Below are 61,563 nucleotides of genomic sequence, written 5' to 3'. Positions count from 1 at the left end.
GTCGAAGAAAGCACTATGAGAAACAGATGAGCTGGATTTTAAAAAATGATCAGGATGTGTCAATCTGAGTAAAGTAAGGGGCATGCCAGACAGAGAAGCAGCTCACTTATTTAATAATTCAAAAAATGTTTAGTGAGCTTCTACATTGCTCCAAGTACTGTTGTAGGTGCTAAGGGTACAACAGATACAAAGGGAATCCGCCCTGGTGGAGCCCCTCCTCACCTCCTGCAGGGGTTCTCTTTCTGTAGTGACCCCTGTCATCCTGGGCCTCTACAGCTCTTCTGAGAATGTTGGTATTTAATGCATATGAAGTCCTATGGAGTATCTGGCATGCCTCTCTTTGATCCAGAAAAACAGGGTCCTGGCTGTTTTTGTGCTAAGGGAGACGTGAAAGGTTTTTTCTCAATGTTTTGATCAAAGGCACACAGCTGTTACACGAGAACGCCTTGGAAATGTAATCTGACTGCCCCAAAGCACCAGCTGGCTTCACCATCTGTCTCAGGCCACAATTTGACTGAGGACTGTCTTTGGCTGAACACCCCTTGTATGGGTCAAATACTAACACTGGCATTTGCCAGGGGAAATAACAAAGTAAGGAAAAATAAAAGTGGAATAAAGGCTGGAGAAAGTCTCATAAATCAACCCACACCATTATGCAGAGCTTTTATGGAGAAATCAGTAGAAAGAAATACAGAGTTACATAGAGGTGAAAGTTAAATCATTAAAGGGGCCCTTTTATGGCAAAACTGAATTTCCACTTCCAGCAAGTTTTTGACTGATTCATATGGAATGATAGAAAGGAAATGAACTTCTTTCCTGTTTGTGTTCTGCTTACTTATCTAAGTCAACTTGGAATTTTGTTTCTGAGACAGGGTTTACTTTGTCACAGAGGCTGTAGTGTGGTGGCATGACCTTGGCTCACCGTAACCTCTGCCTCCCAGGTTCAAGCAATTCTCATGCCTCAGCCTTTCTAATAGCTGGGATTACAGGCACCTGCCACCACGCCTGGCTAATTTTTGTATTTTTAGTAGAGATGGGGTTTCACCATGTTGGCCAGGCTGGTCTCGAACTCCTGGCTTCAAGTGATCCACCCGCCTCGGCCACCCAAAGTGCTGGAATTACAGGTGTGAGCCACTGCTACTGGTTAATTTGGCATTTTAAACAAACCTTCTCCAGGTGAGTGGCTGTAGGGACTAAAGTAAGATTTACAACTTTAAAGAGAGAAAGAGAGAAGAAAGAAGGGGAGTTGAGAATATATTTTATCATTTAAAAATATTGGATGGGCCGGGCACAATGGCTCATGCCTGTAATCCCAGCACTTTGGGAGGCCAAGGCAGGTGGATCACCTGAGGTCAGGAGTTTGAGACCAGCCTGGCCAACATGGTGAAAACCCATCTCTACTAAAAATACAGCAATTAACTGGACATGGTGGCAGCGCATGTAATCCCAGCTACTTGGGAGGCTGAGGCTGAGGAGTCGCTTGAACCCAGCAGGTGGAGGTTGCAGTGACTGGAGATCGTGCCACTGCACTCCAGCCTGGGTGACAAGAGTGAAACTCCATCTTAAAAAAAAAAAGTTGGATGGAGGTGACAAGATGGCCAACAGACGCAGCCAGGGAGCATCTCCCAGTGAGAGAGACCAAAATATTGAGTAAACCAACATCCTTAGGATGGATCTTTAGAGAGAAAACACAGAGTAATAGAGAGGTGAGGCAGATACTGAGGCTGAAGAGGGAGGAAGCTGGGAACCCTGCACAGGATTGCAGAGCACCAGGACTGGTTCCCGGGCCTGAATAGCTCCTAAGGAAGGGTGAGTGAAGTGATGGCGGGGTAACCCACTCTCACCATGGACCTCTCAGATATTAGCTACAAGAAGTCCCATGACTCCCACAGATGTTTGAATTGCCAAGGGAACCTGCCTGGAGAGTAGGCAGAAACAGCGCTCCAGGCTGTGCAGAGCCAAGGAGGTTTTGCACATGGGGCAACTGCAGCAAAATGTGGCCACAGGCACCCATCCCACAAGATTCTCTGTCTTCCTCTGAGTAGCTCTAACCTTGGCTGGCTGCTGGGCCAGGAGAGAGTGGGGCCATCTTTTCTGTGGGACCGGGGCACATCTGTTCTGCATCTCCTCTGTCCCCTGGCCCCTCCCAAGGCCCTGCCTTGCCACTCCTGCAAGAGCAGGTACACAGCACGGCCTCCACTGCCCAGGCAGAGTATTTTCTTCGCTGGCCTAGAGCACTCCAGCTTCCCCAGCACAACCAGGGCCCAACGCAGAGGACAAAGCCGCAGGCCAGATCCCAATGCCCCTGGGTTGCAGCACATAGCTCAGAAGTGGCAGGCTGAGATCTGTGGCCAGTGATTAAGTGGGAGAGGAGCCTGCACACTCAGAACACTGAGAGGAGTAAAAGAGGGTTCCTGGACAGTGCAGGAATGACGTATGCCTCCCTCCAAAGTGCCAGTCTAGGAAGGGTGAGGCCTGTCTGGCAGCCAAAGCCTCTGCCTGAAGGAGCCCTGTGGCCTGGAACACCTAATGAAGGCAACGTTGGCATGGTGCCAGTGTTAGGAGGGAGCTCCCCTAAGGCAGGGGAATGAACCTGGTGGGGAAGTCATCTCTCTTCCCTCCCCACCACAGAGCACTGCAGTAAACCCACTGAAATACGGAAGAGCTACTCAGCTAAATAAGAGCTTATCTGTTGGCCATTACTCTTAAGCACCTTCTACTGGATGACAGCCCAAGTTACAACATCAAAAATATTCTTCCAATATACATCATCTGTGAAACACAGGGCAAGAATCTAGCCACAAATAAAGATCTTGCACAGAGTCTTGGCTCTCTGAAAACACCCAGAAACAAAGCCGATTGACTATACTCAACTTACACCACAGAACCCTCAAGGGAAATGAAGTATATAAAAACAACATCCAAATGACAGCAAATCCAAAAAGACAAAGGAACACCAGTCCTCTTAGATGAGAAAGACTCAGCAATAAGAACTCTGGCATTCCAAAAAGTTATAATGTCCCCTTACCTCCAAATGAGTGCATTAGCTCTCCAGCAATAGTTCCTAATCAGAGTGAAATGACTGAAATGACAGACATAGAATTCAGAATCTGGATGGCAAGGAAGCTCATTAAGGTTCAGGAGAAAGCTGAAATCCAATCCAAGGAATTCAAGGAATCTAGTAAAATAACACAATAGATGAAAGACGAAATGGCCATTTTAAGAAAGAACTAAACTGAACTTCTGGAATTAAAAAATTCACCACAAGAATTCCATAATACCATTAGCATTAACAGAATAGACTAAGCTGAAGAATCTCAGAGCATGAAGATCAGTTCTTCAAATCAACTCAGCCAGACAAAAAATAAAAAGAACAATTTAAGAAAATGAACAAAATATCCAAGAAATATGGGATTTTGTAGAGACCAAATCTATGACTCATTGACATTCCTGAGAAGGAAGAAGAGAGAGTAAGCAACTTAGAAAACACATTAGAGGATGTAATCCACAAAAATGTCTCCAATCCCACTAGAGAGATTGCAAATACAACAAATACAGAGAACCACTGTGAGATACTATACAAGGTGACAAGCCCCAAGACACAAGGTCAACATGAAAGAAAAAAATCTTAAAGGCAGCTAGAGAAAAGGGTCAGGTCACTTACAAAGGGAACTCCATCAGGCTAGCAGTGGACCTCTCAGCAGAAATCTTACAACCAGAAAGGATTGGGGACCTAATTGCAGTATCCTTAAAAAAAAAAAGCATCTCCAACCAAGAATTTTGTATCCTGCCAAACTAAGCTTCATAAACAAAGGAGAAATAAAGTCCTTTTCAGACAAGCAAACACAAAGGGAATTCATTACTGCTAGACCAGGCCTATAAGAAGTCTTTAAGGGAGTGCTAATCATGGAAACAAAAGAACAATACCTGCTACCACAGAAACACTTAAGCTCGTAGTCCGTCAACACTATGAATCAACTACACAATCAAGTATACAAAACAACCAGCTAACAACATGATGACAGTATCAAAATCTCACATATCAGTATTAACCTTGAATGTAAATGATCTGAACACCCCACTTAAAAGGCATAGAGTAGCAAGTTAGATAAGAAGACAGCATCCAATTATCTTTCATCTTCAAGAGACTCATCTCACACATAATGATACCCACAAGCTCAAAGTAAAGGGCAGGAGAAAGATCTATCATGCAAATGGAAAACAAAAGAAGGTAAGAGTCACTATTCTTACATGAGATGAAACAGACTCTAAACCAACAATAGTCAAGAGGACAAAGAAGGGCATTACATAATAATAAAGGGTTCATTTGAACAAGAAGGCTTAATTATTCTAAATATATATGCACCCACTATTGGAACACCCAGATTCATAAAACAAGTTCTTGACCTATGAAAAGGATTAGAGAGCCATACAATAATAGTGGGAGACTTCAACACCTTACTGACAGTGTTAGATCATGTGGCAGAAAACTAACAAATTCTGGACTTACACTTGACACTCAACCAATTGGACCTAAATAGACATCTACAGAATACTCCACCCAACAGCTACAGAACTTACATTCTTCTCATCTGCACACAAAACATATTCTAAGTTTGACCACATGCTCAACCATAAAGCAAGTCTCAATAAATTAAAAAATATCAAAATCATACTAAGCACATTTTAGGACCACAGGGCAATAAAAATAGAAATCAATACCAGGAAGATATCTCAAAACCACACAATTGCCTGGAAATGAAGCAACTTGCTCCTGAATGACTTTTGGGTGTACAATGAAATCAAGACACAAATCAAAAAATTCTTTTAAATCAATAAAAGTAGAGACCCAACATACCAAAATCTTTTGGATGCAGCTAAAGCAGTGTTGAGAGTGAAGTATATAGGGCCAAGCACCTACATCAAGAAGTTAGAAAATCTCAAATTAACAATCTAACATTTCACCTAAAGGAACTAGAAAAAAGAGGATAAATCAACCCAAAATCTAGCCGAAGAAAAGAAGTAAAATCGGAGAACTCAATGAAATTGAAATGTGAAAATCCATACAAAAGGTCAGTTTAGGAGAGCAAGCGCCGGGCATCTCAGGTGCGCTCCTTGGGCCTCCAGTGCCCGCTTCTTGGGCAGCAGAGGCTCTTCCACCCTGCTGCAGGCAGAGGTGCTAGATCTGGACGAGGATGACCTGGAGGTGTTCAGCAATGATGCCTCATTGATGGACATGAATTCCTTCAGCACTATGATGCCAACATCCCCTTTATCAATGATAAACCAAATCAAGTTTGAAGATGAACAAGATTTAAAGGAATTCTTCATCATAGTTGATGAACCTGAAAGTCATGTTACTACAATAGAAACTCTCATCACGTATACGATTATTACTAAGACATCTTGTGCAGAATTTGACTCCAGTGAATTTAAAGTTAGGAGATGGTATCAAGATTTCCTTTGGTCAAAGGGAAAACTTTAAGAAGCACACCCCACTCTGATTATTCCACCATTGCCAGAAAAATTTATAGTAAAAGGAATGGTGGAACGCTTTAATGATGAGTTCATTGAGACATGCAGGAAGGCTTTGCATAAATTTTTGAGCTAATTGCTGATCATCCAACTTTAACATTTAATGAAGACTTCAAAATTTTTCTCACTGCACAAGCTTGGGAACTCTCTTCTCACAAGCATCAGGGTCCTGGATTGCTAAGCAGGATGGAGCCAACAGTCAGAGCTGTTGCATCCTCAATGAGAGGAATTAAAAACCACCCAGAAATCTAATTAAACTAAAGAGCTTCTGCACAGCAAAAGAAACTACCATCAGAGTCAACAGGCAACCTACAGAATGGGAGAAAATTTTTGCAATCTACCCATGTGACAAAGGGCTAATATCCAGAATCTACAAATAACTTAAAATTACAAGAAAAAATCAAACAACCCCATCAAAAAGTAGGTGAAGGATATGAACAGACACCTCTCAAAAGACGATATTTATGCAGCCAACAGACACATGAAAACATGCTCATCATCACTGATCATCAGAGAAATGCAAATCAAAACCACAATGAGATACCATCTCACACCAGTTAGAATGGCGATCATTAAAAAGTCAGGAAACACCAGGTGCTGGAGAGAATGTGGAAAAATAGGAACACTTTTACTCTGTTGGTGGGAGTGTAAACTAGTCCAACCATTGTGGAAGACAGTGTGGCGATTCCTCAACTATGTAGAACTAGAAATACCATTTGACCCAGTGATCCCATTACTGGGTATATACACAAAGGATTATAAATCATGTTACTTTAAAGACACATGCACATGTATGTTTATTGCAGCACTATTCACAATAGCAAAGACTTGCAACCAACCCAAATGCCTATCAGTGATAGACTGGATTAAGAAAATGTGGCATATATACACCATGGAATACTATGCAGCCATAAAAAAGGATGAGTTCATGTCCTCTGTAGGGACATGGATGAAGCTGGAAACCATCATTCTGAGCAAACTATCACAAGGACAGAAAACCAAACACTGCATATTCTCACTCATAGGTGGGAATTGAACAATGAGAACACTTGGACACAGGGCGGGGAACATCACAGGGTGGGGAGTATCACACACAGGGGCCTGTTGTGGGGTAGGAGGAGCGGGGAGGGATAGCGTTAAGAGAAATACCTAACGTAAATGATGAGTTAATGGGTGCAGCACACCAACATGGCACATGTATACATATGTGACAAACGTGCACGTTGTGCACATGTACTCTAGAACTTAAAGTATAAAAAACAAACAAACAAAAATTAACCTTAAATGTAAATGGGCTAAAAGCCCCAATTATTTTTTATTTTTAAATTTTATTTTACTTATTTATTTTTTGAGACAGAGTCTCACTCTGTTGCCCATGCTGGAGTGCAGTGGTGCGATCTCAGCTCACTGCAAGCTCTGCCTCCCAGGTTCATGCCATTCTCCTGCCTCAGCCTCCCAAGTAGCTGGGACTACAGGTGCCTGCCACCATGCCTGGCTAATTTTTTTTTTTTTGTATTTTTAGTAGAGACGGGGTTTCACCAAGTTAGCCAGGATGGTCTCGATCTCCTGACCTCGTGATCCGCCCTCCTCAGCCTCCCAAAATGCTGGGATTACAGGTGTGAGCCACTGTACCCAGCTAAAAGCCCCAATTAAAAGACCAAAAACAAACAAACAAAAAACCACCCGGGAGAGTTCATGGAAATGTATAACTATTAAAATTTTTAGCCAGAAAACAAATTTGATAGATAAAATTTCTCAGAATTTTCAAGGAAGGGAATATTTTGATGAAATGAAAGAATATGGTCCAATTCATATTCTTTGGTCAGTGTCAGAGGAGGATCTGGTTGATAATCTAAAAGATGTTGTCAGCTGCATTGACAGATGCTGTAAGGCCACTGAAAAACGGATGTTTGGACTCTCAGAGGCCCTGCTTCTTCTTGTACATGGGTACGTGCTTTGTAGTGAAATATTAGTGGGTGTTATGAAAAGAAGAGACCAAACACAGCAGAACTGGGTCCCAAAGTTGAAGCTTTGACCTATAAAAAGGCAGATAGTGATCTGCTTACCGAGGAGATTGGAAAACTTGAAGATGAAGTGGAATATGCTAATAATGCCCTGAAAGCATAATGGGAAAGATGGCAACAAAATATTCAAAATGATATCCAGTTAGCATTTACAGATATGGCTGAGGAGAGTATCCACTATTATGAACAGTACCTTGCTGCATGGGAACCATTCCTTACATCACCAACCTCCACTTGGAAGACGCCCCTGAAGATAAACCTTAATTCCACTGAGGACTTCTGTTTAATCTTTGGGAGACAGCATTTATCAACCAAAGTTATTCTTTCTGGATCTGCCATGTCCTTTATCAAGTGCATGAAAAATGTTTTATACTATCTGGAAAAACCAACAACTTGAAACCTCAGGTACTCCAGTTCATTGATATGAATTTGAAGATATATCTATATATCTATTTGTATGGATATACATCTATACATATATATGTAGATACAGAGAGAGAGAGATTTAGCTTGGTTTTAATTATGTTCTTAAATTTGTATGCCAATAACTGTATATAGATTTTTTTTGTTAAATATTTGACTGTGGAACATGATATTTTAAATATGTTGTAAGGACTCAGTTTAATAAAATGTTTAATATGAAAAAAAGATCAAGGTAACCACAAGTTGGTGCCTTGAAATAATAAACAAGATCAATAGACCACCACCTAGATTAACAAAGAAAAAAGAGAGAAGATGCTAATAATCACAATCAGAAATGACAAATGTGACATTCAGCTGATCCCACAGAAACACAAAAGACTCTCAGAGACTATTAGGAAAGCCTTTATGCACAGAAATTAGAAAATCTATAGGAAATGGATAAATTCCTATGAACACACAAGCTCCCAAGATTGGTCCAGGAAGACAAAGAAAACCTGAATAGATCACTAACGAGTCCTGAGGTTGAATCAGTAATAAAAAACCTACCAGCAAAAAAAGCCCTGGATCAGAGAGATTGACAGCCAAATTCTGCCAGACATACAAATAAGACCTGGTACCAACCCTACTGAAAATATTCCAAAACATCAAGGAGGAGAAACTCCTTCCTAACTCATCTATGATGCCAGCATCATCTTGATACCAAAACCTGGCAGAGACACGTGAAAAAACAAAACTTTAGGCCAATATCCCTGATAAACATAGACGCAACAATCCTCAACAAAACATTAGCAAACTGAATCCAGCAGCACATCAAAAAGTTCATTTATCATGATCAAGTAGGCTTTATTCCTGGGATGCAAAGTTGATGCAAAATACACAAATCAATATACATGATCTGCCACATAACCATAACTAAAAACAAAAACCATATGATCATCTCAATAGATACAGAGAAAGCTTTTGAAATAATACAACATCCCTTTATGGTACTAACCCTCAACAAACTAGGCAGCAAAGGAACATATCTCAAAATAATAAGAGCCATATATGACAAACTCACCCTCAACCTTATACTCAATGGGCAAATACTGGAAACATTCCCCTTGAGAACTGGAACAAGACATGGATGCCCACTCTTGCTACTTTTTTTTTTTTTTTTTTTTGAGACAGAGTCTCGCTCTGTCACCCAGGCTGGAGTGCAGTGGCCGGATCTCAGCTCACTGCAAGCTCCGCCTCCCAGGTTCACGCCATTCTCCTGCCTCAGCCTCCTGAGTAACTGGGACTACAGGCGCCCGCCACCTCGCCCGGATAGTTTTTTGTATTTTTTTTTTGGTAGAGACGGGGTTTCACCGTGTTAGTCAGGCTGGTCTCGATCTCCTGACCTCGTGATCCGCCCGTCTCGGCCTCCCTAAGTGCTGGGATTACAGGCGTGAGCCACCGCGCCCGGCCCACTCTCGCTACTCTAATTCAACATAGTGCTGGAAGTCCTAACCAAGCAGTCAGGCAAGAGAAAGAAATAAAAGGCATTTAAACAGGAAAAGAAGAAGTCAAACTATCTGTCTTCACTGATGATATGATTCTATACCTAGAAAACCCTTACAACTTTACTAAAAGGCTCCTAGAACTGATAAACGACTTCAGTAAAGTTTCAGGATACAAAATCAATGTCAAGAGCGTTCAAGCTCAGAGCCAAATCAAGAATGTGATCCCATTTACAATAGCCACAAAAAGAATAAAATACCTAGGGATACAGCTAACCAAGAAGGTGAAATATCTCTACAAGGAGAACTATAAAACACTGCTGAAAGAAATCAGAGATGGCAAATAAATGGAAAGATATTCCATACTCATGGATTGGAAGAATCAATATGGGTAAGATGGCTATACTGCCCAAAACAATTTGCAGTTCAACACTATTCATATCAAACTACCAGCATCATTTTTCATAGAATTAGAAAAAACTATGCTGCAATTCATTTGATACCAGAAAAGAGCCTCAATAGCCTAAGTAGTCCTAAACAAAAGTAACAAATCAGAAGGCATCCCATATCTGATTTCAAACTATATTACAAGGCCATAATAACCAAAACAGCATGATAGTGGCACAAAAACAGACACATACACCAATGGAACAGAATAGAGAATCCAGAAATAAGGCCACACACCTACAACCATCTGATCTTCAAAAAAGTGAACAAAAATAAGTAATGGGGAAAGACTCCCCGTTGACTAAATGGTGCTGGGATAACTGGTTATCTATATGCAGAAGAATGAAACTGGACCCCTACCTATCACCATATACAAAAATCAACTCAAGATGAATTAAAGACTAAAAAGTAAGACCTAAAACTGTAAAAATCCTAGAAGAAAACCTAGGAAATATCCTTCTTGATATTGGCTTTGATAAAGAATTTATGGCTAAGTCCTCAAAGGCAATTGCATCAAAACCAAAAATTGACAAGTGGGATGTAATTAAATTAAAAAGCTTCTGCACAGCAAAAGAAACTATCAACAGTGGACAACCTACATAATGGGGGAAAATATTGGTGAACTGCATCCAGCAAAGGTCTAATATCCATAACCTATAAGGAACTGAAAAAACCTATAAGGAACAAGCAAAAACCAACACCATTAAAAAGTGGGAAAAGGACAGGAACAGGCACTTCTCAAAAGCAGACATACAAGCAGCCAAAAACATGAAAAAATGCTCATCAATACTAATCATCAGAGAAATGCAAATCAAAACCACAATGAGATTTCATCTCATACCAGTCAGAATGACTTGTTAAAAACAAGTCAAAAAATAACAGATGTTGGTGAGGCTATGAAGAAAAGAAGACACTTATAAGACCATGTTCTTTGCAGTAACATGGATGCAGCTGGAGGCCATTATCCTAAACGAACTAATGCAGAAACAGAAAGCCAATACCACATGTTCTCACTTATAAGTGAGAGTAAACATTGAGTACACGTGGACATAAAGACAGGAACAATAGACACTGGGGTCAATGAGAGGGATGAGAAAGAGAAAGGGAGACAAGAACTGAAAAACTTCTACACTGACTAAACACTTATACGCTGCTGGTGGGAATATAAATTAGTCCAGCCAGTGTGGAGAGGAGTTTGGAGATTACTGAAAGAACCAAGAGTTGAACTGCTATTTGACCCAGCAATCCCATTACTGGGTGTATACACAAAGGAAAAACAAATCATTCTATCAAAAGGACACATGCACCCGTGTGTTCATCACAGCACTATTCACAATAGTAGACATGGAATCAACTTAGGTGTCCATCCATGGTGGACTGGACAAAAAAAAAATGGTACATGTATACCACAGAATACTATGCAGCCATAAAAAAGAGACCATGCTCTTTGCAGCAACATGGATGCAGCTGGCGGCCATTATCTTAAGCAAACTAATGCAGAAACAGAAGGCCAAATACCACATGTTCTCACTTATAAGTGAGAGCTAAACATTGAGTACATGTGGACATAAAGACAGGAACAATAGATGCTGGGGCCAATGAGAGGGATGAGAAAGAGAGAGGGAGACAAGGACTGAAAAGCTACCTACTGGGTACTGTGTGTCCTGCCTGGGTCAGCATCACACAGTATGCCCATGTAATAAACATGCTCGTGTATTCCCTGATTCTAAGAGTTGGAAAATGAGAAGTCTATAGACAGCTTTCCTTACATGTTAAGAAGCTTTTGTTGTAGTTTTTAAAGTTATATATGCAAGAGTTTAATGAGACTAGTTGCACAACAAACAACAGCAGTGCTCCACTCACTCCTATCTCTTCCTGTTCCCACCACCTTCATCTTTTTGCAAATTCATCTCATGTTTACTTACATATTTACTTTTGCTCATTCATGTTTACACTTTTTTTGTTTTTGAGACAGAGTCTCACTCCGTCGCCCAGGGTGGAGTGCAATGGCACAATCTCGGCTCACTGAAGCCTCCACCTCCTGGGCTCAAGCGATTCTCCTGCCTCAGCCTTCTAAGTAGCTGGGCTTATAGGCATGCACCACCATGCACGGCTAATTTTTTTTGTATTTTTAGTCGAGACAGGGTTTCACCATGTTGGCCAGGCTGGTCCCGACTCCTGACCTCAAATGATCTGTTGGCCTCGACCTCCCAAACTGCTAGGATTACAGGCGTGAGTCACCGTACCCAGCCTACTGAATATATATTCTTAAAAATCCCCCTTTCAGTAAGATACTTCTGCCCTCACCTATGCTTGTAGTCTTCCAGTCCAGAAACTCTCTCCAGGAAATAAAACGTGGGTAGGGGGAGGGCAGTTATTGGTTGTGTCAAGGTTGAGGTGGGGGAAGGAATCTTGGGACCAAATAATTTTTTTAGAAGCTCTCTCAACCAGTTCTTATTTTAGCCGCTGTCTCTTCCTCGTCACTGCCACCAATTTGAACAGTATAGGTCAGGGTAGCTGGGCTTTCCCTACTACCAGTTTAAGATTCAGCTGTCTTAGCTTTGCTGAGTCAGTTACACCTTTCTTTGTTACTTTTTCCTTTCAGTTCTTCTTGTTCTTATGGCTTTATGCTTTAAGAAAAGTCCCTCTATTGTCATTTTAATATGTATTAGTCCATTCTCATGCTGCTAATAAAGACACACCTGAGACTGGGTAATTTATAACAAATTAATGGACTCACGGTTCCACACGGCTGGAGAGGCTTTAAAATCATGGTGGAAGGTGAAGGAGGAGCAAAGCACTTCTTAGATGGTGGCAGGAGGGAGAAGAACAAGTGTCCAGCGAAGAGGGAAGCTCCTTATAAAACCATCAGATCTCATGAGAACTAACTCACTATCAGGAGAACAGGATGGGGGAAACTGCCCCCATGATTCACTTATCTCCACCTGGTCCCTCCCATGACACGTGGGGATTATGGGAACTACAATTTAAGATGAGATTTGGTGGGAGACACAGCCAAACCGTATCAAGGGATTAAAATTAGAAACACATGTTCAGCCTGCTACTATTGTTATATTCATCCAGATGCCCAGAAAACGTTTCAACTATGGGTCAAGAGATACTGTTCCTATTACTGAATCTCAAACATCAGCTGAAGCCAGGAAACTAGCAAGAAGATAGCATAAAAGCTCAGATCTTAGACTCTGGAATAACACCTGAGGTTGAACCCTGTGTCTGTCATTTGCTGGGTTTCTGACCTTTTGACATTTCCCTAACCTCTCCCAGCCTCAGTATTTTTCATCTGTACAACAGAGATAATAATGTAGCTAATTAATGAGCTTAAAGTATATACACATATATGACGTTCTTACATTGTCTAAATTCTAGAAGACAGTAAATGCTCAATAAGTGGAGGTAACTTGGGTGCCCAATCAAAGACAGTCAGAAAAGGGAAACCGTATAAACAATTCCACGTTACTGAGCACGCATTACAAACCAGGCACTATGCTAGGCACCGGGTATATAATGAAGACAGAACATGTAGAAGGTTAGCCTTCAAGGAGCTTAGAGTGTGGTCACGGAGAAAACAACATATAAGCACAAGCAATATATAATTACAATGTGTGATAAGTGCTATAAAAGAAAACAGAATGCCATGAAAGGGAATAACAAGGGGGGAATTCGTTTGGATTAGCTGTTGGAAAAAAATCTCTTAACGAGTGAGAATAACACATATGCGGAATCCAGACTAATGCCGAAGTGGATCAATAAAACGCACATGCTTTTTAACCATTCAAAGTAAATTAATATTAACCTGTAATATACAGGTCAAAGGCATTAGAGATGTGACCTTGCTGTCAAGTCATTTAATTTCTCCTGGCCTTAATTTCCTCATCTATAAAATACAAGTTGGACAAAATAATCTCTCAACTCACAGCTTCTACAAGTTTATGCAAATTTAGGAATGTAAGAACATTATAAACAAAGTTAAAAATCAAGAGAACAGGCTGGCCGTGGTGGCTCATGCCTGTAATCCCAGCACTTTGGGAGGTCGAGGTGGGCGGGTCACTTGAGGTCAGGAGTTTCAGAACAGCCTGGCCAACATGGTTAAACCCTGTTTGTACAAAAAAATACAAAAATTAGCTGGGTGTGGTGGTGCATGCCTATAGTCCCAGCTACTCAGGAGGCTGAGGCAGGAGAATTGCTTGAGCCCGGGAGGTGGAGGTTGTGGTGAGCCAAGATCGTGCCACTACACTTCAGCCTGAGCTCTAGAGCGAGACTTTGATCTCAAAAAAAACAAGAGAACAGATTTTTTCCTTTTAGTGTTCTCTATTATATATTTGTACTGAATTTTTACTGAAGCATAAATATTGTTTAGAAGTGATAAAGCTAGTAGTGAAACATCTTTCCTCCCCCATCAATGTCTTTGCAAGGATAACCCTCACTAATTCAGGCCTGGCATGTCACTCTTTATATGTTCTGAGTATATGACATTGTGCTCTCAGACACGAAAACCATAAATGTATACAACATTGGAAGATAAGTGACCAAATATTAATCATAGTTAACATTGCTATTTTCTGCTTAATTGGTCCTTAACTTTTTCTCCTTTTCCACAATTTGCATATATTACTTTTATAATTAAAAAGTTAATTATTCAAATAAAATAATGTTTACTGTGATCAATAATACAAAAGCATGTTATCTCTTACTGTCAAAGAGAAAAGAGAGCTATCCATTTGATTAAAAATATTGCATGGAGATAGTTGTAGCTAGTAATTACATTTTGCCTCCACCAAATTATTTGTGAAAATTTATTCGGTTACTTTTTAAAAAAGTGACAGCAAGGCCATGTTTCAATTTCTGATTGCCATGTTTAATAGTCATAAAAGGAAGTGCTAGCTTTTATCAGCAAGGTATTCCTTTCAGTAATGAGTTCAGGGGCAGATTTCTTTAAAAAGAAACATTTCTCTAACATCTTTCAGTAATTAGTAGAATTGAGAATTTATCAGACTTGGAAGAGGGATGGTGGATCTCCATTCTTGTCTAAGTTTTTAATCTTCTTAATATCTTGGTTTAATTGCTTTTTAGGGATTATAAAAAGATTGGTAGGATCTAGCATCTATCTATCTATCTATCTATCATCTATCTATCTTCTCATTAAATGATCCATTTTGGATTCCTCTATCATCAAATTATGGCAGGACTATGCTAATTCTTTGAGAAGTTCAGGTAGAATTTCATGATGTCATCTTGTTAATGAAACTTCAAGAGATTGGGGATGTTTCATGAATGATGTAGATGGGATCAATGGCTGGTTACCTGGAGTTACTACAGAGGCTCATGAATCCTTATTCCTACCAAGCACAACTTAAAGGACTGAACACATAATATTTACTACTATTTTTCAAATATTTATATATGCTATGGCATTTAATATAATGTGAATTCATTTAAAACTATTCAACCATTTTGTCAGTATGCATGTTGTCAATAATATTTTTTACAAGATTGGGAATTATTTATGTGGTGAAATAAACACTTGATTTGAAATCTGTATTTCAAATGACCATAAATATTACTTTTATCTATACAAGGTAAGATTCCGTTCTGGGTTGATCATTTAACTAGTTGTGTGGGTCATTTATCTTTCCTCATTTGAAAAATAGAGATAATAATACAAACTATTCTTACAGGAATTTTATGATTCTCAAGTGCTTTGAAGATGCCACATACTTTGAAGATATTGGATGTCACTATGATGACAGCCATTTTCATGATCATTTATATAATGATATGAAGCGTAATAAGAGAGTTGAAAAAACTAATCCCAACCTCAGGTTTAGAGAATCAAATTCGAGTTTTCTTATTTTTAAGTTCATATACAATTATATTTTGCTGTTTCCTGCAATAATAATTTATTTTAAGAATAAAAGTAAAATTACTTGGTCAGCATGACTGAATGAGTATATGCAGAAATCTCCACCTTCCGTCCTACATATATAGAAATGAGAGATAAAATATTAAACAATATATACAATCACACTAAAAAACAATTGCAAAAAACCCACCATAGACACATTTAGAGAGAGAAACTACAGAGATAGTAGAACCTGAAGATACACAGTTCTTGGGAAGCTGGGAATGAAGACAGAACAAACATCAGTGCCTTCATGAGATCAAGAGTTAAATGTGCTCCAGACTTGATGAGAATGGAAATCAGGTTTTTCAATCTAGAGACAAAGAGCTATTTTCTTTGCTTTCAAATATCAAACATGTCCTGTGTTTAAAAGGCAACTGAGGCCGGTTATAGTGGTTCACACCTGTAATCCCAGCACTTTGGGAGGCTGAGGCAGGCGGATCACCTGAGGTCGGGAGTCTGAGACCAGCCTGACCAACATGGAGAAACCCAGTCTCTACTAAAACTAGAAAATTAGCCTGGCTTGGTGGTGCATGCCTGTAATTCCAGCTACTTGGGAGGCTGAGGCAGGGGAATCACTTGAATCCGGGAGGTGGAGGTTGCAGTGAGCCGAGATCACGCCATTGCATTCCAGCCTGGGCAACAAGAGTGAAACTCCATCTCAAAAAAAAAAAAAAAAAAAAAAAAAGGCAGCTGAAATAAATCTGAAATAAATTTACCTATCATTGGAAACCTATTACTTTTTTTTTTTTTTCCTTTTTTTTGAGATGAGTCTCACTCTGTTGCCCAGGCTGGAAGGCAGTGGTGCTATCTTGGCTCACTGCAACCTCCACCTCCTGGGTTCAAGTGATTCTCCTGCCTCAACCTCCCAAGTAGCTAAGATTACAGGTGTCTGCCACCATGTCTGGCTTTTTTTTTTTTTTTTTTTTTTTTTTTTTAGAAGAAATGAAGTTTCACCATGTTGGCAGGGCTGGTCTTGAACTCCTGACCTCAAGTGATCTACTCACCTTGGCCTCCCAAAGTGCTGGAATTACAGGCGTGAGCCACCATGCCCAGCCAACTTATTACTTTTAATTGAAAAAAACAATTACTTTTAATTGTAAAAACTGCAATTACTTTTCCACCAACCTAATACCTCTGTTCAAGCCTGGTAGCTGAAACAGACATTTCTGCATGAGACTGGAATTTGAGTTTGTATAATATACTTGGTTGTAATTGGGTTGCCTGAATAGGTGGGAATCCAAAGGCAAGATTATAGTGTATGACTTGGTTTGAGAACAGATAACTGGTGAGGCAAAATATAGGAGAAACCCTTCACTGAAGATGAACTCTCAAACCAAAAGAATACAAGGAAGCTCAGTGTCATGAAAAGTAGTCAATAGAATCTATAAATAAGAAAATTCATAGCCAAGGAAAGAGGGCTAATAGAATAATCTGAAAGGGGCATGAAGTTGAAAACTGTCAACCTCCCCAAAATAAAAAAAAAAAAGGAGGACATGAAGTTTAAAATTATCAACCCCTCTGCAATAAAAGCCCTCCAAAGCAAAATTATTATCCATAAAACAAGACTAAGTATTTATGAAAGCAGAAGAGGAAGCTATGAAAGAAAACTATGGGAAATCTTGAAAATAAAATATAGTCACAAAATTTAAAAATATAATGGGTGGGCTAAATAGTAATTTTAAAAGAGTCAAAGAGAAAATGAATTAGAAGATAGAACAGAAAAATTTCTCGGGATGTAGAGATAAATAAAGATGTGGAAAATGAAAGAGGATTTGGGAAATATGGAAGAGAGATAGAATGAGATACAAAGTCATACAAATAAGTTAAAGTCTTAGAAGTCACTAGCAAGAAAGGAGAGATCATCTACAACGATACATCAATCAGATCAGCAGCAAACTTCTCCGCCACAGAAATGGAAGCCAGAGAACAACGGAGCCATTGCTTCAACGTAGCGAGGGGAAGTTAGTGTGAATGAAATTTAATAGTCAGAAAAATATCAGTGAAGAGAGAAGTCTGAAGAAAGCACATATTCAAGTATATGAGGACTAAAAAGGCTTACTACATACTCTTAATGAAAGAATTATTAAAAAATGAACTTTGGCAAGAACAAAAATGAACTCAGAAGGAAGAAGTAGAATGTGAGAATCCTGGGTATGACAATACATTCAGAAAATATCTCAATAAATAAATGTTAATTAAATAATAACAATCTTTCAAAAAACATAGAATATATAGCTTCTATATAGACTCAAAGGAGGGGAAAAAAATGAAAAGACAAATCAGACAAACAAAAATAACAACAAAACCAACTTTATGAGACCAGACAGCAAAGAAAAGGAAGAACAATGTGGCAAATAGAAAATGCAAAATAAGGTGTTAGAAATGTTTCATAACAATCCAATAAATACTAATAGGCTGAATCTACTCATTTGAATATAAACACTAAGATTGAATCTTAAAAATGTAGATATGTGCAACTTATAGAGATACTTATAAAAGTAAACTATATAGAAATGTCAAAAATAAAGGGATTTAAAAATTATCAGGTGAATATTAATCAAAAGACAGCTAGTACAACATTATTTAAACAAGATAATACAGAATACAATGAAAAATATTGAATAACAGGAAAAAAATTCTTAAATTGGAAAAAAAATCTCATCAGAAATATGGAAATATAACCAGAAAGACTCAAAAATATAAATTAAAATATTCCAAATTACAAGAAAAATATATAAATCCAGTTACTTTGGTAGAGTTTAATATACCTTGCACAGAAATAGATCAATCAAACAGATAAAAATTAGTAAAAGTATTGGAGATTTGAGAAATACGAATAGAAAGTTTGCTCTAATGGATATGCACTAAATCTTAGTTTTGATCATCAGAGAATACACATTCTTTTCAAGTACAGAGAAGATTTACATAGATTTATTCCATATTATGCCCCAAATACAGTTTCATAAAACTATAATAATTCATACCAACTAGAACACATTCTTGGCAAATGAGTAAATAAAATTAGACCTAAATAATAAAAAAGAACCAAAATGTTTATATATTTGAAATAAAACCGAAACAGGCTAAAAATACTCCCGTGTAAATAATTTGTGATTAAAAAGGAAGTCCAAATGAAAAAGATGTAATATTTAAAGATGACATACCAAGAGTGCTACCATACTGCAACATACCGAGAGCAGCTAAATTAGAATGTAGGAAATTTATAACCTCAAGCGCATATACTTGGAAAAGAAAGAGGAAAAGAAAGAAAAAACTCCAGGCATTTAAATAAAGAAGCTAGAAACCGGACAAAGAATAAACCCAAAGAAAATAGAAGGAAGTAAATGATAAATGTAAAAAGAGAAATTAATTGAATAGAAAACACAATAATAAACAGCAAGACTTGGCCAGGTGCGGTGGCTCATGCTTGTAATCCCAGCACCTTGGGAGGCCGAGTCTGGTGGATCACCTGAGGTCAGGAGTTCGAGACCAGCCTGGCCAACATGGTGAAACCCCGTCTCTACTAAAAATACAAAAATTAGCCAGGCATGGTAGCAGGCTCCTGTAATCCCAGCTACTTGGGAGGCTGAGGCAGGAGAATCGCTTGAACCTGGGAGATGGAGGTCACAGTGAGCTGAGATCATGCCACTGTGCTCCAGCCTGGGTGACTGTGAGACTCCATCTCAAAAAACAAAAAATAAATAAAATAAAATAAATAAAAATAAACAGGAAGACTCATTAAGAAGGAAACAAAAAAGAAAGTAAAATGAAATAATACTAGGAAGGAAAAGACTTACAAACAATGACAATCCAGTAGCAACAACCACCCCTAGTATCCAGATGGTACTCTCCAAATGCCATTTCTCACTGAAAGGAATCAGGGGCCCTTCACAAAATGGATAATTTCTAGAAGGAGTCATTTCAAAAAGAGGACATAAAAGCCATCTTTAAGGTGCCACTGGCCTAAGATGGAACAAATTTGAACAGTAGAAAGAATTAATCAGTGGTTATTGGTTAAAACATCAGTAATAAAAATCCTCTAGTTCATAAAGGTATTAAGAAATCCTCACTGGTAACCACTGGAGGTTAATAGGACATCAACTCATTAATATGCAAATTGATGTGCAAAGGGGAAGAATAAAGCATTTATCCTGGCTTCCTATCTGAACTATATTTTTGGGATAATCAAATAGATTCAATGAAGGGAAGTGCTGTAGGGAAGAATTTATGTGATATGTGTAGATATGTTACATGTATAGATAGAATTAATGTTACCTGTTTGCAATCCCCATTAAATAATAGATCAAGGCAACAATTACTAAAGGCTTCTAAAACGATCAGAACTTGCTGATCAGTCTTAGCAACACTGTAACTTGGAGAGCCAGACATTATCTGCCTCGCAGTCTTCTGTAATAAGAAGTATGCAGCACCAACTGCCAAGTATTCTTGCTATTAAAAAAAAAAAAAAAAAATTGAACCTGAATCTAATCACCAGTTTAGAGGAACTTAGGTCTAACTAGCATACTACAGAAGCTAGAGGAGCAAGTTAAATAATGTCACAGGGAAACAGTGCCTCCAATTCAGATTGTATGATGTGGACATCATACAGGATAGAGGTATATTTCTCTGACAAAGAAATGCCATAAAAAAAGAGAGGAAACTGTTAGAAAATAAAGACTTATTAACCAAATATACCACATGGACTTTGGATCCTAATTTGGACAAACTGTAAAGAGACACTTTTGAGACAATCAGGGAAATTTTAATATAGACTGACTATTAAATAGAATTCAGGAATTATTGTTAATTTTGTTAGATATGATAATGGTGTAGTGGTTCTATTAAAAAAGTGTTATCAGTTAAAGATGCATATGAAATGATCATTATTTCTGGGATTTCCACAGAAATACTCCAGAAGAAATAATGACAGAAAGAAAGAAAGAAAAGGAAGAGAAAAAGAGAAAGAAAAAGAAAAGAAAAGAAAAGTGAGGGGAATAAGAATAGCGTAACAATATAGGCAAAATTTTATTAATTATTGAAACTTAGGATTCATTATATTATTTCTTCTATTTGTGTGTGTTGAAAAGTTTTATTATAAAAAGTTTTAAACTGAGGGAGCATAAAATAGGTAAGAGAATAATTGAAAGTCTAGGAGAATATAATAAAAAGTGATATTAATAAAATTGCAAAAAAATTAAATGGAAAGTTTTCTAATAATACAATAAATTGCCAGAATTGACTCAAGAATAAATGGAAAACCTACTAAGTAGAACCTATAACCATACAAAAATCATGAAATTAGTAGTCAAAAATCTCCTGTGACACTCCAAAAAGGTCACCAGGCTCATAGTTCAATGGGCTACTTGTAGCAAACCTTCAAAAGAAAAAGTATAGATAATACAGTTAATCCTTTAAGAATATGAGTTTGAACTCCTGTTCACTTGCATGTGAATTTTCTTCCACCTCTGCCACTCCTGAGACAGCAAGACTGACCTCTCTTCATCCTCCTCCTTCTCAGCCTACTCAATAGGAAGAGGAAAAGGAGGAAGACCTTTATGATGACCCACTTCCACTTAATGAATAGTAAATATATTTTCTCTTATTATTATTATTATTTTTTTTTTTTTGAGAAGAAGTCTCACTGTCGCCCAGGCTGGAGTACAGTGGCGCGGTCTCCGCTCACTGCAAGCTCCGCCTCCCAGGTTCCCGCCATTCTCCTGCCTCAGCCTCCCGAGTACCTGGGACTACAGGCGCCCGCCACCACGCCCCGCTAATTTGTTTGTATTTTTAGTAGAGACGGGGTTTCACCTTGTTAGCCAGGATGGTCTCGATCTTCTGACCTCGTGAACCGCCCGCCTCGGCCTCCCAAAGTGCTGCGATTACAGGCGTCAGCCACTGCGCCCGGCCTCTCTTACGATTTTTTAATAGCATTTTCTTTTTCCTAACTTACTTTATTATAAGAATACAGTATGTAATACATAAAACATACAAAATATGGGTTAATTTGTTTATGCAACAGACTGTTTATGTTATGGGTAAGTCTTCTGATAGTTAAGGTAAGGTACAGGTATGGTAGTTACGGGAAAGGCTGTTAGTAGTTAAGTTTTAGGGAACTCAGAAGTTATAGGTAATTTTTCAACTGTGCAGGTGCTTGGTGTTCCTCACTCCCTTATCGTTCAAGGGTCAACTGTACCTATTTTACACACACTGTTTCAGAGAAGAAAGAAAGAGGGAAACCTACTTATTAAATTAAGGTAATCTGGATGCTAGGTCTAAAGGAATCAATCATAGGAACTTGGATTATGCCCCAAACTCATATCAGCTGTTTTATCTGGGGAGGTAAGAAGGGGGATAGACATGGGAATGGTGGTTCAATGAGATCTCAGCTTGATTTATAATATTTTAATGCTTTTATTTAAAAAGACATGAAGCAATATGACAAAGACATTAAGAATTGTTAATTTCATGTAATAGAAACATTTTATTTTTTACTGTAGTAAATTTTTACATTTTTTCAAAAAAAATCTACAACAAATCATAGTTTGCTGTTCAACTTCAACAGCAGACAAAACCATCTTTTTAAAGCATATTATTAATATGTGCCAACCTAATGAACAGCTGTCAGACCTGCTCAGTGGTAGGAAGCCTAGCATGTACTATTTTTAGATCAAGAAATTCTGAGTAGTTCAAGTTACTACAGCTCTTGTAAACATCTCCATCTTTTCTGAGCATAAACTGACGAAAGATTAGAACATTTTATTTTGAAAACATTTATTTGCCATGACTCTTCAGAGTTGAACGGTTATTAATGACTCACTTTATGTTTATACATATATTTAAGCACTCTTATGGAGTGCCTACTGCATACTGTACACTACATGGCTAGCACTAAGCCTGTAGAGGTGAGTGACGCAATCCCTATTCATAGGAGAGGAGATGAATAAGAAAGTCAGTGCTAACTATATGGTGAAATCAGTAGTGTATAGGGCTAGGGAGATCTCAGAGGTTCATCTGTCCTAACCTAGAAGATCAGGGGATGTGGCCCTTGAATTAAGTACTAATCTTAATCATCAAATAAGGGTAGGAGTCATTGAGGGAAAAAAGAAAGATGCTCTGATTAAGAGGAAAGCATATGTAAACAAGGAGACTCTGGAGTGTCTCAAGTCCAAGATTTGTCAATGCATGTCTCACGTGCAAACGGAGCAGGTGTGATGGAAGTTGATTTGCTCTGGGAATTTAGGCACCTCCTGAGAGAGAATTCATACTAAGAGAAGAAGGGTGATGCCTATTACTTCTACGTATTCCCTAGCTGAACTTCCCCATTAACTCATGTCTGTGCAGACACTGGAGTGACAGCAAGATAGTATTCCTTTAGTACTTGTGATGGTGAATTTAATGCGTCAACTTGACTGGGCCAAGAGGTGCCCAGATTAAACATCATTTATGGGTGTACCTGTGAGGGTGTTTCTGGAAGAGATTAGCATTTAATCAGGGACTACGAAGACTGCTCTCACCAGTGTGGGTGGGCAGCATCCAATTCATTGAGGGCCCAAATACAAAAAAAGGCAGAGGAAGAGTAAATTCTCTCTTTTCTTGGTCTGGAACCTCCATCTTCTCCTGGCCTTGGACATTGGTGCTGCTGGTTCTTGGGTCTTTGAACTCTGGGACTTACACCCTTGGTTCTCTTGGTTCTCAGGCCTTCAGACTCAGATTGAATTATACCACTGACTTTTCTGGTTCTCCAGCTTGCAGATGACATACTGTGGGTCTTAGGCTCCAAAATCATGTGAGCCAATTCCCATAATAAATCTCCTCTTAGATGTCTGTATATGTCCTACTGGTTCTGTGTCTCTGGAGAACCCTGATTAATACAGTATTTCTCAACAGGCTGTAACACACAGAAAGAGACACACTTCTCCACACCTACCCCAGTTTTGCTCCAGAAGTAAGTGTACTTTCATACCTCCAGTGGTCAAAAGCTTTGGGACCCAGCATAGATGGCTGCAGAGAAAAGGGTTCCTTGTAGTCGTGGACAATGCCCAAGGCAAGCAGTCGTGGTGCTTGGCAGATGTGATTGTCCGTAGAGGAAGTGGCAGGATGAATGTCTGGTGTATGTGTTGGTTCTCAGCCAGTGTGGTAGGACTAAAGGGTTGACTGTAAATGCCTGATGAATGCTGTCAACATCTAATAAAAAAAAGGAATCCAATAGGAGGAAAGGAAGAAAGTGTTTACTGATTGGATTTTTCTTTTCCTTCCTTCCTTCCTTCCTTCCTTCCTTCCTTCCTTCCTTCCTTCCTTCCTTCCTTCCTTCCTTCCTTCCTTCCTTCCTTTCTTATTTTTTTTTTTGAGATGGAGTTTCACTCTTGTTGCCCAGGCTGGAGTGCAATGGCATGATGTCAGCTCACTGCAACCTCCGCTTCCCAGGTTCAAGCAATTCTCCTGCCTCAGCTTTCCGAGTAGCTGGGATTACAGGTGTCCACCACAGCACTCGGCTAATTTTTTGTATTTTTAGTGGGGACGAGGTTTCACCATGTTGGCCAGGCTGCTCTCGAGCTCCTGACGTCAGGTGATCCGCCTGCCTCGGCCTCCCAAAGTGCTGGGATTACAGGCGTGAGCCACCATGCCTGGCCCTGGACTTTTTTTTTTTTTTTTTTTTTTAAAGAGACAGGGTTTTGCTATGTTGCTCAGGCTGGCCTTGAACTCCTGGGCTCAAGAGACCCTCCTGCCTCAGCCTTCTCAATAGCTGAGATTACAGGCACACACCATCGCGTCTGACTTGATTGGACTTTTGTCGTACAAGAGGTATACCCCCTGATGACACAGATATAGTTGGTGGCCTGAGGGATGTGCATATTTGGTTTTCTGTTCTACACTGCCAAATGGGGTAAGAACCAGTGAAATGCAAGCTACATAGAGTAGGTCTGAACCACTTCTCCAAGATAAGCTGCCCAAATTCCGAGAATACTAGCCCCTGGCAACTCCACATTCTCTCTCACTGTAAAAGTGTAAAAGGTTAGGTTACTCCCCAGCCTGTCGAACATGTGCCTGATTGCCTTGTGAGATAGCATGTCCCTAATCCAAAAGGAAACCTAGCCTAGAGCTTGGATCCAGCTAATCTTCTTCCACATTGCTGCAAACAGGCAGTTCAGTTTTCTCATTACTCACACAGAGAGCAGAGATAGATTTTCATGATTCTTGAGGACTCTATTCTCTCTGCTTTAATAGCTAAAAGCTAAAGCCAAATGAACTTGTTCACAGAGAACAACAAGCAGTTTTATCTGGTCCTTATTATTCTTGCTGTAACTGCAATTGTGTTATTCTGACTGACAGATTCCCAGAAGAGATTCAGTGAAAATACCCTTGATCAAATTCACAAAGGAACAGCATGTTTCAAGTGGGCGTGTCTGGCTAGAATCTCCCTGAACAGTTCAGTAACAGCACATCAAAAGACTGCTGAATTCTTATTTCCCATCCAAAAAATAACAAAGCCAATCTGAAATCTGGAAGTGTTCTGAGGGCAGATGGTATTAGCCTAGTAGTAAACATATTTTTGGCTGCTTTTTTTCTTTTTTTCCCCCTGGTAACTATGTTTAATGTGCTGAGAGAAAGCCGTTTGTTTACAGAATCTTATTATAGAGCAGAAATATACTTGTTCCAGAGAAGAAGAGTTTAAATGGTTCCAAGTCAAATGATGCTAACAGGTGTCACCTCACCAATCCAGGACTTAAAATGGGTTATTATAAATAGGAGTAACACATATTTTTTTTGGCCCTTTTTCCCACCTATTATGCAAGACTCCATACCACTATAATGTTCCTCCTGATTATTTCCAGCAACTTCGTGGGTGGCTCACGTGGGCTCATGAACAAGTACTGTCAGCTATCACATACGGCCTGTCATTTTCTTGCTCTTGAGCTCTGGCTCTTCTCTGCTGCTGTCTGCTGCTGAGGCCTGCAGAGATTAATATAAATGGCAGGTGAGTAATTATTGGACAGTCTTGCTGCTTCTGCCAGGCTCCGTGACACTTCCATTGAAGGACATTACACCACTGGTTCCGTGGATATGCTGAGGTCTGCGAGATGACACTTGCAGGAAGAATCTCTCTCTCCCTTTCAGTGCTACATGCTGTTGAGGTTAGTTGTTAAAGAGTAAAGAGTTATGGAGTTTTTGCCCATAGTCCTCTCCCCTACTAGGTCAGGCTCTAGAGAAGTAGAACGGGCAGAATGTGAGTGTGGTGGCTATGGGAATGCACCTCTCAGAACTGACTGCACCATAATGGAGGTGGGCCCAGCTGCTGTGCTCTGAAATCACAATCATGTTTACACGGAGGCCAGCTTCCCACAGGCTGCTCCCAGTCGATAACTGAGCATGGGAGGAACACTAAGGCCGACTCATCCCTGGGAGACACGGAGCACCTGTAACAGGAGATTTTGACTTGAGGTTTCCTGATGGCCCTATCGGACTTTGCCTAGCACTGCCGTCTAAGATGCTGCCGTCCAGTCTTCTTGTCCCCTTGCCCTCTCTCCTCTTGGGGTCAGACCTGGATTGCTGTTTGATGACTAGCTCAGTTTCCCCACTCCCTCCTATTTTCTCTCAGAGTCATTTCCCTTAATATGTTTTTCTTTTGCACACTTAGTGGCATCTTGGCATCTGCTTCTCACGGGACTGAACTAACACAGGGAAGGTGTGTTCCTTGCTATGGAAGCATAGTCTGTTCTCCCTGTTGCTGACCCTTGTGTATCTTTTTTTTTTTTTTTTTTTTTTGAGATGGAGTCTGTCACCCAGGCTGGAGTGCAATGGTGCCGCCTTGGCTCACTGCAACCTCTGCCTCCCAGGTTCAGGTGATTCTCCTGCCTCAGCCTCCCAAGTAGCTAGGACTACAGGTGTGTACCACCACGCCTGGCAGATTTTTTTTGTTTTTTTTTGTATTTTTAGTAGAGATGGGGTTTCACCACATTGACCAGGCTGGTCTTGAACTCCTGACCTTAGATGATCTGCCCGCCTTGGCCTCCCAAAGTGCTGGGATTACAAGTGTGAGCCACCATGCCTGGCCCCATGTGTATCTTCTTGATTCAATTCCCTACAGAAGAGTTTCTTCTGGGAGGCTTTGAGGTCCATGTATGAGTAGCTTTGATGTTGACCTTGACTTCCCCATTGACGTTTGCCATGCTCAGACACATGTGGACATCAGCAGGGATATGAAGTGATGGGGGCTCAGCCTCCATCACTCAAAATGCATCATTCAAAATGCATCAATGCTATGCGTTTTGGAGCATCTACTCTGCTTCTTCACTGGTTCGGGGCACAGCTAGAGAAACGAAAGAAATACAAGCAATTGTGCCTTTGAAGTTTAAATTCAGTTAGTGAGACAAAAATCACAGTTGTTACAAGTGGGTAATGACACAGGTAATAATCATTTATATTTTCAACAAGGATTTATTGTTCACCTGCCAGGATTCAATGTGTAACCAAAAGCTAAATTTTATGGCATTCTTTTTTAGGTGCGATAGAGTATTGCAGAGGTGTCTGCATGGGGGAAAAGTAGTCTCCTGATGGGGAGAAACAAACAAACAAAGAGACTTCTAATTTCTCTTGCTTTGTGCCTCATATTTTATTTATTTATTTATTTATTTTTGAGATGGAGTCTTGCTCTATCCCCTAGGCTGGAGTGCAGTGGTGCAGTCTTGGCTCACTGCAATCTCCGCCTCCCGGGTTCAAGCGATTCTCACACCTCAGCCTCCTGAGTAGCTGGGATCACAAGCATCTGCCACTATGCCTGGCTAATTTTTGTATTTTGAGTAGAGATGAGGTTTCACCATGTTGGCCAGACTGTTCTCAAACTCTTGATCTCAAGTGATCCACCCGCCTCAGCCTCCCAAAGTGCTGGGATTACCGGTGTGAGCCACTGCACCTGGCCTCATATTTTAAAATGTTTATTAGTGTGCTGCATAATAAATTAGTACAGTAGCACCTACACATAATCTATTAAAAATACCTAAGTTTTCTGTCAGTGATCACAGTAAAATTTTTTATCAATAAAGTGCACAATCAAAAGGAGGTGGAGGCGCCTGGGCTAGAGGATGCTTTCATGGTTGTGCTGAATGCACTATCATGTAGTGGTTGGAGCTCAGGGCTGGGTCCAAAAGTTTTAAATCTCAGTTCTGTCACTTATGCACTCTTTGACTTATCAAGGCACAGCCTCTCTGGGCCCGAGTTTTCTCCTCCATGGAATAGGAGTGTTGTACCCACCTCATAGGATTGTTGAAGGAATTAAATAAGGTGATTCATGTTTAGTAAGTGCTAGTTGACGTTGTTGTGGTTATTAGCATTATTATTTTAGCCTTAGTAGCTTTTTGCTCTTTTTGAGGCTCAACTCGAGTCTTCGAGTTGATCGTTCATGAGTCTGCTTCATCTTCAGTACCACTCTCTATGCTTTGTAAAAAGTTGCTCTGATTTCCTTTCATCTCAGGAGAAAGAGATCTCTACCAGGGACTCCTATTGTCTTTCCTGATGTCATTCTGATGCCACCTCTCTCACACTGTCTTGTATTCTAATTTTTTTTTTTTGCCCCTTTCTTTTTGTTTTATTTTATTTTTTTGAGATGGAGTGTCGCTCTGTCACTCAGGCTGGAGTACAGTGGTACAATCTCAGCTCACCGAAACCTCTGTCTCCCAGGTTCAAGCAATTCTCCTGCCTCAGCCTCCTGAGTAGCTGGGACTACAGGCGCATGCCACCACGCCTGGCTAATTTTTGTTTTAGTAGAAATGGGGTCTCACCATGTTGGCCAGGTTAGTCTTGAACTCCTGACCTCAAGTGATCCACCCGCCTTGGCCTCTCAAAGTGCTGGGATTACAGGCATGAGTCACCGTGGCTGGCCACCCCTTTAAAAAAAAAATTAAATTTTATTATAAATTGACAATTGGTGGTTGTAGATATTTATAAGGTACTAAATGTGGAATAATTAAATTAAGCTAATTAACATATCTGTTACATCAAATATTGTTTTTCATGGTGAGAACATTTGAATTTATTGTTAGTGGTTTTGAAACGTACAATACACCGTTATTAACTATATTCACCATCCTGCGCAATAGGCCTAAAATATATTTATTCTTCCTGAGACTTTGTATCCTTTGACCATCATCTCCCCATTCACCCCTTTCCCCAGTCTCTGTAACCACCATTCTACTCTGCTTCTATGAGTTTGATTGTTTCAGATTCCACATATAAGTAAGAACATGCAGTATTTGTCGTGTCTGGCTTATTGCCCTTAGCATCATGTTCTCTAATATTTTCCTTCTTTTTAAAGGCTGAATAGTATTCCATTGTGTATATAGATGACACTTTCTTTATCTATTCATCTGTTGATGGACATAGGTTAATTCCGTAACTGGGCTACTGCGAATAGTGTCTACTTCTCTTAATCTTCTTCTTTTGGGGGGCAGTAGCCCTACTCTGTGTCATTATTACTTCCTGTGTGACTAGAACAATGCTGTGTATTTAGTAGTGTTCACTTGATACCAATTAAACAATTGCAGAAGTAATGGCAAAGCTGATGACTTGGCCTTCTGCTGTGCATCCCCTCTGCTCTGTAGTGACAGTACCTGGGCAGCATCTGCGGGACACACAGGTGGCAGGAGAGAGAGAGAGTCAAGGAAGTCAAGCTTGTTTCAACTCCATGCACTCCATTCACTGTCTGGGCTAAAGTCAGTCCTTATATTAGTGAATGTTTCACAGAATTTTTAGACGAAGTGACACTCAACCCATTCTCCTTTGGTCATAAATGAAAAGAGAAGCTTTGTACTTGTACTTGTCAAGGAGTTCCTCCTTGTCGTTTATTTATTTACTTTTAATGATTAGGATTGAAAAAAACCCCTAACAACTAGCATCGTTTAACTGATGACCCCGCAGGCTCTGTGCTTGTTTTTACACACATTGGTGTAGTATCAAATCTTAGTGATGGAAAGGAACAAGTTGATTTTACTTACATTATCAATTGGATCTTCACCACAAATCTTTGAGGGATATTAGTATTATCATATTATAGATAGGGACACTGAGGCCCAGAAAGGATAAATCATTTTCTTAATGTTACTCAGTAAGCGGAAAATTTAGAATATGAACACAGGCTTTTGTCACTTCAAGGTCCATTTGCTTCCCACTTTCCCACAGGTGGCTTGGGCTAAAGTGTTTGAATTAGCAGTATTGTGTCGACTGCCAGTGGCCACTTAAGCTTCTTCATGACTTTTGCATGGGCTTTCCCTGTGGCCAGAAGGGCAGGGCTTAGATGATGATTGTGGCAATACTGACATGGAGAAAACTTCAAGAAGTAGGGTTTTCTTTTCTCTCTGGGCATGCGCTCACTCATGTGTTTGGGAAAGTGAGGGAGAATAGCAGAAAGCTGCTGCTGTCTTTCTCCCCAGCTCCATGACCAGCTGGATGTGAAGATGGCAAAGTGAGAAGGCCACTGAGATGATCATGCTCGATACTGCGATGTGCTAAGAGCTTATCGCCTTCATCAAGGCCTTGCTGACTTCTCCCATCATGTTGCAGACTTGTAGAATTCTAGGACTGACGTAGGTCTTCACTTTTCAGTTCTCAGAGTAAAAAGGTGGGTTGAAGAGGGGAGTACATGAAACGAGCTAGTTTAGCAACTAATCTATCAGGCAAAGAGCTCAGCACTGATTCTCAAAGGATGCCATTTTTACACCTGAGAATGTATATGGTGATGCTGGTGGGGAGATAAATACCAATTAGAGATTCAGTGCCAGTGTCAATGTGAATGTTGTTTTCTTAACGTTTTTGGCCATTGGCTAAGTTCTAGATGAATAGGCAGAGAAATAATGTCAAAGTTTATTTAGATTGTCATCCTGCCAATGGGCAGAGAAGTATCTTGAAAGAAAGTTGATATGAAATGAATGCTGCTAAGTCATGGGAATTGCTCTCAGGAAGGAAAGTATTAGCAGAGTTAAGTAACGTTAATTGCAAGGGATGAATTTGCTTTGGTACTGAGGTCTGAAATGTTGCCATTCTCAACTTCTTAAATGAGAAACAATAATATTGCTTTTTAAAAAATAATGTTGATTTTATATTTATTTTATTTTGGTTCCTTGCAAGAAACAAGATTTTTTATTTTTATTTTTTATTTTTTATTTTTAGTAGACCTGCAGATCCTGAGGGTTAAACCCTCCTTATGCCTTTGAATAGTTGTCAGGTGATTTGGGGCGGCTTCATTTGTTTCTGGAGAGGGTAAGGCTAAACTAGGGACAACTACATTCCAAGTGTAATCCCAATCTCTTGACATCACAGAAGAAACCACTAATTTTCAGAAGCTTCTCAAGTCTGGGAATTTGTCAATGCACTGGGCACAGTCGACCTTGGTGCAGCATTAGACATGCTTAAATGAGGCAAACTGGACTGACCGATTCGGTCAAATAAGAAGTAGAATTTTTCTTCTAAGTTACTTTGAAATTGACCAATTCAACAAAATGACAGCACTGGAGAGCTGTTTTGGTGATATGTTAACATTTCTCTTTTGTATTTAACATTTTAAATATTGTAGAGCTAATTCATAATCTGACATGTACAAAATAAATGCTTATCCCATAAACCTAATACCAACACATGATATACTACAAATAATTTGATTCCAAATGAATTAAGAAAAAAGTTTTCAAGTTTTAGATTCTTTTACCAAAAATATCCTGGGAATTTGAGATTGTGCCTATGCAGCTTCAAACAGATGAATAAAAAGTAATGTAGGCCAGGCGCAGTGGCTCACACCTACAGTCCTAGGACTTTGGGAGGCTGAGGCGGTTGGATCACCTGAGCTCAGGAGTTCAAAGCCAGCCTGGCCAACATGGTGAAGCCCCGTCTCTACTGAAAATACAAAAATTAGCCAGGCATAGGGGTGCATGCCTGTAATCCCAGCTACTCAGGAGGCTGAGGTAGGAGAATCGCTGGAACCCGGGAGGCGGAGGTTGCAGTGAGCTGAGATCGCGCCACTGCACTCCCGCCTGGATGACAAGAGCGAAACTCCATCTCAAAAAAAAAAAAAAAAGCAATGTAAGGTTTTTTTTTTTTTTTTCCTTTGGGTGATGAGATTAAAAGTAATTTAAAAATTTTAAATACTTTAATATATTTTCACATGTCCTACAATAAATATATAGCTTTTTATTTCAACAAAACATAATTTTGAGTGGTTACAAAAAGAGACAGGTGTGGCTTGGTAACTAGGAAAACATTCCCAGCCTGGCAAACAATCTGGTGAGAGCTTGGAGGCAGAAGGCAGCACTCTGACTACATTCAAGGAGTTTGCCAGATGGCAACAGATAATGCCAATGTTCGATTGCACTATAATTATTATACACTCTCTGTCACTTCAGCAAGCTCTCTTTTCACAAGACAAGTGGGGACAGAATGTTGTATTAAGATTACCCATCGCTAAGCTTATGTTAAAATGAGGAAACGAAATGGAAAGTCTTGTTTTGGTAATGTCTCTGGGGTATGAGGAATGGAATGGACGGAAAGGTTTCACGACGGGCACAACTACGTAGAGAATTTCGTTTGTTTATGCCTTTTGGGAATGCATTATTTTGATTGACCCTAACTGGGAATTCAGAGGGGGAGATTTCCTCTATTATCTATAAAGAAAGGATCTGCTGAGCAAACACAATGGCTAGGGTCATGTTTAAAGTACTCAATTGATCTGCTTTCAAGTCTAATGAAACACTTCAGGGGCTCTAAACATGTGATATGTTGGTTACAAACTCATCTTAGTCTAATTTTAGTCAATGTTTGTGTTAGAAAGTTATATAATACTTGTCTTTCATTCAGATATATTCTATAATTCACATTTTCCACTAATTTTACCCCAGTTCTCCTTCCCCCCCAATCTATCCAAATAACTGAGTTGAACTCTGTGAGTTTACTGCTCTATTAATTTATTGACAGAGATATACAAACCATGACTTCCTCGGCTGTTTCAGATGAAACTGTAGATCCACATGTAAACTTGCAATGCACAGCTTAGCCGGAAAGTTATGTGGAGCAGGTGACTGAGGGGATAGCTTTCACTGCTTGGACTAAAGTCAGTTTTCAAAGAGCTAAAGATGCCTATTGAATTCTGGAGTGTGTGTGTGTGTGTGTGTGTGTGTGTGTGTATGGGTGTGCATGTGTGTGGGTGTAAAGCAGCAAACTCTTCACATTTCAAATAACTAAAGATATGGGTGGTAAAATGAAGTCACATTTTTACACCTCACATGCTGACTAGGGAGAGCAGTCAAATGCAGCATCGACTGGTTAAAATTAGTCTATCATTCTTGGTTTAGGATGTTTTAAAGACATGTTAAAGATATTCGTGAAGATGTAAAAGATACATTTAAAACCCACGTCAATTGCACTAAAAGTCAACTGGAAACAGAAGGTTTTTAAATCCTGGTAGTGGCAAATTGGCAGCCAAAGGAACAGAGTCTTAGTCAACATATTCCCATGTCCCCCTGAACACAAATAGCCTCGAACCTTCGGAGGGTGTTCCTTTGAGATATTTCATCAGTGACATCACAGTGATTGCCAGCTTCCACGGACTACTTTAGGCACTGCCCAGAGTCTAGGAGTCCAGACAGCCTGGGAGGGGAGAAGGAGTTGGAGCTGAAGTTGGAGACAGCGAGGAGAAACCTGCTATAGCCAGGGTGTGTCTCTGATCCTCTTCAGGTAACTGCAGGATTTTTATGCTTAGCATACGGTGTGTGTGTGTGTACAAGCTGCAAATGAGAAAGGCACAGGAATGTTTACATTTCTTAATGAAATAGGCAATGCCCCTTGTATACAGCGTGCCTTAAGGTATAAAGTGAATACTATTGCTTTCTCTTTTCCTTTTCTTTCTCCTAAGGGTATGCATTTTTTCCCTTCCTAGTAAAAAAAAAAAAAAAAATTTTTTTTGGTATTATGGAAGAAGGTCTGTTTGCTATCTTCTCTAAGTCTCCATTCAAAGAAAACCAACGTCAAGCTTCCTGTACAATTTATTCAGAGCTTTTTTGGGTTTTAGTTCATCCACTTGCAATCACTGGATCATATGGCATGACCTTGACTTCAGGGAATGTTTAAAATGAAACCCAAAGTGTCTTTATGGGTTAACAGCAGAAAAATGGAACTTGGCTGATCTGAATTTCTGCCTAACTGGTTCATTCTTCCTAAAGTGTATAAATGTGTGTGAAAGGAATGTTCACACCACACCTTACAGTTAGTATATGTGTTGATTGAATTGAATTCACTAGAAATTCTCAACTTAACTCTTTATGTTTAATTCATCTAAAATCACATAAAACAATAAATACTTAAGGTCACCGTTAAAGTGCAAGAAGTAGTAAGAAGTAAATCCCAAGAAAGAAAGAAGTGTGATGGGTAGCCTGCTAATTCAGAGATGACTGAAAAAAAAAATGTAAAGAGTGCATAAACATATACAGTTTAAACAGTAACTAAAAGGCAACACTTCTATAATTATCATCCAGCTCAAGAAACAGATCATTGCCAGCGCCCAGAAACCCATTCCTGATCAACCCCCATCCTGCCCTTCTGCCTCAGATGTTGGGATCCTCTTGTCCCTGTTATTCTTTATAGTTTGACCATCTATGTGTGCATTCCTAAACAGTATGATTAGCCTCCCTATTTTTGACTTCATATAAATGGAGTCATATTCTATGTTTCTTTTGTAAATTCTTTCACCCAACAGTTATATTTGTGAGATCTACCCATTTTGTGTGTAGCTATAGTTCATACGTTTTCTTTGCTTTATAAAATTCAAATGTATGAATATACCACAATTTATCATCCATTCTGCTGTTGATAAACATTTGAGTTGTTTCCAGCTTGGAGTTATTGTGATAATATTGCTGTGAACCTCTTTGTTTATGTAACCTGGCACACACGTCCTTAAATGTCTTAAGGTAGAAGTGAAATGCTAGATATTAGAGAATGAACATTTTCACCATTAATTCTAAGAAAGCCAAATTGTTTTCCAAAGTGGTAGAAAATTTATGCTAACTTTGTTTAGCCAGGCCAGTTAATTGCAGTGATAATTCAATTATGTCATAACTCCTAGGAAGTGACCACAATTCTAGTAACTAGTTCCAGTCTGCTAATTCTAGCTTTGCCTCTAACTTGTTATCTGTCATTACACAAACATCTTAATCTCCTCTCTCTAAAAGTCAGTTTCTCAGCTGCAATCTTGAGAAAGAGAAAAACTGCAGTAACACTTGCCTGCGTTGTTGTGAAGGTAACACGAACAGAGCTGTGGAACAGCTTTCAATAGTATTTTTCTCATTTTCTGAGTATATCCTGTTGGATCACTATCCATGATTCCTGTGACTTAACAGCTTAATTTAATAGGCAGATTTGGTGGGACCGTTATTTTGCCCTCCTTGAATTGAATTGTTTTGATCATTATAAGCCAGGCTTCATATTTTCTGCATTTCTTGAGAACTTACCCAAATACATGGACATTTGGACTAGGGTTTTATTTCATTGATAAGTCTATAAGAAAGAATCTGTCTTCATTTCTCATTCCTTTGCCTCCAGGCACCTTGGCAAGACTCATTACCTTTCTGTTCTCCTCTGCTCTTTTGTACATTCTCATAAATCCTTTTTCCTTGATCCATTCATTTTCTTCTGTTTACTTTCTCCTCCAAGCAAATCTTTGTAAAGATTTTCTATTTTTTCCCCTTTTTATTTTCTTGGAGAGACAGGGTCTTGCTATGTTATCCAGGCTGCTCTTGAACTCCTAGGCTCAGGTGATCCTCCCACTCATTATTAGACTGCCTGAATAATGTGCAAGCCTCCCAAAGTGCTCATTAGAGGCATGAGCCACCATGCCCAGCCATTTGCGATCGTTTTCATTGGCAATTTACTATTTCCTTCATGCTGAGGTCTAAAAGATGGATAACAATTAAAAGGGAGATGAAACATAAATCTGTCATCATTTGGCTATATATTTGCTGGCTGGCACCATCCGATTTGAACTTGTATTTTTTTTTGAGACAGGGTCTCATTATGTTGCCTAGGCTGGTCTTAAACTCTTAGGCTCAAGGAATCCTCCCACCTCAGCTTCGCAAGTAGCTAGGACTACGGGTACCCACTGCCATGCCTGGCTGAACCTGTATGTTATGCCAGTTACACAATACGAAAAATGATTATTCAGTTGGCATTTATGCAATTAATAATTTGGTCCATTGATAATATAATCAATACAGTAATTACAATTAATAATTCAGTCATGTTAGATAGTTAAAAAAATACCGCTCAGACCAAAAGCTTGCTCACAACCCTTTCAGCCTCTTGAACTCTCACCTTTAGCAAACAAACAAAACACCTTTTCTCCCTAAACTTTCACTCTACAGTAGACTTTGGCCCTAAATATCTAAGATATAAATATCTAATTATTCAAAATACATAAATCTTTAATTTCATTTAGACTGCCTGAATAATGTGCAATTTACACTACCTCACTGAAGACAATAATTTGATGACTTCATTGCATATGTTCTCAAAGTATGATTTCCTGTATGGACAATCTGTACATACTATGAGGATACCATCCCTGCTCTTTGAAATGTTTACAATCTAGGCACATCCTGGACCTGACTAAAAATAGCTGGCACAAGCCCTTGTTGAAACAGAAGTACCCATGAAGTTAACACTTGCTCTTTGGGCTGAATGCCTGTTATGCGAGGGGCTTTTGGTTGATCCCAGTAGGCTGTGTGCCCAATGCAGGACTTGTCAGAGGCCATGCAGCTGTTGAAAGTACTTTCTGCTTTCCGTAGAGTTAGATGAAGACCTACAGCAGTCTGAGGCCTGAAAGATTATGGCATCCCACTTACCTACGTAATTCAAAGCAAGAACAATACTAAACCATAAAGTTTTTCTGTTTTGGTACCCCTGCTTATTGATACTCTTAAGAAAAGTATACACATGCATATGCATGCACACACAAACACACACAGAAGTTGGAGAAAGAAAAATGTAATATTTCACATTTTATGAAAAGCACCAATACAATCATCACAGGAAAAAAAATCAGGACAAAAATGGTGGTCTTTATGACATTAGACAGAAAAATCAGGCTGTCTGTAATCATTAGGGCTCTTCAGAGAAACATAACTAATAGAATGTGTTGTGTTGAGGGATTGGTGTCTGTTTTTAAGGAATTGGCTTGTGTGATTACTGAGACTGGCAAGTCCAAAATCTGCAGGGTGGGCTGGTGGGCTGGTGGGCTGGTAGGCTGGAGACTCAGGGAAGTCTCCAGTCCAAAGACAGTCAGGAGGCTACATGTCCCAGATCAAGGTGTTGGCACAGTTGGTTTCTTTTGAGTCCTTTCTTTGGCTTGTAAATGCCCATCTTCTCCTTGTGTTTTCACATGGTCTTCCCCTCTGTTTCTGTCTGTGTCCTAATCTCTTCTGATAAAGACACTAGTCATATTGGATTATGGCCCACCTTAATTACCTCATTTTAACTTACTTACCTCTTAAAAGACCCTATCTCCAAGCACAGTTGCATTCTGAGATACTGTGGGCTACGGCTTTGACATGTAGATTTTTGGGGGACACAATTTAGCCCATCACACTCTCCTTTTCCACAACACTTCTGTCTCCTTTGAGGAAAGGACGAGCATTGTTATACAGGAATGCTCATTAATCTCCTTGTGTTTTCTTTGTTATGTTTTATTAGGAGGTGAGGACAAGCCAGAGGTTCTTGGTGTGCCCTCAGAAGTCTGCCTGAAGTTCTCACCAAGCTGCTGGGAAAATGGGGATAAACACCCGGGAGCTGTTTCTCAACTTCACTATTGTCTTGATTACGGTTATTCTTATGTGGCTCCTTGTGAGGTCCTATCAGTACTGAGAGGCCATGCCATGGTCCTGGGATTGACTGAGATGCTCTGGAGCTGCCTGCTCTATGCCCTGAGACCCCACTGCTGTCATTGTCATGGGATGCCATTCTCCACCTGAGGGCACCTGTGACCTGCACTCACAATGTCTGCTATGGCGTAGTGCTAGGATTGATTATGTGTTCTCTAAAGATGCTGCTCCCAAGGGCTGCCAAGTGTTTGCCAGTGAATGTTAGATTTATTCCCCAGCTCTTAACTGAAAATGTGTTAGACAAGCCATAAAGTTAAAATTAAACTGTATTCATGATGATGTAGGATTGTTACAAGCCCCTGATCTGTCTCACCACACATCCCTTCAAACGGTCTGCAACCAAACTCTAATTCAACCTGCCAGAAGGAATGTTAGAGCAAGTCTTTGTCAGCCCTTACAGCTATCATGTGAATAAAGTTAAGTCAACTTCAAAAACAACTTCTAGAATTTATTTTAGCTTCCATGTGTGATAGAGCATTTGACCCTTGGCTGGGATTGGAATGACAAGTGCTACCGTATTTCTAGCATTTGAGGTAAGCCAAGATGCTCCAACTGCTGAAGATTTGAAACCAAGTCAACACACTGTGTCATATTTCAAGTAATTCCATTGGTTCAGCGCTCCTCAAACTTTTCCCCTAAACTAGTCTCAAGGGCAGAGGAAGAATAAATCCGTTCCACTACGGGGTCTGAAGCATAGCCTGAATTGCCAGCTAAAAGTGCAACATTTCTTTGAAGTCTTGTGTTTTATCTTTAGAATCCACGAGAAATGTATTTTCTACCTTATAATATCTTCATGTTTGTTTTCATATAAATATTTAAAATTATTTACACTAAGTAACACAAGAACATGAGTCATGTCCCCAAGAGTAGCATATTCTATTTTGGTTATTGTTATTACACAAATGGAGCTAGTCTTTAATCAGCTACAGTTCTAAAAGGAGGAAAATAGAGAATGCAAACTTATATGTTTATAAAAGACATATAAAATAGACGTTTCTTAAACATGTTGCCAGAACACCCCATGTTAGACAGACCAAATCCGCTATTTGTGCCAATGCTGAGGTAACCACAGAGAAAGGGAATGTTGTTAAACCTCATCTTACAAAGCCGCCTTCGTGAAGGCGTTTCTTGCCAAGAATTTGACCTGTCATTGAGGCATTGCCTACATTGCATTATAGTTCTTAACCCTGGCTACATTCAAAGAAAGTCAATTATCCCAGGGGTGATTTTTCAAAATACTGAGGCTGGGTACTTCTCAGACCAATTAAATAAAAATCCCAGGGGATAGAGTCCAAGTATCTATCTTCTAAAAATATTTTCTAGATGATTACATTGTGTAGCCAGAGTTGAGAATCTACTGATACCAACCCTTGCTTCTCAAAATTCGATGTGATTTTGAATCATTGGGAAGTCTCATTTAAATGCAGATTCTAATTCCATTCTGATTCTGATACTGATTCAGTCTGGGGTGGGGCCTGAGAGCCTACATTTTGGACAAGATCCTAAGTGATGCCGGTGCTGCCTGTCCAGACTGCCACCCTTGGATTAACATATTAGAATCACTTGGAGGACCTTTAGCAAAACCACACAAGCTTGAGCCCAATTCCTAGTTGTTTCTAATTTTTCAGCCTTGGGTGAATCTAAGTGTTATTCTTTTTTGGAAGAACTCCAGGTGACTCTAATGTGCAGTCAGGATTACGAATCTTCAAATAGCAAAAGAAAAAAATGTTATATTTTGAGAGGTTCCTCTCCAAATTGGGAAATAGTAGTGTATAGTCCTCAGTGCCTTGTCCCTAATTTCAGTTAGACTCCACATATGGATGTGCAACTGCTAATGATTTAGCAGGCAGCACCTGTACTCATAGACTTGTGGCTCTAGGGCCCTTAGTAGATGGTTAGCCGTCTTTCCCCTATTTGCAGAAAACCTACTGGTTGTGTATGTGTTTGAGAAAGTGTGTATGTGTGTTGGGGAGAGCCACAACATTCCCTTCAGATGTTGGACCATCTGGCCTCTCACTGAAGTCTGAGTGATGGTGCCAACACTGACAACAGGTACCATTTATTGAGTCTACCATATATGAAACCCTGTTCTGGGCACTTTCCATAATTCATGCCATTTGGCAGATTTGGGAACTGAGGATCAGAGACTTCACTAAATAGATGTAAGTGGGGAAGCTGCAATGAGAAAAGGATCATGTTAACCTCTATGCAGAACTGTGTACACATCATGCTTTGTTACAGATCTCCAAACCATTGGATTATGGTTTAGGTTTTACCCTCACATTCTTTAGCATTCTAAAATATCAGCCTGTTTAGATCAAGGTAAGAATTGCAGTTCTCTGTGTCATTTCTTTTTGCTTGTTAATCCTCACTCCTTTCTTTCTCTAACTTCCTGTGACTGAATCTACTGAGAAGGCTCATTTTTAGACCACACTGTGAGCAACCTTTGCAGGGATAGGACATCTATTAACAACTTCAGTGGTGGGGCTAGGAGTTATGTATTGTCTTTCACATTCAGGAGTCCTAGTCATTATGGCTAAATCCCAGTCTGACTCATAAATCTCCTTTATGTACAACCTTCCCTATGACCTCAAGTACCCTGACTCATCACAGAACTCTGCGTCCCTCAATGTTGGCCCCATTCACTGAAATGCTGCCTGATTATCCCAAACAAGATGCTGGTTCTCCTCTAGAACCAGAGCACTGAATCCTAGTTAATAACTGAAGTTCCAGCTCATAGACTTGGTCCTACTCTGGCTTTTTTCTCTTGTGTTCATTCATTCATTCAACAAGTACTTATTATGCAACTAAGTGTTGGACGTTTACTAGACATTGGAGATAAAATGGCGAGACAGCCAAGCCCCATTCTCATGGAGCATACCAATTAGTGGGGGAGACAGATACATAAATAGGTAGTTATAATGGTGTGAAAAGTTCTTTGATGAGATAAGGATAAGGTGCTGTTGGAGGAGATTCCAGGCAGAAGGAATAGCATGAATGAAAAACCAAAGGCTAGAAAGGATGATGAATTTAGGTGTAGCTGAAGCACACAGTATTTCTCCAGCCACTGGCAGTAGTCATGCCACATAAGAGCAGATTTCACAATTCTCACCACGTTGCTCTGACTTCCAAGTTGAATCACTTCTGCTATTCTTGCTGGCGTGCTCATGCACTGGAGGGGGACCTTTGCCACCAACAATTGTTTGAGTCGTGTCTGTGCTTACATATAACTTAGACACTGGCCTAGGGCCATCCTATCACTTGTATCCACAGCAGCCAGACTGGCTCTTCCCATTTACCATCTCACCCCATTGAGCAGTTCTCTGTTGGGTGATGTTCTCCTCTTCTTGCCATAAGTCCCGGGATGCCAAGATCCCAGCATGTATTGGTATTGAGCTGCCTACCTTACCATACCATACCAACCAACCAACCATCTGAATTTTTTTAAAAAGATACCTTTCAGTGCTGACTTAAACTTCCAGTCTTCTCTAAACTCACTACTAAGGTGTACATCCTTTGGAACTTCTCGTTTTTATCTAACTATTCTCCTACATTGAAATACACACACTTTTGCTTCATTTCTGGCAGTCTCAACACCGTATCTGGTCCCTAACTCCTCTTCCTAGGGCTGCCACATAGTTGGCTCTGTAAGGTATAAGAAATTATCCAGGTAATTCATGTCCCAAGCCGTGGCTCTAAGAAAAGAGACTCAAGATACTCCAACCTGATCAGCATCCATAATCACATTTCCGTCTTTGCTTCATGGACCCACATGGGGTGTGTGAAATGGTCACAAAATGGTAGTGCTTCCATTGTTTTCTAATTTAATTTAAGGCATCTCAAGGGGATGGCACTTTCTTTACTTTTACTATTCCTTTATCATTTTGCTGTCTCTTTTGTTTCACTGGAACACAGTCTACCATTCTTGCCTGCCCCACAGGCATTTTGATGCATAATCAATGCCATTTCTAGATGGCATCCCTGGACCTTTCCTTAGCAGGGTGGGCATGTCTGTTACCACCTTGAAATCTCATTACCCAGAATCCTGTCCTGAATGTCTAGAGTACCCCCAGAAAGTAGTTAGTGACAAATTAAACTGGTTCTGTTCCCTTTTCCTCTGAATATGTTATCTATCATTCTTTCAGTAGATCTATTTTATCATTTCCTGGTTTCAGAATGTTTTTTAAAACTTTGGCACAGGAGATCCTTCTTAGCGGACCCAGGTCTACCTGTGGCCTCGCTTCTGTTTACCTGTCCCCCACGCCCCACCTCCACTCTCATTTCCAACCATTTCCTACTATTTGTTGTTTTCAGTCATGCTATGCTGTCTTCTACTGTGGGGTTCTTGCATAGCTATTCTCTTTGCCATTAAGTGTTATTACCTCTTGAAAGTTATCCCCAGATAATTTCCTTCTCTGGGCCTCATGCCTAAAAACTCATAGCATTTATCACATTGTATTGGTTTGTTTGTGTGTCTCTCCCATGTGAAATTCTTGTTTATGGGGACTGTCTTCAATGTTTAATTTTAGTTTCTAGCTGGTGCATCATAATCACTAGATAAATATCTGTTGAACACGTCAGTGACTACTTGGCTAGATGTAAAAACTTTTGGAAGAGACATGTACCTATTTCTATGACTAGGTGCATGATCTGTGTTCACCACAGTATAATAAAAAGGAGGCATAAACAGTTCTAGTTCTAAAAGTTCTATGAGGTTAATGAGCAAACCAAACTTCTTTTTAAACTTTAGGCAGTTGAAACAGGTTTTCCAAAGGCAGTTTGTTTCTTTATGAAATATTCATGATGCTTGCTTCTTTTGATCTGTCTCTATCACCCCTGAACAAGTTGACAATGTTTATGAATTACTCATCAAAGCCCAATGTGTCGAGCATGTTTTTGAGTTCATCTACAAACAGGGTGAAACCAGAGAAATGTCCACTTTTCAAACTGCAGAAAGTTAAGGTCAAACTTCATGTCCACACAGCATATTTCAACTAACTTTACTGCATGCCTCCTACATGTGAGGAACTTTTATGTGTTCTATTTTACTCAATTCCCTTTTATATTGTGAAGTATTTATCTTCATTTGTACCTTAGAAGTGAGAAGCCTGAGGCTCAGAAAGGACAAGTGGCCAGGCTTAAAACACAAAGCTGAGAAGCAAACCCAGTTCTCTCCAATTCTGAGAGCTGGCTCTTCCCAGTCACCACGGTTGCCCTTCTGCGTCACTCTAGGGCACAAGCATGTTTCCTTATTCTGGGCTGAAAGAGCCAAAAGCATGTGTATGTCAGAAGCCTCCGGGTAAATGCCTCAATCACTGCAGCTCAGTCATACAGGGTTTGCCACTTACACAATTCTGTGTTTCCCAGGACTTTGAAACAAGCCCTGAGATCACCTTGTCTTTGTCAGTCAACTGCGCAGCAAATAATAAGAGAGGAGAGTATTGATGGTTGATTAGCTGTTTTCAGTGTGTCAGTTTTATACGTGGGGATTGAGTGGAAATGACAGCTCCATCTACAGCATTAGCTGGTTACACACACTTGCAGGAATTTGTCACATGGTAATTTTCATCTCCCACCCATTAGATCATTTTAAAATAAAGTACTAGAAAAAGCATGGTCTTTGGATTCACTGGCTATATTTTGCTTACTAGTACGTGATCCCAGATAAGCTACTGAACTTTTGTGAACCTCAATTTCCCTAGCTATAAAAGTAGAAGATAACAGTAAGTATGAACAACTATTATGTATCAATTTAAAAAATAGAGAATAATACCTTTTTTGCAGGATCACTATGTTAAGTTACGTGATATTTTTCAAAGTGCTTAGCACAATGCCTGGCATTAGTAAATGCTCAATAAATGATAGTTAATCTTGTTATAACATAAGTAAAGCACAATATTTGATACATAGCCTCACTTTTAAAAAGAAGTGTTAGATTTTAGTACTTTTTTTTTTTTTTGAGACAGAGTCTCACTCTGTCGCCCAGGCTAGAGTGCAGTGGCACAATCTCAGCTCACTACAACCTCTGCCTCCTGTGTTAAAGCGATTCTCCTGCTTCAGGCTCCTGAGTAGCTGGGATTACAGGCATGTGCCATGACACTGGATGATTTTTGTATTTTTAGTAGGGACGGGGTTTCACCATGTTGGTCTTGAACTCCTGACCTCAAGGGATCCTCCTGCCTTGGCCTCCCAAAGTGCTGGGATTACAGTTGTGAGCCACCGTACCCAGCCAAAGATTTTAGTACACTTTTAAAGAAAGCATCAGGGATTGGTGGTGGGGTGGTGGTTGCTGCTGCTGCTATTTCAACACTATTTCTTTTAAGAGGGTAACAAAACACTTTGAGAAAGTTGTGGCTTCTTTTTTTTTTTTCTTCAGCAGGGGAAAGGGATAGGGATACTGAATTGTAGAATCCCTTTGCTCATGAAGAATACAATGTATTTCTCAAAACGCAAGAACTGCTTGAATTACAATACTCAAAATACTTTTTCAATTGCAGATTCCTGCACCAACCCCAGAACAACTGAAAGGGAACTTCTGAGAGTGGGATCTGGCTTGCTACGTTCTTAAGCCAGCTCCCCAGATGATTGTTATAGTCACTAAAGTTTGAGAATCCCAGATCCACAACATCCTACCACACCAGCACCCAAGATTTGCATTTCTGCTTTTTTATTTTTATTTTTTCCACACAGGAGTCTTACTTTGTTTCCCAGGCTGGAGTGCAGTGGTGAGATCACGGCCCACTACTGCCTTCGCCTCCTGGGCCCAGGCGATCTTCCCACTTCAGCCTCCCCAGTAGCTGGGACCACAAACGTGCACCACCACACCTGGCTAATTTTTGTATTTTTTTTTTTTTGTAGGGATGGGGTCTCCCTATGTTTTCCAGGTTCGTCTCAAATTCCTGGGCCCAAGTGATCCTCCTGCCTCAGCCTCCCAAAGTGCTGGGATCACAGGAGCAAGCCATAGTTCCCAGCCCTGCATTTCTACTGTTTTCAAGAACTTGGGCTCTGGTTGGACTGAGAAGTTCACACAATTCCACTTTTCCAGAGAGGTCACAAAATTCTTACCCCCATCCCTTTGAACTGCAAAGATACATTCTTTATCTTCCCATCTCTCCAGGAAAAGCTTTCCTTGCGCCTTTTACCCCCATTCCTAGTCTGTTCCCACACCGGGTCTATATTCTCTCCCAAACAAGTTTGCCCTGTTGTACTTGGAGATTCAAACCCTGTCTACAACGCCACTTAATAAAAGGTATTTTTTAAACCTGAAGTTATATAGTGCGTTAACTTGCATGCAAGAGTTCTATTTTGACATATTTTCAATGAAGATGCTGGAACTGTCACTCCAGTTTCAACGGCTTTAGAGACTTTAAACATCAACAGGTGTTTCCAAATTATGTGTCCTTTTGACTTTCATTTTTCCGGGCAGTCAGACTACACCCAAGGATTAAAAATCAGCATAAAACAGTCTTTACTTTAGACCTCAGATTTAAAAATTTCAGAACTTTGTTACTTTCTCTCTGGGGAAGTAAATAAAAAATGAGTTTTCTCAGCAGCAGCGGTTCCAGCCAGGGTCTGCACGAAGCGATATCAGTCTCAGGGCAGTGTTCTCAGGTTCCAGCCAGTACTGCCTGACCCAGATCCAACTGTGAGCTGCCTCTCTTCCAACAACATACTCATTTTATATTCCTCTGACACTGCTTCGAAAGGACATGGAGAAAAAAGTCTATTTTCAACACACGCTGTGTCTACAATGATGACATGCATGGTGATACCCACCACCCACATCACAAACACCCTGCCAAGTCCTAAGCTAATTTGACTTCACAATGGCAAGCTTTTCAGACGCCCAGAGGTTGTACGGTGATTATTTGATGATTCAACATGAAAGCAGCTCCCGTTGTTTGCCACATCCGCACTGAGCTTTCCATTCATTCAGAATGACAAGGTATTCACAGTGTCTTGCAATCAATTTTGAGATGTCTCTGCCAAAGAGCTCCACTGGCAACATTGCAAGGCCCTTTTTATAAGTCACCATTTCCATCCCCACTCCATCCTGTCAGAATGACTGGGGTCGCATTCATATTGCAGACCAACAGAAACAGCGGGAACCTGAACTTGGAAGACTGGATTTGATCACATGCATCATACCATCTTGATTTTGGAAATGAGACAAGCCATATGCAGTTTGAGAGATGCCAACCTGAGATACATTTTGCATTATACCATATGTCACTGACTTTAAAGATGGGTTTAGACCAGTTCATTTTGAACAACACTTATGAAACATCACAGGCCAGGTAGCGGGTTTCACGCCTGTAATCCTAGCACTTTGGAAGGCCCAGCTGGGAGGATTGCTTGAGCTCAGGAGTTCAAGACCAGCCTGGGCAACATAGTGAGACCTCATCTCTATTTTTTTTAATTAAAAAAATTCTTAAAAAAGAAAGGGCACATCTCAGACATGTAATACGACTGATGATTAGTCTCTGAGTCATACAGCATTCTGCTCCTGAGAAAGATGTATATAGTGAAATAAATATATTTCCCTTGAAGACCTCTGTGTGTGGTTTCATCTTGTCTTTTTCATCTTTTCCTGGTATTTTCAGTGTCATAGATATGTTTATTCTGATGCCACAATGATTGATGTGAACTTTCAGCTGAGGTTATATTTAATCTACAATTAATTCTCTGAAATAAAAGGACATCCTTTTTATCTGCGGTGAAAAGGTAAAGCAAGCCCAATTCTTCAGACCTAGCTGTACAAACCACATGGCCACTTATCTGTGGAGATAAGAATGAAGGTATATCTCGGCCGGAAGAAAATGACGTATTATTACCTGAGAGCAGGACATATATTTGGATAACATCATTTTTGATTTGCACTTCAAAGCTGGCAAGTGTTCTTTTGAATATTATTTATGATGATTTGAAAAAGAGATACCAAAAGGTTTTTTGTTGTTGTTGTTGTTAATCTGGGTGCCAATCAAAAAAGAACTCAGACAGCCAGGCGCGGTGGCTCATGCGTGTAATCCCAGCACTTTGGGAGGCCGAGGCGGGTGGATCACAAGTTCAGGAGATCAAGACCATCCTGTCCAACATGGTGAAACCCCGTCTCTACTAAAATACAAAAAAATTTAGCCGGGCGTGGTGGTGCGCATCTGTAGTCCCAGCTACTCGGGAGGTTGAGACAAGGGAATTGCCTGAACCCGTGGGAGGCGGAGGTTGCAGTGAGCTGAGATTGCGCCACTGCACTCCAGCTTGACGACAGAGCGAGACTTTGTCTCAAAAACCAAACCAAACCAAACCAAACAAAAAACAAAAAAAGCTCAGCCTTGAAATATGAGTTGTTCTAAGTTACAACACTATTTAATTGTAAATTATTATAACCATTTGTTATAATGTCTTATCTTTTCTGGGAAGAGACAAATTTATTCAAATTTTGTTTGGCTGGAGTTTCCTTGAAGCTATCAGGGCTCTTTGGCTAAGTGATATTAGATTCTAGCCATGTTTATGAAATCAATCTTTCATCATCAACACCGACCTCTTTCATTAACAAAAACTTCTTGGTCGTATTTCATAACTTTTTTTTTTTTTAAGATACCGGTTTTGCTATGTTGGCTAGGCTGGATTCAAGCTCCTGGGCTCGAGCTGTTCTCCTGTCTCAGCCTCCTGAGTAGCTGGGACTGTAGGTGCACACCACCACACCTAGCTATTTCATAGCTTTTAGTTTTTTTTTTTTTTTTTTTGAGACAGGGTCACTTTGTCACCCAGGTTGGAGTGCAGTGGCATGATCATGGCTCACTGCAACCTTGACCTCTTGGGCTCAAGCGATCCTTCTACCTCAGCCTCCAGAGTAGCTGGGACAACAAACATGTGCCCCCAGACTCAGATAATTTTTGTAATTTTTGTAGAGATGGGGTTTTGCCATGTGTCCCAGGCTGATCTCATATTCCTGAACTCAAGTGATCTGCCCTCCTTGGCATTCCAAAGTGCTGGGATTACAGGCATGAGCCACAGTGCCCAGCCTAATCTTATGGTTCTATGACTATAAAATACTTGAGATCAACGTCTCTGTAGCCATATTTGTGTTACTGAGGTTGATGAAGAAATCAAGGGGAAAAGAAGAGAAAGAGTGAGGTCTATTGTTGCCTCTTTTAATGTGGTAGAACTTTTTGACTTACAGAAAGTGTGGAGCCCTTTTAAATGAATGCTTCACATTGGACATCACCCAGTGGTGCTTAAACTAGACTACATGATGTAGGCACAAGTTTCAACACAGAGTAGGAGAGATACCCCCACAATATGTGGGCTTAATTTCAAGCACAGGGAGTAATTGTCTCGTACCAGACCTCCAATAAGGTTTCCAGACTGTTCCAGCTAGAGGAGATTTCAAAGATACTAGGTTCAACAGTGAGATTTTATAGAGATGGGGGACAGGCTTAGAGAAGCTACACAACTACCCATGTTTTGTTTGTGGCAATGCTGGGGTGACAAGCCAGATCCCCTGATGTTTAGACTAATATTTTTCCAAGTGGCAACTCTATTAAATTGGATTTCTTTATGGAATCTGTCTTCACAGCTCTCGGGTGGGGGAAAAAAACAGCAAAATGTGGTTCCTTTTGTCTGTGGCCCAAAGAGTGTATCCTATTCCACACATATATAACTGAAAGTGTTTCATTGTGTGGCTACCCATGACCAGGTTTCTCTTTTATGGGCTGGAAAATATATTGACATTTGTCCTGGCTGGATAGCCAGGTATTTCTACTGAATATTCAGCTTCTAGTAGTGCGTTACTTGAAAAAGGGTGGGCCCAGGGGTGCTGCAATCAGAAGCCTCCTGTCTCTCTCAGAATCTTTCTAATGTCTATTTAGTGATAGACACTTTAGCCATCATTAAGGCTGGAAGTGGAAAGGAAATATCAGCAAGGGTTGAAATTTTAGCTGTGGAGAGGAATAAGTGCTTCTATGACCTCTAAGATTCCTTACAGTGTAATATCATTGGATGATTTTCTTAAGAACTTTATTTACAGCTCTCAGATGCTAAAACCAGCTGCTTACAGATATCTTTCCTATCTTTCCCTACTCTCAAGGAACATGATCTAAACATGAGTCATCACAGGCACCAAGATCTTGGCTAGAAAATCTTCCTAGTGACACGGTATCCTATTCCCTGAGAGCTGCCAAAGGAATTCTTTCCATAGCTTTTTCCTCAGAACAGAGGCAATTAGGCATAGTGGAAGAAGATGGACTTTGGCAACAATTAGTTAATCCCGAGTAAGCCACGTATTAATGTTTGACCTAAGACTAGTAAATTAAAGTCAATGAGCCCCACTTTTCTCGTCTAAATATAGAAATAATGCTACCTATCTCAGAAAGTAATAGAAGAAGTAGAAATGGTAAATATAAAAATACATACAAAGTACAAAACATAGTAGAATCTAGGTAAATAACTTTCAAACATAATTTTTAGGTTATATTGGGCTAATACTATGGAACCCCAACTTCTGTATAAGATAAGCTTTTGAGAGTTTATTGCCCCACCAAGTCCTACATACTGACCAGCACGTGTGTGTGTGTTGGGAGTAGAGGGTTGGATGAGAGAAGACAAAACAAGACAATGATTCTCATTTTGTAACTAAAATTTTAGTATTCTTTTTCATCTTTCTCTTTCTCATTCATTGCTTTCTCATCCCATTTTACAAAACTACTTTTAAAACAAAAAATATATATCAAGACATTCTTGTTAAAAAGTGTGAACAGAAGCATCTTTGTCATTCCTTTTTTCTGACTAGGGGAGAGTCAAAATAGCTGCTGCTATAGAGATGAAATGCTAGCAAGTAAACAAGGCTGGCTCTTCCTGTTAGAACTCAAAATTGTCTTAAGTACTCTTGCATATTAACTTTTACAAATGAAGTTTAGAATAAGTTTTTCAAATTTTGTAAAAAGCCCTTTGGGATTTTGATTTGAATTACATAGAATTTTAAGTTAGTTTTAAGAGAATTATCACCATTAAAAGATCAAATATTTCCAGTAATGAATGTGAAGTATTTTTCTAAATTTTCTAGTCTATTTAAAAAAAAGTGCTTCAGCAAAATGTTTAGTTTAATTTAAAAGGTCTTTGATATTTCTTATAAAATTTATTCCTATAGATTTTATAGCTTTTTGTCATTATAAATGAAATGTTTTTCTATTAATTTAAAATAATTAGAGTATTTAAAAATAACTAAAAACCAACATTACTATTAATTTAATAACAATAATATGTTTATAATAATGTATTTATTTTATATCCAGCCACATTGCTAAACTTTTTGTCAGTTCCAGTAGTTTGGCAGTTGTTGCTTTGGAATTTTCAGGTGGACAATCACATATTAGGCAAAGACAGTTTCCCCAGTAGGTATGATATTTGACATAAGTTTCTGGTGGATAGTTTTTATCTGGTAAAGAAAGTTTTCCTTCTATTCTGAATTCGTTAATTTAAAAAATTAGGATTTTTTTTTTTTTTGCTTTATCAAACACTTTCCAAGCATCTGTTGAGATCCTCATGAAGTTTTTTTCTCATTTGACCTGGTAATTAATTAAACTATGTATATTCCTGGAGTATAACCTACTTGATCACAACATATTCTGTCATTATAGTATCAGAGTCAGTTTACTATCTTATTTAGAATGTTTGCATCTATATTCATAAGTGGAATTGTTTTCTAATTTTCTATTTTTGTGCTGTCCTTGTTCAGTCTAGATTTTGTAATAGGATCATGCATCATGCTGGTCTTATGAATTGGATTGTGTAGCTTTCAATTTTTCCTTATAGTTTATAAAATTTATGTAACTTATATTTTATGTAATATTGGAGTTATCTTTTCTTGAGGGTTTGGTAGAACTCATTGGTAAAATTGTCTTGGTGGACTACAGTGATTAGGGATAGATCTTAGATAATTCAGTTTCTTATATGGTTGATAAATTATTTAGATTCTCTACTCATGAATCAATTTGAATAATTTCTATTTTCTCTTAAAATCTTTCATTTCTGCTAGGATTTTAAATGTATAGAAAGTGGATAACCCAGCCAAACTTGATTCTGAAAAAAGCAAAAAAAAACTGGACAAAAGATTTTTTAAAAATCTGTTTGAAGTCTTCAGGAGCTAAGAAGGGAGTAAATAATTACAGAGATAGAATCATGGAGAAAAAGGAATCATAAGAAGTCAAGTCAGCATTTGGGACTGTTTTTTCCCATTAGACTCTAGATTCTGAAGAAGTCACTGAGAGGGTGAGCAGTGGTTTAGATCACCGTTAGGAACTAAGGGAATAAATATTTGAATTCAGAGTCCCCTACGAAGGGAAATCATGGCAAGCTCCATAGCCTTTGGGACCCTCAAAAGTTTACCCTAAGAAAAAAGGTAAGCCAGAAGTAAACCAGACTCGATCCAATCTTTTATTCATGTTGACAATCTCTCTTTAGACCATTTATATTTAATATAACTATTAATATGGCTATATTTAGTATTATCATTTTATTATTTGTTTTCTGTTGTTCCTTCTGGGTGTTTTTGTTTGTTTGTTTGTTTCCACTGTCTTGTGTATTCCCTATAAATTTGTCTAGTTTTTGGCTATATATCTTTGAATAATTGTTTTAGTAGTTGCTCTGGGAATTGCAATATGCACTTTTCACAATCTACTTAGAGTTAATATTTTACCACTTTGAGTGAAATGTAAAGGGAATCCCTTTACTTTCCTATCTTTACATTAAAGTTGTCATATGTTTACATCTACATAAACTGAAACCCCCCCAGAAAACATAATGTTATAATTCTCTCTCAGCACTTTAAAAATGTTCCACTGTCTTCTGACCATCATAGTTTATTTTTATTTTTTTAATTTATTATTATTAGTTTTTGAGACAGAGTCTCGCCGTCACCCAGGCTAGAGTGCAGTGGCTCAATCTCAGCGCACTGTAACCTCTGCCTCCCAGGTTCAAGTGATTCTCCTGCCTCAGCCTCCTGAGTAGCTGGGACTACAGGTGCATGCCACTACACCTGGCTAATTTTTGTATTTTTGTAGAGATGGGGTTTTACCATGTTGGCCAGGATAGTCTCGATCTCCTGACCTCGTGATTCGCCTGCCTTGGCCTCCCAAAGTGCTGGGATTACAGGTGTGAGCCACTGCGCCCGGCCATCATGATTTCTTAAAAGAGATCTACAACCATTCAGTTTGTCGTGTCCTATACGTAGTGTTTTATTTGTCTCTAGCTGCTTGCAAGATTTTTCTTTTATTTTTGGTTTTCAGCAGTTTTAAGTCATGATGTGTCAGACTGTGGTTTTCTTTCTTCCTTATCCGCCCTGCCCCCACAACCTATCTGGCTGTGGTTTTCTTTGAGTTACTCTGTTTGAGGTCCACTGAGCTTTTAAATCTGTAAATCCATGTCCTTCAACAAATTTGGGGTATTTTTGGCCGTTATTTTTTCAACTCTTTTTCTGCATTAATTTATTTCTTCTCTTCTTCCTGGACCTTAGTGATATGGACTATTAGACCTTTGATGTTGTCCTGCAGTTTCCCAAGGCGCTGTTCAGTTTTTAATAAATGGTTTTTGTGTTTGTTTTTCAGATTTAGTGATTTCTACTAATCTGTCTTTAAGTTCACCCACTCTTTTCTCTGCCATCTCCTTTCTGCAATGGAGTCCATTAGTGAATATTTTCATTTTATGTTTCAGTTCTAAATTTTAGGTTTGATTCTTTTTTATAGCCTCTATTTCTTTGCTGAGAACTTCTCTTTTTATTCATTTCAAGAGTATTGCTTTTACTTCATAGAGCATAATTAGAATGGATGCTTTAAAGTTTCTGTCTGATAATTTTAACTTCTGGTCATCTCTGAGCTAACTGTTGATTTTCTTTTCTATTGAGAATTGTTAAGAATGTCCTTATTCTTTACATGTCAAGGAATTTTGAATGGTTTCCTGAACATTTTGAATATTATGTTATGAGACTCTGGGTTCTGTTAAGATCCTCTGGATAATTTGATCTTTAGTTTTAGCAGGTAACCAGTCTTTGTAGTTTAAGATTACAAATCCCAATCTACCTTCTCTGTTCTATGGTTCCAAAGTCAGTTTAGTTTTGAAAACCTTTGCAGTGCTATTTTGGTTCACTTTATTTATGTCCCACCCAAAGTCTAGGCTGGCACATGGGCAGTGGCCTACACTATGGTGTGGTTCTGAAAACCTTTGCGGTGCTGCTTAATATCAGTTCCACCTACAAGTAGCTCAGAAGTGACTTCATACAAAGATTTAAGGAATCCATTTCCTTAGCGCTCTCTTCTCCATGACTTCCCCAACACTTTCTAGTTCTCGAGGGCTTCTTTTCATGGTCTTCTGGCTAAAAAGCTGGGATTTTAGCCTCTCCATGTTGTTGTATACTTCTCACAGGGGGTCTGCCTCAGGAGCAGAAAGTAGAGAGAAAAAAGGAGGAAAACAATTAATAGAGAGTCCCCCAACATTCTCCATATCGCAGGGATATCTTTTTCCAGTTCCTCTGGTAATAAAAAAGGATTTTCTCTGAGTTCGAGGTGCTTGCAAGCCAACCACTGCTGCTGCTGTTGCAAAAGGGCAGCTTCATGACTTGCCACAGGGCAGGGCCAGGAGATTACTAAAAGAAAGAAAATGAGGATTCCCTTCACACTCACAATCCTACAGGGCCCCCATACTTTGTCCACTGACTAGACAAAGAGGATTTGTCTTAGTCCTTTTCTGCTCACCTTTGCTGTGTAGTTCCAGGATTTGGGCTGCTGTAGAGTGTAAGTTAGGATATATGCATGGGAAAAAAACCAAAAACAAAAGAAATAAGAAACTCACTGTTGTAATGGCTGTTCTATGAGTTTTGAGAAAGATATAGAGTGGAACCAGTTTACTCATTTTAACTAACATCAGAAGTCTCTGACATTCAGCCATGAATCATCTAAATCTTTCAGTACATAATAGTGATACAAGATTGCTAGTGCCACAGCAGCCTGCCAAAGCAAACGAAAACTCCCTCAGGAGAAAGATAGCACAATCCTAGGCATCAACTTATCTTTACCATTTTTCATATACAATGTCTGGTACTCAATAAAAAAGAACCAGGCATAGTGCCAGTGTCTACGGAGTGCTGTAATATAAGTTATTCAGAGCAACTTTCTTTGAATATGTTTTCTTTAAAGTAAAAATAGAAACCTCTTTACAGAAATGAAAAGTCATCACCCCACTTACATCTCCCTTCTCACCACGGTGCACAACAGTGTCTGCTAATATATAAATTAGATGTGTTATTTTCAGGCAAATATATTATTTTAAGTAATTTGTCACAAGATTAATTGTAATTTAAAAAATCTCTCCTGTTTAAATATTTTCTTTACGATAACATGATTAAGTCACCATGGCATATGATCTGGCATTTACTCTGTGAGTTGAGATACATTTGGATGTCATCAGCTAGAATCTCAAGTGATGGATATATCCCCTGTATGTAGTTGCTGCTTCTCTCTCTTCTCAAAAGGATTCCAAATGTGGCAGGGAACAGAGTCCGGTGATCGAAAAAAAAAAAAATTTTTTTCTTTTTTATTTTTTGGTCACACAGGCTGGAGTACAGTGGTGCGATCTTGCGCACTGCAACCTCCGCCTCCCCAGTTCAAACGATTCTCCTGCTTCAGCCTCTTGAGTAGCTGAGACTACAGGTGCGTGCCACCATGTGCTGCTAATTTTTGCATTTTTTTTTTTAGTAGAGGTGGGGTTTCACCATATTGGCCAGGCTGGTCTTGCACTCCTGACCTCATGATCCACCCACCTTGGCCTCCCAAAGTGCTGGGATTACACGTGTGAGCCACCGCACCCGGCCACTAAATATTTTTTTTTAAAATTAACTGGGTGTGGTGGCATGCACCTGTAGTACCAGCTACTCAGAAATCTGAGGCAAGAGGATCACTTGAGCCCAGGAGTTCAAAGCTACAGTCAACTGTGACTGGGTCACTGCACTCCAGCCTGGGCGACAGCAAGACCCTGAAAAAAGAAAAGAAAAGAAAGAAAACAAAGACAAGAAAAACCTCGTAAATAACATAGGTGGTTTCAGCAATAAAATAAACTGACCCCAGGTGTAGAACTGTGGCAAGGTGTAGTACCCCTTGAGTTGAGAAACTTTTGCTCAGAATGAGCCTTTCTGGAAATTTTCCCGTGGGCTTCCTTAAAAATTTCACTTTAGACCCAACATATACACAGCAGAGGGCGCCCCAGTATAATCCAAGAGCCCCAGGGCCACTGAACAGCTCTGCGATTATTGGGCCTTTGCTCAGTTCTTACACTTCTGGTGATGTTTGCTCAACAAACATCTAATGAGTGTTTATTATGTGCCAGGCACATATTCTCTTTAGGCACTTCAGACACAAAGCTGAATTTGAGTCATTTCCTGTTCTCAAGAAGCTTATATGCAGTCAGGCAGGGGAGATGAACGTGTGTGTTAACTAACTAAAAATATCAACAGCTAACATTTATTTTCCACTTACTGTGTTTCCGGCAGCATGCTAAAGGCTGTGCCTCTATAATCTCATCTACTCTCCATAAGAGCATTCCAAGTTAGTTATTGTTATTATGGCTGGCATCGCACTGTGAGAAGTGCTATAATCGAGGAATGAAAGTGCGTGGGAAGGAATAAGAAAGACTTAAGTCTACTTAAAGGAGTTAGAGAAAGAAAGAAGTGACATTGACTGTTTACTCGTTTACCTTGTCCTCAACTGTGAGCTGGTTGAGTGCACAGGCTGTTTTGCTCAGTTGTGAGACCTCAGTGCCTTGTCTCAATACATATCTGATGAATGAATGAATGATATTTCAGCTGGATCTTGAATGACAAGCAGATTTTCACAAGATAGGAAAGAGAAAAAGGCCTCCTAGGCAGAGGATGCAGCATAATAAAGTCATTGAGACATGATTGTGAGATATTCAGGAAATACCAAGTAATTTGGGGTAAGAATCAGAGTACAAAGTGGGAAGTGGGAGGAGAAGCTGGAAGGTCAGTTGGTGGCTTTTGTAGCTACTACTGTGTGACAAATCACCCTAAATGAAGCGGAGTAAACAATAAGTATGTATTACTGTTTATATAAGCCCTCTGGGGGTTTCTGCCGGGGCTGGCTTGCCTAGGATGGCCTCACCCACACATGTGGTGATTGGCTGGCTGTTGGCTGAGACATGAGTCTCTGATCATTTAGTAGGCTAGCATGGCCTTGTTCACGTGGCAGTGGCAGAGTTCCACAAACGTGAGTGGACATGGACAAGGCCTTTTTAGAACTAGATTTGGAATTGGTACTCTGTCATTTCTACCATATTCTGTTGACCAAAGAAAGTCACAAGAACAGCCTAAATTCAAAGATTGGGGAAATAGACTCCACCCCTTAATGGGAGGAGCTACAAAGTAAAATTACAAAGGGTGGAGATACAGAGAGGGGCCATGAACTACAGACATGTTTGCACTCCAGCTATTTCCACTGAGACTAGATACCAAGGGGTTTTCACCATCTGAATGCCAAGTATGGACTTTATTTTGCAAGAATGGGAAGCTCTCAAAGGCATGACGTAAGTTTAGGTCTCAGAAATCTATCTGTGGTAGTGTGACATGATACAAAGTTTGAAGGGAGGAGAGACTGAAAGCAAAGTACCTTGGAGGAAGCAAATGCAGCAGTACAAGATGATGTGGGTTTGAACAAAACCTATGATGTTAGTCTAGTCTATCTAGTCTCCCGAGTTAAATCAAGACCACCTCCTCTATTCTCTGTCCCCACCAATCCATTCTGCACAGAGCTTTAAAAATGTGAGTTTAAATATGTGGGTAAGAAATCAATCTAGACGACCTCTAAATTTCTTCGGTGTGTTACGTTTCCTTCATTCTAAGAAGAGCCTTGTCTATGGTTGTTTCAAATGCCTTAAGGATAAAATATCATCTAAAGGCGATTTTTTCTTACATAAAGTTTGTGGGGAATCAAGGAGGGTTTTTCAGCCAAAAAAAATGTGATCAGAGCTGCCTATGGGAAGCTAAATTTCACAAATAAGAGTAGAACAGATCAATGGGGGAAAGCTGTAGTGGGAGAACTATTTGGAGTCCATAGACATAGTTCATATACAAATTTATGAGGACGCGGATGAGCCAAGGAGTGGGCAGTAGGGGGTGAGCTGTGGACCCTGGGAGTGGGAGAGGAGGGATGGATCTGCAGGGGGGTTCTATTAAGATTAGAAAGAGGCCGGGCATGGTGGCTCATGCCTGTAATCCCAGCACCTTGGAAGGTTGAGGTGGTTGGATCACCTGAGGTCAGGAGTTGGAGACCAGCCTGGCCAACATGGCGAAACCCTGTCTCTACTAAAAATACAAAAATTAGCCGGACATGGTGGTGGGCATCTGTAATCCCAGCTACTCAGGTGGCTGAGGCAGAAGAGTCTCTTGAACCCGGAGGGCAGAGGTTGCAGTGAACCTAGATCATGCCACTGCACTCCAGCCTGGGTGACAGAGTTGAAACTCTGTCTCTCTGTTTGTTGTTTGTTTAGAAGCATTTTGATGACTAAATAAATATACATTTATTTTTATTTGAGGACTAAATAAACATGCTTTTCTCACATGAATTATAGTGTAAGCATTTTTTTTCCCCATATTAGTACCTATTATTTATTACGGTCTCTTCTTGGCTATATGAACCCAGGCAACATCTGTGCCTCAATTTCCTCATCATAAAAAAGGTATAATGGGGCTGGGCACAGTGGCTCACATTTGTAATCCCAGCACTTTGGGATACCAGGGTGGGAGGATCACCTGAGCTCAGGAATTTGAGACCAGTCTGGGCAACATGCAGAAACCCTGTCTCTACTAAAAATACAAAAAATTAGCTGGATGTGGTGGTGCAGGCCTGTAGTCTAAGCTACCAAGGAGGCTGAAGAGGGAGAATCACCTGAGACTGGAACACGGAGGCTGCAGTGAGCCGAGATCGTGCCATTGCACTCCAGCCTGAGCAAGAGCGAGACTCTGTCTCAGAGAAGGTGGGGCAGGATAATAGTAGTATTTTTCTTACAGCACTGTTTTGAGTGTTGGGTTAATACATTTAAAGTGCCTTGAATACTGTACGTTGTAGCGTAAGCATGCAATAAATTTAGCTTTGAACACTATCATTTTTTATTATTAATATTATAAAACAACATTATTTACCACTATGCTATTCTTTTTACTTTTTTTTTTTGAGATGGAGTTTCGCTCATTGCCTAGGCTGGAGTGCAGTGGTGCGATCTTGGCTCACGGCAACCTCCGCCTCCCGGGTTCTGACGATTCTTCTGCCTCAGCCTCCTAAGTAACTGGGATTACAGGCTTGCGCCACCACGCCCAGCTAATTTTTTGTATGTTTAGTAGACGTGGGGTTTTGCCATGTTGGCCAGGCTGGTCTTGAACTTCTGACCTCAAGTGATCCTCCAGCCTCGGCCTCCCAAAGTGCTGGGATTACGGGTGTGAGCCACCGTGCCCGGCATGAGCATTTCTTTATATAAAATCTTTTTTCCTCTATCTCAGATTACATCCCAGGGACTGAATCCCACGAGGTGAATTACATGGTTAAAAAATCACACTCTTTTGGGCTCCATGGTCTTGTGATTTGACTTTTAAGTCTCTGCATTACTCTGTGTGGTTGGAATCAGGGAGATTCAGGCCTAGCTCCAGGCAAAACAGAGGTGAAGGTGAATGTTACCTAGGTTCCTCCATCCTCCCCTTTCATGCCCTCCTCTTCATTCATTCCTCAATTATTCCGCAGAGAACTTGCTGTGTAGCAGGTGTTGTGCTGCGCAGTGCTTGAGCAAAGAAAGCCCAGTCCCTGACTTGAAGGAGCTTCAAGTCCAGAGGCACGATTACAATTTGACATTGCTGTTTTGGCGGGAGAGGACTTGAGCTGAGCTTAGGGAGCAGCAGAGAGCCTCCCCAACTAAAATTCTAACACTTAGGGGTTCAGGGCTTTCTAGGGGAGATAAAACTTGAGATAAGTCGGGCAGTAGAAGATAGCAAGATACCCACATGAATTTGACTTTGCCATTGTTATTTACTAGATATGGTGCCTAAGGCAGGTTTTAAACTTCTCTGGGCCTCAGTTTCCTTATACATACAATGGGGATGATTGTGCCTACTCCAAAAATTGTTGTGAAAAACAGAGAGAGTTGTTTGTAAAGCACTTGGTATACAATAGCCAATAATGATGCAGCACTTTCCAGGTGCCAAGTATTATACTCATTCAATATATTATTGAATTTTACTCTCAGGCAATATAACTCAATCGAGTCCTCATAACAACCCTATGATGTGGATGCTTCTATTATCCTCATTTTACAAATGAAGAAACTGAAGCCAAAGGTGTTGTGTTAGTGTATTCTCATACTGCTATAAAGAACTACCTGAGACTGGGTAATTTATAAAGAGAAGAGGCTTAATCCACTCACAGGCTGTACAGGAGGCATGGCTGGGGAAGCTTCAGAGAACTTACAATCGTGGCGAAGGGCAAAGGGGAAGCAAGCATCTTCTTCACATGGCAGAGCAGGAGGAGAGAGCAAAGGCGGAAGTGCTACACACTTTTAAACAACCAGATCTCGTGAGAACTCACTCACTATCACGAGAACAGCAAGCGGGGAAATCCACTCCTGTGATCCAGTCACCTCCCACCAGGCCCTTCCTTCAGCCATGATCATAATTCAACAAGAGATTTGGGTGGGGACACAGAGCCAAAACAACTAACTTGTTATATCATTCCTAAGTGGATAAACTGGGACTTTAACCCGTGCTTTTAACTGCTACACTACAGAATCGCCATAAAACGTACCCCCAAATTGTGAATTACTTATTTATTTTTTAAGAGTATATTTTTAATTTTAATTTCTTGTTAAAAATTTCAACTTTTATTTTAGATACAGGAGGTATATGTGCAGATTTGTTACATGGGAATATTGCATGATGCTAGGGGTTGAAGTACGGATCCTGTCACCCTAGTAGTGAGCATAGTACCCAATAGGTAGTTTTTTTTTTTATTTTTTGAGAAAGAGTCTCGCTCTGTCGCCCAGGCTGGAGTGCAGTGGTGCAATCTCGGCTCACTGCAAGCTCCGCCTCCCGGGTTCATGCCATTCTGCTGCCTCAGCCTCCCGAGTAGCAGGGACTACAGGTGCCCAGCACCATGCCCGGCTAATTTTTTTGTATTTTTAGTACAGACGGGGTTCCAAACTGCTGGGATTACAGGTGTGAGCCACTGTGCCTGGCCCCCAATAGGTAGTTTTTAAAAACCTGCTCCCTTCCCTTTACCTTCTAGTACTCCACAGTGTCTATTATCCCCATATTTATGTCCATGTGTACTGCTCCCACTTGTAAGTGAGAACATGTGGTATTTGGTTTTCTGTTCCTGCATTAATTTGCTTAGGATTATGGCTTCCAGCTCCCTCCGTGTTGATGCAAAGGACACAATTTCATTCTTTGCCTTTTTTTTTTTTTTTTTTTGAGATGGAGTCTCGCTCTGTCACCTAGGCTCGAGTGCAGTGGTACCATCTCGGCTCACTGCAAACTTTGCCTCCTGGGTTCAAGCAATTCTCCTGCCTCAGCCTCCTGAGTAGCTGGGATTACAGCTGCCACCACGCCCAGCTAATATTTCTATTTTTGGTAGAGACAGGGTTTCACCATGTTGGCCAGGCTGGTCTCGAACTCCTGACCTCGTGATCCACCTGTCTTGGCCTCCCAAAGTACTGGGATTACAGGCATGAGCCACCGCACCCAGCCTCATTCTTTTTTATGGCTATGTGTATTCTATGGTGTATGTGTACCACATCTCTCTATCCAGTCTACCACTGATGAGCACCTGAGTTGATCCCATGTCGTTGCCATTGTGAATCATTATTCAAAGAGGAAGAGCACACAATGCAGAGGAATCAGCATGTTAGGGTCTGGGACATAAGAGACAGTATAACACTGTGAACTTAGGCACATGACTGGTTCTGGTGGAATATCATGAATCAGGCAGGATTTTTAACTACTAGAAATGAATTCAAAATAGCGTAAGCTAAAGGGAATTTGTTGATAACATCACGGGGCTCACACAATAAACATGAGCCTGAAGGTCCAGGCTTCAGAAACATGTAGAAGCCATGGAAATCTCAACAGGCATTGTGGGGAAAAAAATCATCTGGTGAGCAACACCTAGAAAGAATGACATCCAATCCTAGCCCCAGCTGGCTCACTTTCCAAGTCCTCATAGGAAGTGTCCTATTGGCCAACCTTAGTATTGCGTGCTAAGACCAGAGGAAAGAGGATCCTAATTCTTCATCTAGTGTGAGAAATGTTTTTCAAGAATCATCCTCTCTCCATGACTACATAGAGGAGGATAATTATTCCCCTGCCAGCAAATTGAGATGCTAATAGAATGGGGATGGATGTTGAAAGCTTAGTAACGACCTAGATGACTGTATGTATTGAGAATAATGACAGTTAATGTTGAAGTACCATTCCCTAAGTCATTAAACAGGTATTTATTTGAACTCTGAGACTTTGTGTTCCAAGGAGAGAGAGAGAGAGATGTTTGATCATTTTTCACACTGTCAAAAAAAGTAGACATAGGCCTCATTACTCTTGGGAGATTTGAAAGGTTTCTGGAAAAAGATAATAGCTGAAAGATTGTTCTTTTTCATCATGCATTCAAAGTCTAATGTGGATAGCTCCCTCATCCTTGGCTTTGAAATGACAGTTTGCCGCCTTTTTCTCTCTCCTTACAGCTCCTTGATGAAGAGCTGATTCTTGCACCAAAATTAAGGTAGATGACATA

The 61,563-nt window shown here is 39.9% G+C and overlaps 1 protein-coding gene and 1 pseudogene across 1 annotated transcript; both read left to right on the top strand.

Moving 5' to 3' along the window:
- Window positions 1-5,183: 5,183 nt before the first annotated feature.
- LOC102132312 (sorting nexin-7-like) lies at window positions 5,184-7,823 on the top strand (annotated as a pseudogene).
- Window positions 7,824-33,451: 25,628 nt separating this feature from the next.
- On the top strand, window positions 33,452-38,176 carry SLN (sarcolipin). The gene is made up of 2 exons (XM_005579526.5): window positions 33,452-33,545; window positions 37,554-38,176. The coding sequence occupies exon 2, from the start codon at window positions 37,629-37,631 to the stop codon at window positions 37,722-37,724; it is 96 nt and encodes a 31-aa protein (XP_005579583.1). The 5' UTR covers window positions 33,452-33,545; window positions 37,554-37,628; the 3' UTR covers window positions 37,725-38,176.
- The last annotated feature ends 23,387 nt before the right edge of the window (window positions 38,177-61,563 follow it).

Source organism: Macaca fascicularis, chromosome 14 (assembly GCF_037993035.2).
Source record: "Macaca fascicularis isolate 582-1 chromosome 14, T2T-MFA8v1.1".
NCBI lineage: Eukaryota > Metazoa > Chordata > Mammalia > Primates > Cercopithecidae > Macaca > Macaca fascicularis.
The sequence above is the reverse complement of the archived record's forward strand: the minus strand, read 5'-3'. Positions and strand labels throughout refer to the sequence as shown.

What these genes read in the sequence shown, in the direction of transcription:
- SLN (XM_005579526.5), top strand. Translation starts at nt 37,629, where the DNA reads ATGGGGATAAACACCCGGGAGCTGTTTCTCAACTTCACTATTGTCTTG.